At 36.7% G+C, this 70,809-nt stretch overlaps 6 protein-coding genes, 1 non-coding gene and 1 pseudogene across 14 annotated transcripts; 5 read left to right on the top strand and 3 right to left on the bottom strand.

Annotated features, from left to right (window-relative positions):
• The first annotated feature begins 1,875 nt into the window (after positions 1-1,875).
• On the top strand, positions 1,876-2,856 carry LOC113688142 (late embryogenesis abundant protein EMB564). Its single transcript, XM_027205822.2, has 2 exons — positions 1,876-2,205; positions 2,366-2,856. Exons 1-2 carry the CDS (start codon positions 2,091-2,093, stop codon positions 2,527-2,529), a joined length of 279 nt encoding a protein of 92 aa, XP_027061623.2. The 5' UTR covers positions 1,876-2,090; the 3' UTR covers positions 2,530-2,856.
• Positions 2,857-4,902: 2,046 nt separating this feature from the next.
• LOC140006397 (large ribosomal subunit protein eL27x-like) lies at positions 4,903-5,693 on the top strand. Its single transcript, XM_072048211.1, has one exon. The coding sequence runs from the start codon at positions 5,041-5,043 to the stop codon at positions 5,446-5,448; it is 408 nt and encodes a 135-aa protein (XP_071904312.1). The 5' UTR covers positions 4,903-5,040; the 3' UTR covers positions 5,449-5,693.
• A 6,364-nt stretch (positions 5,694-12,057) lies between these two features.
• On the top strand, positions 12,058-14,337 carry LOC113688586 (scarecrow-like protein 23). The gene has a single exon (XM_027206458.2). The coding sequence runs from the start codon at positions 12,292-12,294 to the stop codon at positions 13,729-13,731; it is 1,440 nt and encodes a 479-aa protein (XP_027062259.1). The 5' UTR covers positions 12,058-12,291; the 3' UTR covers positions 13,732-14,337.
• Positions 14,338-17,193: 2,856 nt separating this feature from the next.
• On the bottom strand, positions 17,194-25,623 carry LOC113688113 (uncharacterized). Of its 2 annotated transcripts, none has more exons than XM_027205785.2 (6): positions 25,129-25,623; positions 22,330-22,451; positions 18,653-21,898; positions 18,321-18,548; positions 17,945-18,103; positions 17,194-17,705 (listed from the first exon to the last, which is right to left on the bottom strand). In XM_027205785.2, exons 2-6 carry the CDS (start codon positions 22,402-22,404, stop codon positions 17,478-17,480), a joined length of 3,936 nt encoding a protein of 1,311 aa, XP_027061586.1. In that variant the 5' UTR covers positions 22,405-22,451; positions 25,129-25,623; the 3' UTR covers positions 17,194-17,477. The 2 variants fall into 2 exon arrangements, with proteins under 2 accessions (XP_027061586.1, XP_071904311.1); XM_072048210.1 differs by having other exon boundaries at positions 22,330-22,466; positions 25,129-25,429.
• Positions 25,624-29,080: 3,457 nt separating this feature from the next.
• LOC113743663 (uncharacterized) lies at positions 29,081-29,762 on the top strand. Its single transcript, XR_011813992.1, has 2 exons — positions 29,081-29,395; positions 29,476-29,762. It is a non-coding gene; the product is annotated as an uncharacterized protein (transcript).
• Positions 29,763-30,043: 281 nt separating this feature from the next.
• LOC140006395 (gamma aminobutyrate transaminase 3, chloroplastic-like) lies at positions 30,044-37,036 on the bottom strand. The gene is made up of 18 exons (XM_072048209.1): positions 36,704-37,036; positions 35,914-36,050; positions 35,604-35,688; positions 35,454-35,526; positions 34,438-34,535; positions 34,262-34,354; positions 33,722-33,795; positions 33,575-33,613; positions 33,411-33,499; positions 33,254-33,330; positions 33,068-33,142; positions 31,528-31,659; positions 31,362-31,449; positions 31,180-31,258; positions 30,808-30,898; positions 30,638-30,716; positions 30,402-30,517; positions 30,044-30,282 (listed from the first exon to the last, which is right to left on the bottom strand). Exons 1-18 carry the CDS (start codon positions 36,773-36,775, stop codon positions 30,208-30,210), a joined length of 1,572 nt encoding a protein of 523 aa, XP_071904310.1. The 5' UTR covers positions 36,776-37,036; the 3' UTR covers positions 30,044-30,207.
• Positions 37,037-39,872: 2,836 nt separating this feature from the next.
• Positions 39,873-46,482, top strand: LOC113688353 (ylmG homolog protein 1-1, chloroplastic-like; annotated as a pseudogene).
• A 2,891-nt stretch (positions 46,483-49,373) lies between these two features.
• Positions 49,374-57,903, bottom strand: LOC140003936 (protein FAR-RED ELONGATED HYPOCOTYL 3-like). 7 transcript variants are annotated; one of them, XM_027206068.2, is made up of 9 exons: positions 57,484-57,903; positions 53,595-53,752; positions 50,816-53,048; positions 50,684-50,740; positions 50,259-50,327; positions 50,104-50,166; positions 49,945-50,013; positions 49,818-49,865; positions 49,374-49,705 (listed from the first exon to the last, which is right to left on the bottom strand). In XM_027206068.2, the coding sequence occupies exons 3-9, from the start codon at positions 53,000-53,002 to the stop codon at positions 49,649-49,651; spliced, it is 2,550 nt and encodes an 849-aa protein (XP_027061869.2). In that variant the 5' UTR covers positions 53,003-53,048; positions 53,595-53,752; positions 57,484-57,903; the 3' UTR covers positions 49,374-49,648. The 7 variants fall into 7 exon arrangements, with proteins under 7 accessions (XP_027061869.2, XP_071904305.1, XP_071904307.1 ...); XM_072048204.1 differs by having other exon boundaries at positions 50,104-50,172; positions 57,484-57,900; XM_072048206.1 differs by having other exon boundaries at positions 50,104-50,172; positions 53,623-53,752; positions 57,484-57,900.
• Between the last annotated feature and the right edge of the window lie 12,906 nt (positions 57,904-70,809).

The following is a 70,809-nucleotide window of genomic DNA, read 5'->3' as shown; positions in this document are numbered from 1 at the left end:
GCACCATTGTCAGATTGATGAATAAGAATCCCCCAATTATTATTTATTATTATTATTATTATTTTCAGGCAAATCTTTTTTATTTTTCTTTTTCCGGCCGGCATATGCTACCTGCATAAACAAAAATACGCAAGGAATTTTGGTTCTCATTCGCGTGTTTTCTTAACGAACGAATTAATGCTCAGCCAAAAATTAAATTGGACCTTGATTTAAATTACCAATTCCATTTAATTAAGACATACAATTTAATTTGTTCTCCAGACTAATTAAAATTCTAAAATGGGTTAATCACAATTTATTCCCTCAACGTATATCTCAATTATCAACGTATATCTATTATGTTGATTTTTTCCCCTCTTTTCTTTTTGTCAAACTTGTTTTCCTTTTTTTTTTTTTTCAAATTCTTTTTCTTGAGCATCAAAAAAAATTCCCCTATGCATTAGTTTCCTTTTCTAAAATTTTTGTAAAGAATCAAATTTTAATTGAATTTATGTTCTATTATTATTTTTTAGCATATAGTGATTCTACATTAATTCATATTTCGTTTATTTGTCATAATTCATCCAAACTAAATTTAGGATGTTCAATCTCTACCTACATGAAGAATACACACACACACACACATACATATATATATGTATGTATGTGTTGAGAAAAGAGAAAGAAAGGAAAAATAAAATAAAAACTTACAATAACAAAGGGTTAGTTTTGTCACTAAGGGAGTTGAGTGAGAAAAAACCAAATTTAGAGGGTAAACTATATATAAATCTTGCCTATATTTAGAAGGAAGCTTTTGTGATTAATCCTCCTACAAAATTGATGTTAACACGTTCATGGCCAAGAACAATTGTCCCCACCCCTTAGTCCTTGCCGTCAGTGGCTAAGACCTTTTCGTTTGAGCTCTAAGCAGCTCTTCTACTCTTAACTATCATAGGCGATTGGAGTAAACATTTTATGCCATTTTTTTAACTTTCAGTTTTGCCCCTAAAATATTTAATTTTTACCCTGATAGTATAATCACATTTGTTAATATAATCTCTCATAACTCCTTCGTGTTTGGATTGTAAGTTATTTGAGATATTTTTACTGTAGTACTTTTTGTGATGTGATGTATGTGAGATAAAAAGGTAATTGGGAAGATAAAAAGGTGTATTGGAAATTATAATGGCGATGTAAGCAAATATATTTGGGCAAATAACTTACAATCCAAACATTGTAACTACCAAATCAACTACAATTGTATTAAAGAAAAAATACTAATAAAAATTGTATTTTTTCATGAATAATTTATCTATTTTGTAAAAATAAAATTAATATATTCATAAAAATTAATAATCATTTCTGAAACAAATAAGGCAACAGCAAGTTATTTGAGAGTAATCAAATCAACGTTGCCGCCCCTCCAAATCGTCCGGCTTACATCTTAATGAAAGACCGTAAGACTTGCAATTAATCTCCAAATATATGCTATTGATTGATCTTTTCATTATACCTGTTTGTCATTTTGCTTCTTCTTTCGTGTAATTAATGTTCTTAGTTTTTTTTTTTTAGTTGCCTGCCACGGTATCCAGGGATTTGTCCTGACTAATCCGTTGGACGATCCGGGTCACACACCTGACTGTGGTGGGTGAGTCTCCCAACAAGGATCTAATCAGATTCTTATATCTACTAACCCTTTATACATAATTTCTTCAAACTCCCCTCCTTTTAAATTAAATTGTGGAAATGTTGTTGCCATAAAAAAAAAAAAAAAAAGAGTTGTAAGTAGCACACGTGTGGAGCGGTGGAGAAAGGAGACTGCTATAGCCTCGTGTCACTCTTTAACCATCCCTCTCCTTTGGTGTAAACCTCCGTTGTCTGGGATTCAGCCCCGTCAGCCAACCACGCGTCCCTCAACGAGCTTGCTCATCACCGGAATTTATTCCTGCCCCTGTGCTATAAATCTGGACCCGACAGGAGTGCAAATTACACTGGGGTCCCGGTGGTTATCAGTTGTTGAAAGAAAAGTGCATCCAGTTTCTGTTTCGGCCGGTTTAGACTCTAAAGGAGAGACAGAGAAATTAGCTGATTGGGAGATAATATATAGAATCATGTCTTCGGAGCAAGGCAGAGCTGAGCTGGACAGGAAGGCTAGGGAAGGAGAGGTTGTAGTCCCCGGTGGTACCGGAGGCAAAAGTCTAGAGGCTCAAGAGCACCTTGCAGAAGGTACGTGCCTATCCCTGTGCCAGCACCATTAATTAAGTGCGCACACACGCACACACACACGCTAGTTCAGTTCAGTTTGTGTTTCCTTTTTTGTATTTCTTCTTCGATCACGTTGTGCTGTGTTTGATATATATATATATACACATGAACTTTGGAATAGGGAGGAGCCGAGGAGGACAAGCGAGGAGGGAGCAGTTAGGGACAGAAGGGTACCAGGAGATGGGGAAGAAGGGTGGGCTGAGCGCCACTGACAAGTCCGGGGGAGAGCGTGCGGCGGAAGAAGGAACCCCCATTGACGAGTCCAAGTTCAGAACCACCGGATGAGGATTGATATATCATATATCCATCCATCAGTATTCAGTAGTGGTGGTGCTTTTGAGTCTCTGATGACTTTGTAGTAACATAGCACGGGTATATATATGTGTGTGTGTGTGTGTGTGTGCATGTAAAATACTAATAGTTAGAGGTCTGACAGACTAAGCTGGCTTATAAGCTTATACTAGTACTGCTTTAATAGGAAGGAATGGTTTTGGTTTAAGTTAAATCTTAGGTTTGAAATCCATCTTCGGATGTGTTGTTGCATGGACATGCAGTTGCCTATGTAAGTCTTACTTTTCTCGTCGTCAATAATCATATATATTTCCTAGTTCATCAGCTGTCTATACATTATATTGTTGATTGTTCTCGCTTCTCATTCGGGCCCTCTTCCTTTCCTTTTTCTAAAGATCTGCTCTAGTCGAGATACAGAGACTCATATAAGTATTGGCGTTGAATATCATCAACACAGTCTACATAACGAATGATGGACCAGTTACATATTAGAGTGTAGCGCGAGCAAGTGGTCTTGGATGATTGATGATGATGATGAATGAAACTTACAATGACACCATTTTGAATGAATTTTAATTCTGTTTGATTTGCAAAATGGGCAAAGTTTAAAGAAGACGAGAGGGCAAAACATGTGCTTTACCGATGGATAAATTCTAACAAAGTTGCTGTACGTTTTTGGAGTATAAATAAATGAAAAAAGTCGCAATGTGTCCCGCTTGAAGTTTGGGAATATTGGTCCAGATTTTTATAAAAATTTCCAACCACCTTCTGGCAATGCCAAAAATTTAAGAAAACCTCTAATCTTTAGATGATTCTTTCTTGTTTGGAACTTGGATGAATTTTTCTCATGACGTGACCATTGAAAGGACTGTAGCACGGCACGTACCTGAAACACGTCACCTACCTGAAATAAGAGTGCAAACGAGTTGAATTCAATCAAATTGAAATAAGAGTGCAAACGAGTTGAATTCAATCAAATAACTCGCGAGTTTGCTTAGTTAAAACTTGTGTTCGAACTTGTGGTGCAAGCGAGTCAAATTCAATCAAGTCAAATTCAATCAAATAACTCGCAAGTTTGCTTAGTTAAAACGAGCCGAATTTCAGTTTAGAAGTGCAAACGAGTCGAGTTTTGACCTAATCGATCCGAGTCTCAACTTAATTTTATGAAACTTAAGTTCGAATTCGAACTCGATGATCTCAAACTGTAAAGCTCAAGGTCGAGCTTGAGCTTAAAAAATTATTATTATTATTATTATTTTTTAAAAAATGAATAAAATAATAATTTTTTTAACAAATAATAAAATATTAGAAATATATATGTAATTTTATTATTAAAATTAAAAATAATATATATATGTATAAAATCGAACCGGCTCGTGAGCTAACAAGTTGATTATCTTCGAGCTCAAATTCGACTTGACTCGAGTTTGATGTTGATTGAGTTTGAGTTGAACTTGGATTCAAGTTGCTCACGACTGGCTCGATTCATTTGTAACTCTAATCAAGTTTGAGCTCAGTTAAAACTTGTGTTCGAATTCGTATTGATCGAGTTCGAGTTTGAATAATAAAACTTGAATTCAAACTCGTATTGACCGAGTTCAAATTCGAACAACTCTAACTACTTGACAAGTCGAGATCAAGTTTGATATATGGAACTCGACTCAAAAGCCCGTCAACTCAATCGAGTTTCACATATATATGTTTTTGTTTTAATTTTTTTTATTTATTAGTATGAAATGTCTAATTTATTCCTTGTTTAAAATTGTATAAAATATAAATTTATATTTTTTAAACTTGATTAGCTCCGATTATGTTCGATTAAACTCGAAATAAACTCAATTAGGCTTGATAAGCACGAGCACGAGCTCAAGTAATACAAAATAAAATCGAGTTCGAACTGGAACTTAACTTCCAAGAGTTCGAGTTTGAACTCAAATTCGAGTCTAAATTTTTTAGCTTGAATCAGACTCAAGTAGTGATTCGACTCAATTATACCCCTAGGCTAAAGTTTCAAATTGGCACAAGTCAAACCAAAGCTCGTTGAGGGGTGGATTGCCAAACTTTGGGCTCAAAAACTAACCCATCACCATAATAAACAAGATATGCATAAATTTCAAAGAAAAAAAACTTTGATCGCGACAAACAAACAGCTCATTTGGTGATTATACCAATTCACCGAAAAATTTCATCATCAAATTCGCGTCCCCTCCCAAAAAAATTACACAGATGCACAAGTGCCCCTAAACACATTTCGTTAAGGCCTTGAAGTCAGGAGACCCATGAAGTGAAAAAACGACCCAGCCCCAAAGGCCCATTAGTCAATACGAGCTTATTAGGGTTTCAAACAGACGACCCATTTTCCACTGCCTCCACACCGATATAAAGCTCGCGTTGCTAGGGTTTTAACCCTCGCTGGGAGAAGAGACTTAACTCCAAAAAGAAAAAAACAGAAGCAGAGAGAAGGGAAGAAAGCGAGAGCGGCGGAGCTCGGAAGCGAGATATAAGATGGTGAAGTTCCTGAAGCAAAACAAGGCCGTGATAATGCTCCAAGGCCGTTACGCTGGCCGCAAGGGAGTGATCGTGAGGTCGTTCGACGACGGAACCCGGGACCGCCCCTACGGCCACTGCCTGGTCGCCGGAATCTCCAAGTACCCCAAGAAGGTCATCCGGAAGGACTCCGCCAAGAAGCAGGCCAAGAAGTCCAGGGTCAAGTGCTTCATCAAGCTCGTCAACTACAACCACATCATGCCTACCCGCTACACCCTGGACGTCGATCTCAAGGACATTGTCACCGGCGACTGCCTCCAGTCCCGCGACAAGAAGGTCACCGCTGCCAAGGAGGCGAAGACCCGCTTCGAGGAGAGGTTCAAGACCGGTAAAAACCGCTGGTTCTTTACCAAGCTTAGGTTCTGAGGAGGAGAGGATCTCCCCCTTGTCTTTCTTTATACATCGTTGCTTATTTTGATAGGACTTGAGCAGAATTGTTATCTATCTAGAAGTTATTTAAAGCATTTCCCTGCTCTGCTCGGCTCTGCTCGTGAATGATTTTGTTTGCTTTGCAGTACTCAGTTTTGGTTTTTTAATTTCCCTGAAACTCTTGTATTCTGATAAATACTACTCCCTGTTTTAGAATTATCATTTCCTGAAAATTGTCATCATGCTCGTTTGGCTCGTGGGCTGAATTCCTATTGCCTATTTTATTGGTGGGTTATTCGTTTGAATAATTATTAGGTATTACTCATGTTGATGATTTTACGCTCTCTCTCTCTAGTTAGTAAGAAGGTGGAGTGTTGGCAACTTAACCGTATTAAGGGTGCATAGTCATTGTACCCACATCCTTAATGCTTGTATTGTCACCCCATTCTTCGTGCATCATTCATGAAAGTGGTTTAATTGGCTAAAAAAAAGTTTACACACTCTCTTGGTAGCCCTCAAATGACATTTAGATATCTCAGTTGGCAAGTTCTAGAGCTCGCATTGACTGATGCCTGCATTTCTGGCAATATGGAACCATAACCGATCCTGTGTTGAGGAGTGCTTCTATTTTTACATGTTTTGTGGTCCTGAAGTTGAATTATGCCCCAAGAATTAGCATCTTTTTTTTTGTCAGTTTCCTGCTCTCTTGAGACAAGATGCTCTGCTCTGTGTGTATGTTGTCGATGGTATAAACGTTTATCAATAAGACAGTGGTTATTCGGAAAATGACTGACCATGATGTTGTTACAGAACGGCAAAACTTTTGTCCAGTAAGGTAGATTTTGAGATTCTGGCTGAGGATTTGAAATTGTTTGTCTTCAGTTTCTGGTACTGTAAGTGCATATGTAAACCATGCTTTATACAGGGATCAATGAATATTCACATGGGGACCCAATTCATGATTTGGTTGATGCACTAGAGTGGCTACCTGGGCTAGCTAGGTCCACTGCAGAATTGCATCTCTCAAGATGTTATTGAACATTAGAGATTAGTATATTGCTTATGTTGAATAAATAAGTATCATCCACGAAATGTCAGTGCATGTTTCTCATCTCATGCTTTATGTTCAATATTGCTGTTTCACCTCACTGTTTTTTTTTTTGTCTGTGCAATGTGCCATCTGTCTAATTCTCATTTTGCAAACTTCTTGTACACACTTGTACTCAGTGCTTTTTATGATTCTTGGGTTTCTTTGAAGGGTTTGATGCTGTTTAGATAACGTGATTGGTGTTGAGATTGTCTTTACGTCTCTGAGATTCCATTTCCTTTCTTCAAGAAAGGAAAATGCCAATTAAGCTTTCTTCATACTGATAATGTTTATTGGCACAGGAGTGTTTACTGATTGGTAACAGAGAGTGCTTTTGATTTCTAAGCCATTTGTGTTTCAAGCTGGCCTTGGATCTGGCTCAATTTAAGCAGCTTATTTGTAATCTAAGGCTGTGCTCAATCATGCATTTCTTCTCCCCCTTTTAAACAACTAGTAAGCATCATGTTACTGACATTGATTTTGAGTCGATGAAATTTGTAACCGGGATGAAGATTCAGATTTTGGTGATTACTCGTCTGGGGAGATGTTTCATAAAGCGAACTAGTTTGTCCTATGTTGATTTTCTGGGTGCGTATTTAAAGTGGACCTCTAGCCTATTTCCCTTCAGGAAATAAATTAGGGAAAGCCTAGGCATTTATTTTTCTTTTTTAATGTAATTCGTGATTAGCTGAAATGGTTTTGCCGTTTTGGGTTCAAGCACCTTTCCCTTCTGTAATACCCCCCCCCCCCCCCTCCTTTTCCAATGCGGGGCGGGGGTCCAGCACATCGGTCTCTGGAGTTTTTGAATAGAGTCTGGGAGTAGCTAGAAGGTAAAAAATGGAACGTAGCTTTCTTATGAGGGTGGTGAATGAGATTGTCTGTGTAGCAGCGGACTGTCAGAGCCCTGGATGGTACAATCTTTCTTCAAATTTGAGCGACCGAAAACAAAAATGGAACATCTTGGGCTATAGGCGTATTCGAGTTGATGTTGGTCAGTCTGCGATGTGCATCGCTCGGTAACTCAAAATGTCACTGAAGAGAAAAAGCAATAGGGTACCTAGCTAATCTGCTCAATCTATCTATATCTATACTATAGGAAGAAGAATGATGAGTCAAACTGGTATTATTAGGGTATTATTTGCTCATTAGTCGAGTGATTATAGGATTTTACTTACTTTCAAAAAATTTTTTTCCTTTTTCTTTTGTTATCGTTAGGTTTAGAGTTCCAAACATGGTGACAAGCAGGGACAAATAGGGTATAGTAGTAGTCCAATTCCATCATGGGGCAGTGGGGGTCCGGCTCCGGATCCGACCCCACTCTTTTGAGTATCATTTTTATGAATGAGATGCATGCAGCACCCCTCATCTGTGTTGTATACTGTTTAGGAGGGCCATTCGATCGTTGTGTAGTGTATTGTAGTTCCGTTGGTGCTGTCAGTTTATTTGGGTTGAGAGCTCGTCTCGTTATTTGCAGAAGCCAACTCTCATTTTATACTACTACTACTAGTATTTAAGAATCTATCTTTATTGGAAAAAAAAAAAAAAAGGGAACTCTTAGGAAAGATTAAAAAAAAAAATTTTGATGACAGGCAAGACCTACTTCAGCATCATCTTTAGCTGACGATTTAATCATAAGTTGACCTGTGGGGAAAACTATTGCTACAGCTATTTTTCCCCGAAAGTAGTTTAGCTGACAGATTGAAAAATGGTTGTGTTTTTTTTTTAATTATTATTTTAAATATATATATATATACATATGTTAGAAAAAAAAAATGGTATATATGAAAGTGGAACGCATGGATAGGTGTTTACCATTTCTTATGTCAATATTTGACCCAACAACAAAACAAAACAAAACAAAACAAAAAAAAATTCTTCTTATGTCAATGGGGATGCATACGCAGGATAGTTATTAATTATTGTGTATTTTGAGCTATCGCAAGGGAATCAACGGTAGTATTTATTACTAGTACACAGATGTAGTAGTTTGTATTGAGTAAGCTAATGAATAGGTGTGGAATGGATTCCCCCGCCATTCCATTCCTCTTGGGTACAAAAGCCATTCTTTGTCCTTTGTATTAGCTTATTATAGTAGCACATCACTAAATAATGCAAAGTAGGACCTCCATTTATTTCTTGCTTTCAAAATATACCATCCATCATGTTCCTGCCCTGCCCTCCCCTGGCTCCCCATCCATCCTTCTTCACATATTATTCATTTTCAAAATATATATATGTGTGTGTGCGCGCGCGCCAACATTAATTTTGTAGCAAATAATTGTGCGGTCAATGGAATTATTCTCTAAACAAAATTTTGTGCTCTCGAATACTACACCTTCATTCACAATAAATAATATTTATTTTATTACCGTTGACAAAATTAATTAATCATATATAGACATGCGTGTTTCAATTTCATCATCTTCATCTTCTTCTTTATTTTTTTAATTTTTTTTGGGTCATTTCATTCTCAGGAGAGCTAATTACAGTACCGTGTTACTTACTTGAAGTTGTTTCATTTACCTCCCACAACGAATTCATCCTTCATTCTTTGAAAAACGAGGTCTCTCCAAAGTAATTGAGAATTCCGGCAATAGAAAATTTGTGAAGCCGCAACTTTGCTGAGTTTTCCGTGAATATATTTTTCAATCACCTTTTTACCTCACGTATATCAAATCGCTACAGTAATTTTTTTACAAAAAAAAAAAATCCAAAAAATTGCAATCCAGACAAAGCAGCTTCTTCAAAATGCAATCAAGTAGTTTTTTTTTGGCTCTGAAAGACAAGTTGAAATTGCTGTCCCAAAGCAAAAACCTGATTTTAATTTGGAAGGATGTGATGGGACTTTATTTGGCGTTTCAGCATCAAAGGTGAGGCCGAGAGAGAGACCTACAGGAAAAAAAAAAAAAAAAAGTAGAAGAAACAAAATTCTCAAATGACAGTTTTCAGAGAGGGACAACAGTCAAAGATGCTAATATGGAAGGGCGTTCGGCCACAACGGCAGTTAAAAATCAATAATAATAGTAGTGTTTTTAGTGATTGGGGCATTTTATTTTATAGTAATCTCCTCAGCAATGCCCAAACAAGGCCAGGGCGGAGGACTGGGACGGGGACCCTCCGCCGACCTTCTATGCTTCCCTGCGAAACAATCCACCAGAACGACGACGCCCCCTTTGGCTTTTTGGGCTATAGTTTCCGTGCATTTACCTAAAAATTACTAAAAGGAATTAGCTGTCGAGATCCCATGCATGCATGTTAACATTAAAGATGCAGATTGAATCCGCCTCAAGATTAAAGCATTGACGAAGTAGAGGCAACAACAATAACATTTGGAATCCCTTTCCAAATTTTGGTGATAAGATTAAGAATGTAGATGCAGCAGATGATGAGCAATCAGCCTTTCATCAGCAGCAGCATCCTGATTAGCACGCAAGCTAACAAGAAGAAAAGAGACAGATCAAAATCTAAAGGCAAGGATAGAGACAAACCTAAAAACTCTGAAAACCCCGAATCCAAATCCAAAGATGACGCTCTTTAAATCTTCTATTCATTCATTCATGCACAACCCTACCCTTTTGAACTAAGCCACGTACGTACGTACAGGTATTATATTATTAAGGGCAAAAAACAAAAAAAATCCTGCGGTAAATCTAATACACAGAAAAATCCTTCGCGATTTCAAAACGTACAATATGACACCTCATACTTTGAATTAAATTGTAAAGGTGACGGAATCCGTTAAACTTGACGGAAATGACTTACTTCATTATATCAGGGCATTTTGGTAATTTCGTCCATTTCCGTTAAATTTAATCGATTCCGTCGCCTTAACAATTTAGTTCAAAATATAGGGTGTCACGTTGTACGTTTTGAAATCACGAAAAACTTCTCTGTATACTAGTTTTACCACAGAATTTTTTTATTTTTTACCCTATTATTAACTAGCAGGAGCAGGAATATTGTATTGTATTAAAAAAGGAAAAAAAAAAAGAAATATTTGATGGTTTTTGCTTGTGCGAACACTCAACTAAGAAAAAACAAGCAAACAAAACCTGCCCCCCTACCCCAACACCCGGGCCCCGGAAGCGGGGCCATGGTCATCCTCGATTCCTCCAAAAAAAAAAAAGAAAAAAAAAAGGAAAAAGCGATTTCAACCTCAACGCACCGTCGCTGATCGCACCAACCTTTTTTGCTCAAGCCACAATTACATACTTTTTGGGATTTACACTTGGTACGCTTCTGATGGTTCCATTTACTTTTACAGTAGTTTATTACTTTTCCGACCTTTTTTTTTTTGAAAAAAAGTTGGATTATATACTACTGTTATGATATGATATCATCTGATAACATGTTCTCAACTTTGACTAGTTCAGTTGAAACGAGTGTAAAGTTTGTCTCTTGGAACAACCAATCATTTGAAGGAAGCGATGCTGAATGTTTCTCCCTCGGACGTAGTAGTAGCAGCAGTACCATGAGATGATCATCGTATAGCAGTACTGTAGTCGACTAGTCTCTCCCTCTGTCTCTCTCTCTCTGCCCCTGTTGACAAAAAAAAAAAAAGAATTAACTGCATTCCATTTGGTTTAAGATCCCAAAGTAAGCAACAGACGTAGTGATACTAGGGAGTGAGTGCGTGTCTGGCTTGGTGGATATGGGTCCAGTAGTAGTAAACTAGAAATAATAATAATGGTACTGAACAATAATGTAATAATGTTTTGAAACTCGGAACGTGTTAATTGAATCGGTGAGGTGTTCGCGTCGAGAATCAGTTGATTGGATTGATTCAATTTTGGTATGATAAATTTTTTTAAAAATAATTTATATAAATATATATACGTGCACCAAATAAGACATGCAAAGCACTAAGTTAAAATTTTATATGATGAAAAGTTTAATATTTTTCAAAGAATTTGGATTTTCACAAATAAATTTTTTAAATTATAAGTTGAAAGAAATAAACTTCAACTCAATTTCAATTATATCTATCGAAAAAATCTTAAATCCAACCCAAAAAATACCACAATATTCTGAAATGATACAAAATTCACGTCTACGGGAATTAGACAGTGCGAGTTTAAATTTTAATTCACGTTTTTGGGATTTAAATATTGCAACTTAAGAAAAAAAAAAGAAGTTTGGAGTTTGGAGGAAGTCGGGAAACTAGAAAATAGAGATGCAAACTTAATAAGAGACGAAAAATGAAAAGAAAGTGAGTGGATATGACATTTAATAATTAGTCTTAGGATTAAGGAAAATCTATTCTTTTTTAAAAAAATTTTCAATTTAATAGGCAAAAATAAAAAAAAAACCACCGGTTAAATCCAAATCCCACGATTCGAAGAATTCAATCGGGTTTTTAAATCCCATCAATCCAAAGTATGAATCAAACCGAAATTATAAACGATTTGCAATCTGATCGATCCAACCGGCCGATCCAATCCGGTTTTCATGAGTAGAGAAAATTGTTTGTTTAAGGCATATGCACCACCCCACAGGCTGCTTGTGACAAAATGTGCATATACGTTTTGTCAATTTCTCCTCGATAAGTATCCTCATAAAGTTCTTCGCCTTTTGATTCTCTCTTCTCCCTTCCTCCCTCCTCACGAGCCATATAATCCATCCCCCCCAAGATACAGCCCACAAGCCCAGTCTCTCCCTCTTTCCCTGTCCACACAAACCAGGCAATAATCTCACCACTCCCTACTACTCTCTCCAGTTCAATTACCGCTTCCAATTCAATCTATCCATCTATCATGCTCCAGAGTTTGCTCCACTCCAATTCCACTGCTACTTCTGCTTCCAACCCCATTAATTCCGTTCCCATTCACATTCCCCTTCCCCCCAGCAGAAACGCTCGTCCGTCCTCCAACTCCTCCTCCTCCTCCTCCTCCATGCAGTCCAAGCGCTCCTCCTCCGCCCACCACGACGACCCCTCCTCTTCCCTCCTCAAACGCCGCCGCTCCTCCCTCGGCCCCGACAACCCCTCCACCTCCGCTGACAGGACCACCGACTTAGACAACGAGGACGATGACGTTGCAGAGCTCGAAGCCGCCGCCGCAGCCGCCTCCTTGGGCGGAGCAGCAGCTGGCGACACCGAGTCCTCCGGCCTCCGTCTCCTGGGCCTCCTCCTGCAATGCGCCGAGTGCGTGGCCATGGACCGTCTCGACGACGCCAGCAACCTCCTCCCCGAAATTGCCGAGCTCTCGTCCCCCTTCGGCTCCTCCGCCGAGCGCGTGGCGGCTTACTTCGCTGACGCCCTCTCCGCCCGAATCGTGAGCTCCTACCTGGGGACCTACGCCCCGCTCACCATCAAGTCCCTCACCAAATCCCACAACCAGAAGCTCTTCAACGCGCTCCAGACCTACAACTCCATCAGCCCCCTCATCAAGTTCTCCCACTTCACCGCCAACCAGGCCATCTTCCAGGCCCTCCACGGCGAGGATCACGTCCACGTCATCGACCTGGACATCATGCAGGGCCTCCAGTGGCCAGGCCTGTTCCACATCCTGGCCTCCCGCCCCCGCAAGATCAAGTCCCTCAAGATCACCGGCCTGGGCTCCTCGATGGAGCTGCTGGAGTCCACGGGGAGGCGGCTGTCGGAGTTCGCCGGCTCGCTGGGACTCCCCTTCGAGTTCAACCCGGTGGAGGGCAAAATCGGGAACGTCAAGGACCTGGGTCAACTGCGGGTGATGGCCGGGGAGACCATCGTCATCCACTGGATGCACCATTGCCTGTACGACATCACCGGGAGCGATTTCGGGACGCTGAGGCCCAAGCTGATCACCATCGTGGAGCAGGACCTGAGCCACGGGGGAAGCTTCTTGGGGCGGTTCGTGGAGGCGCTGCATTACTACTCGGCGCTGTTCGATGCGCTGGGGGACGGATTGGGGACGGACAGCGTGGAGAGGCACACGGTGGAGCAGCAGCTGTTGGGGTGCGAGATCAGGAACATCGTGGCGGTGGGGGGCCCGAAGAGGACGGGGGAGGTGAAGGTGGAGAGGTTGGGGGAGGAATTGAGAAGGATCGGGTTCCGGCCGGTGTCGCTGGCGGGGAACCCGGCGGCCCAGGCGAGCTTGTTGCTGGGGATGTTCCCATGGAAAGGATACACGCTGGTGGAGGAGAACGGGTGCTTGAAGCTGGGATGGAAGGATTTGTCTTTGTTGACGGCCTCCGCATGGCAGCCGTCCGATTGAGGATTCAATAGTAGAGCAGTTAGCACTTAGTTAGTAGGAGTGTCGCCTTTTCCTCCCACTTTCCACCACCAGATCAATGATCAATGATCAATGATTGATGGTAGATGAGATGAGATGATAATGGAACATGATTGGTTGGATGGAGCCTCGGATTGCGTGCGTAACATTGGTTTCGGTTGGATGCGAACGTACCAAATACCATAAGTAGAAGATATTACTGTACGAGGTCACGAGGGGACTCTATATGGCAGAAAAAGACATTCTTTCCTCGATCTCAATCATGCTGCTGCTGCCGCTGCCTACGATTTTAGGAAAGAACCAGACGTGAAATTAATTATTGAAGACTATTTTTCAGGGAACGTATAGAACCCACTACCGCTGGAAAATCAAAATGGGCTATGTTTTGTTCATTTTGTTGTACTTCCTTCTTTTCTATTTTGCTTCCTTGTTTAAACATTCAAGGATGATTTTTTTTTCCTTTTTATAATTTTTTGAACATTGTTTTGTGAAAAAAAAAGAATGAAAGAAAGACTTACAAAGGAAAAAATGTGTTCAATTTTGTGAATGAATCTTTGGACCTATTTAGCAAAGGAATTTTTGGTCAAATTTGTCTCTTACCAATTTTTTAAATAATTTTAGCTCAAAATTTTTAAACTACACTTTCAAAACACACAAAAAATGCTTCTTCTACCTCAACTCACCACAACCTCCGCCGCAACCTCTTCCGACGTCGACCACCTTTTTTTTTCCCTTCTCTTCTCCCTCTCCGCCTTCCCTCTCCCTCCCCGCCACTCTCCTCCTCCCCTTTTACTTGATCTGGTCACACGACTAGATCATGCGAGGGCGAGGGGGAGGTTAGTCGGGGATAGGGGTGTTTCGCTCGCGAGTCGATCGCGAGCGGCTCGAATACGAGCTCGACTCGAGCTCGTCAATATCGAGATCGAGCTAATTAAGTCGATCTCGAGCTCAAAAATATTAAACTCGTTGGCTCGCGAGCCGCTCGCAAACTCAATTATATATTTATTTTTTATTTTTTATTTTAATAGTAAAATTACATATATATCCCTAATATTTTATTATTTGTTAAAAAAATTATTGTTTTATTCATTTTTTTTTAAAAAAATATTTTTTATTTTTTAAAAATAAAATAATAATAATTATTTTTTTTATTTTTTAAACTCGAGCTTCAGCTTCACAAAATTAACTCGAGCTCGACTCGATTAGCCAAAGCTCGACTCGAGCTCGGCTCGTTTGCACCCCTAGTCGGAGAAGAGGGAGGGAGGGGGTGAAGGAAAAAAGCAAAAAAGGAAAAAAAAGTTGTTTCTGTCGCTACTTGTTCCGGCTAGGAGGGAGAGGAGGAGGGGGAAGGGAGAAGAGAAGAGAGGAAAGAAAAGGAAAAGGAAAAAAAGAAAAAGAAAAAGAAAGAAAAAAAAGTTTTTCATTTTAAAAAATTTTTTCTACAATACTTACAGTAAGCTACATTAACAAGAAAGAAAAAAAAATGGCTTTCCATCTTAAAAACTTTTTCTACAATATTTACAATAAGCTACAGTAACATTTTAGACAAACATTCAAAAAACTCATTTGTCAAATGGGATTTTTGTTTATCTTTGCACTAGCAAAGGACATCATTCAACTCTTTGAATGAGGTGCAGAATTATCTTCTCTCTCTCTTTCTTTTTTTGTGGGTTCAGATCATCGTCGCGTATAACGATATGTCTCCGCAATCAATCACTTACAGAGTTTCTTATATATCACCCACCAACACAATTCTTGACAGCAGTATTCAAACACAAAATCTTTTGTGATGAAGTGACCTTTTCTTATCAAATGAACCTGGCACAAAATTATCTTCTCATATCTCCATTTCTGTGACAAACCCTTACTCACCTTTGCGCGAATTTGACTCCACAAATTTGATTTCATTTGTCAAATAAAGAATGAGATTGCCATTCAATACAAACCTCCATGCTCCGAAGCAAACCAACCCTACGTTTGTTTTTGTATATATTCATTGAACTGATTCTTTTTCGTTGTGGAAAACCAATTGTGGGTCTTTGCCGCTATAGTGGTGGTGAACAATTTAATTGTATGTTTGAAACACAAAATTGTGGTTGTCGTGTATGCATTTTCAGACTAGCTCATTAGCATTCTCTCTCTCTTTTTTTTTTTTTTGAATTTGGTTTGAAAGATTAAAAAAAAGCAGTTAGACCTGCAATATGTAAAAAAAAAGGTGGTTATTAAATCTTGAAAAAAAAAGCTCAATTAAAATTTTGGGATGAAATCAGAAACCTCCATTGAGGCTTCTCCTAATATCACTTGGCATTCTTGTGGTTTTAAAAATATCACTTACCTCTCCTAATAATTGCAAAAAGATTATATTAACTCTCACTTGATACATAATTCACATATCAAATAAATAGATCTCAAAAATTAAAAAAAAAAGAAATAAATGTCACTTTTTTTCTCTTTCTCCTTTCTTCAACATTTTCTCTTACTCCTTTTTTTTTTGGATGAATATGTGATTGTGTATTTGTAAATTATAGTAAATTGCATTTTATTTTATTTTTTTACTTTTTATGATTGTGATAGAGTGGAGTATAATTTCTTTGTTTATTTTGAGTTAATTTTATAATGATCAGTATAATTAAAGACTTGGGCATGGGGTTGAGAAGATGCCATAAAAAAAAATAAGATTCATAAGAAATGAATTTTGAACATATAGAGTTTAATTACTGCCAGTTTATTTCTTTGTAAATATCTTTTTTTTTTCAAATTTAAATTTTTCTGGACTATAACGTTACGACGTGGTAGTAGTACTAGAGATTGTTTTCTAGTTAATGATTTCCTTAGAATAAACAAAGTGACTTTAGAGTATTTTTATTTAGCAAACAAAAGGGCAGTTTAGAGTTTTTCAAAATTTTGCTACAGAAATAAATAAAAGGAAGGGAGGTAAGTGATTTTTAAAACTTTAAGAGTACTAAGCAAAACCACAGGGGAGGTTTCTGATATTATCCCTAAAATTTTTTTTACTCTTCACCTCTCTGCGCGCACAAGTTAAATAGAAAATGACTATGAGCAAGAACAAGTCTCGGCTTGAGCGTTCCTGGGTCGGTCCAAAAATAAAATAAAAAAGTGGCGACTAGCAGCAAGTGGGTTTTTTGTACTTAGCACTTACTTTCCAGCGATCCGTCAACATCCGGAACTTCAGTCCCCCGCACCCACTCGCTTTGGAAAAGAATCTGCTGAATCAAATAGTCCACTTCGTTTACTCCTTGACACCTCAGAGCCTCAGACCGCCATCTTTCACTTCCTCATCTTCCTCCTATGAATATCTTCCATCTATCTTTTTGACTGTTAACATCCTGAACACTACAAATTCACATCTACCAGTTATCAACAACCCTTTTTTTTTTACTTTTTTTTACTTATTCTTGGGGTAACTAATCGCATCAACCTTCATTCCACGGAACCAACTCTCTTTTCCTGCAAAGCGCAATACAGGTAAATCACAGCCAGGGGATCTTTATCCTAAAAAATCAATTCCCACTGGACCAAAACCAAACCAGCTCTAACCTCCTACATAAATAGCATGCCAGCCAAAAATTTGGCTTTTCTTTCTCACTACACTATTACAAATGAGAAACCCATAAATAAGATTTTTTTTTTTTTAAAAAAAAAAGAAAAAAAAATTGAATTCCTTCATCTTCAGAAGCAAATCCACAACCAGGAAGCCCTACCAGCTTTTAGTATCTTTTCCCAAGAACGATGCCAATAATCACTGAAACCAGTGCCACACCCAAGATGAATTTGAAGGCCATTAAAGGAGATCCCTCTGCAGATTGAGCGTTCGTATCTGAGGACAATGTCGTTTGAGTGGAAGAGGCTTCCGACTTCTTCTTACTCTTCCGTTTTGATGGGGTTGAGATGCTGGTTCCCAGATCCCTGGATTCCACACTAATGCCTCCAGCCTCCTGCAAACATTATTTGAATCAAAGAAAACGTTCATCTTAAATAGCTCCCTCAGATGTTACTATTAATAATTTAAATACAAACCTCGTGGAGTTGATTGTCGCGTTTCTAAGCTGTTCAGGGAAAAGCAAAATGTTTTGGATGGAAAAAAAAGGTTTAAATCTGCTCCTTGTCGATGCATTGTTGTAGGACAAATATAGACCCGACAAGAAAATATTCAAAAATAAAATAAAATTCCGACCTTCTCTTTTGATTTTGCATCAACCAGCTGCAATTTCTGCTCTAGATCTTTCACTTGGGTTTCCAGGAACTGGACTTGTTTGCTCTTAGCTTCGAGCTCTTCAATCACATGTTTTGGAGGAGCTTCAGTTTCCAACTCTTTTTGGGAGAGACTTTCTTTCTGTTTACAAGAGAAACAATAAAAACAGGAGCTCAAGGACCATCCCTAGAAACCATTTCTATAGTTCCGCAGGACAAGTAGTTTATAGACTTTCCCCAGGATCCAACATACGCAAAATGAAACAATCTTCTTTTGTCAGAACATTAGTAAGTCGCTACTCAATACTCGTGATACTAGAGAACAAGTAAAAGAAGGTTCGCGTATGACTGATGGCTACCTGTTCATAGTCCACTAATTGTTCTTCCAGCTCTTTTAGACGATTTTGCAAAACAGACATCTGGCTGATCTCATCCTTGAGAGTTTCTATCTCAGCTTTCAGAGTAATTTCACTTGATTCCTGTTCCTTCAGTTGTTCCTCAAGACGTGTTACCACAGCCTGCAGCTCCTTCTTGGAAATTTCATGTGTTTCAGTGAGTATGTTTTTCTCTTCTATTGCAGAAGACATCTGTTGCATGAAAACAACAACGCCACAACAGATTTCAGACAATGCCAAGAAAACCACACAAATACGGAGATAGACTACGAAAATGATAGCCATAGAGAGGTAACCTGAGATTGTAGCTTTTCCCCTTCAGAAGTTAGCTGTTGTGTCAAGCCTTCAATTGTTTTCTTTGCAGAGTGAAGCTCTTCAGCTGCTTCTTCCTTCTCAGCAAGTGCAGCTGACAGTTTTGTCAGTGTACCATTAACTTTCGACTCATATGATGCCAGTTCCTCAGTGAGCTTTATATTTGCTGCAAGTACCTTCTCTGTCTCTTGTTGATACTGAACAGACTTGCCTTGCTGTTCTTCAATGATGCTTTCTAGATTCCTCAGTTTTAGTAGAGTCTGCTCCAGTTCTGCCTTTCGACTTTCAGAAACTGTAGATGCTTCATGAGCCTGCTCTTCATATGCTTTCAGCTGGCCTTCTAAAGCATTCAACTTCTCAATTAAGTCTTTAGCCTCTGAATCTCTATGGGTGAATTTCAGGATAGCTTCTTGCAATTGTTTTTCTGCTTCTGAAACTCTAGATTCAGTAGCCAACTGGAGTTCAGAGGCTCGAGAATGCTGATCCGTTAATTCAGTGATAGAGTTCACGTGCGCAGCAAGTTGCAGGGCAGTAGTTTCCTTTTCAGCAGCAGACAACTTCAGAAGTTCTTCAATTTCATTTACCTTGGCCTTAAGCTGTACATTTGTCTCAGATAAGAGTTCATTCTCTGCAGAAAACTGAGCAGACTTATTTTCTGATTCAGAGATCCTTCTTAAAAGGTCCTCAATGGTATTTTCTGCAGAAGTCAACTTGATCAAAACCTGGTTCAGCTGTTCTTTTGTAGCTGCGTATATCCCACTGGATTCAGCCAACTGGTCTTCGTAACTCCTTACTTGATCTTCAAGCAATTTCAGTTTCTCGTATAATGACTTTGTTTCCGAATCTTTGCTTGAGAAATTTGCTATTGCTTCTTGAAGCTTTGTTTCAGAATCCCTTGATAGGGTCTCATGCAAGGATTCGATCTCCCTGCTTCTGGCGGTTGCTTGCTCCAATAAATGTCCATGATGACCTACCTGCTCCTCAGCAGATTTCAGCTTCTCCGTATATTCAGTTTCTCTAATACCAGCAGCCCTGAGATCATCCTCCAAGCTCTCCAATTTCTCCTGGGAGACATTTGTTTCATTCCGCAAGACTTCAAGGAGCCCTTCTGCTTCAGCTAGTTTTTCATTTAAACTTTTGGATGCATCTTCTAAAACTTTCTTCTCCTCCGTCATAGCATTCAGGCATTGATTCAATTCCTTTTCTTTTTCAGTAGCCAATTCTACAGCAACTTCCAGGCTTCCTGCTTTAGATTTGTGTGCCCCAAGTTCTGCATCAAGTTCAGAAACCCTTTCTGATTGGTTCTTAGACTCTGCCTCTGCATCCTGGTATTTCTTCTCTAAAGTGATTATTTGTTCTTCAAGCTCCTGAATTCTATACTTCTCTGTTTCAAGCAAGAGCTCCAACTCACTCACTTTTTTGCTGGCTTCTTCTGCTTTGGAATGTGACACCTGCATCAAGTCTTCCAGCTCAAGGCTACGCTGGTGGATCTTATTAGCCTGTCCCTCATGTTCAGCACATTTCCCAGTGACATTCGTTAACTCCAACTCAAGTTCTGAATGTCGTGCTGTTGACTGACCCAAGTCAGACTCCAGAGCAGCCACCTTATGCTGGTATTCTTGTATTTGGGTGTTCAGCAGTTCCTTTTCTTCCACGGCTTTTTCTAGTGTTGCGTTCAGTTCTGATAGTTTCTGAGAAGACTCTCTCAGTTCTCTCTCAGTATCATTGCTTTTCAGCTCAACCAGATTCAATAGTTGCTCTAGTTCCACGCTCCTTTGTTCTGCTGCAATACAACGTGTCTCAAATTCTCTAAGTTGAGATTTCGCTTCATCTGCCGCAACGTTAGAGGCTCGTATGATTTCCTCAAGCTCAAGTTTCTTTTGGGTAGCTGTGTCTGCAGCAGATCCAGATTCAAGATGAAGCTCTTCCAGGGCTTTCAACTTCTGTTCTAGTTCTGCACTGTTTGCCAAAGCTTGAGACAGGAGAGAATCTGCCTTGCAGAAGTTCTCATCAGACCGCTGCAACTTAGCCTCCAGATCACTGCACAGCTCCTTCATCTGGGATACATTATTTGTTAGCTCAGCAACAGCAGCTTCAAGCTCTTCATTGCCTGCCGTTAACTTGGCCACTTTTTCCTGCATGGTTGATACTTTGGCTTCCTGGTCTTTCAATTTAACTTCAACCTGTCCTTTTGCGCTCTCTTCCTCCCGCAACTTGAACTTGGCATCTTCCAAATCTGACGCTTTTGACCGAAGTTCTTCTTTAATTGATGAGAGCGAAATATCTAGCGCTGATACGTCTTCCTTGACCTGAGATTCGGAGGCCTTTCTGACATCTAATTCTTGAGTTAACTCGTGTATAAGAGCGTCTTTAGAAGCGAGCCTCTGCTCCACGTCTAGCAGTTGTGATTTGGAAAGCTCCAACTCTCCTTGAACCGTAGAAAGCTCATTGGCGGTAGTCTTGAGTGCCTCTTCGACCTTCTCATTTTCAGCAATCCTCTCGTACAGGCCCTTAAGCTCTTCTTGTAAAGAAGTCATCTGGTCTTCCGCGTGTTTTGCACTGACTTTTGCAAGCTCAAGCAGCCTCTCAAATTCTAAGGCCCTCTTTGTCTCTGATTCAGCATAAGAACCACTTTCTCTATGCAACTCCTCAAATTTACGGGCTTCATCTGCAGAGGTTTGTAGCTCTTGCTGAAGCTCTTCCATCTTCTTTTTCGAGCTATCAAACTCTAGGGTAAGATTACCGAATGCTTCCTTTACTTCGGTCAACTCCTTGTGTTTTAGTTCTTGAGATCGTACAGCCTCCTCCAAAGCCTTGAGCTGTGCTGTATGTCTCTCTTCCGCCTCCACGGTCTGGCGCTGCAATTTCTGGTGACCCAGTTCAAGCTCTTCGTGCTTCTTCCCAGCTTCCTCCAGCAAGCCCTTAGTAAGCGAAAGCTCGTGTTTCAACTGTGCATTCTGAGATTCAGAATCCTTCAGTGCTCCTGCAACTCTGTCCAATTCGAGCTCAATTTCCCTCGCCTTTTCCTGTGCTTCTAGGAACTCCCTGCTAGCGGATGAATTGCTCAAGCTTTCCTCAGCAACGGATGGCTTGCTGTCCACGGAAGCTTCAGTTTCAACGACACGAGAACCATCCTTGGCATCAAATGATTCCCTCTCTACCTTTATAAATTCTCCATCAAGGGCAGTCTCTTCTTCTTCTTTCTTTCCTTCCTTCTGCTTGGTCGGTGCCTATAATAAGACGCGTCGATATGTTGTTGTTAGAGATCATAAACTTCATTGCATGACATCGCGCTTCTAGTCAAAAACTAAGACCAAAAAAGAAGTACTGAAAATGCGCCATGCAAAATTCACACACTTGTTGAACTACAGATAACTTGGAACTAATGTGATCATCTTGTCGATACTTTCGACTATCATGTACCTAAAACTAAAAGAAAAAACAGCATGAAACTAGCCACTTCTTCCAACTAATATTGATTTTTTTTAAAAAAAAAAACCACTTCTTTCTTGTAGTATGTGGAGCATTTGAAACATCAATCAATCATATCCAAGTCTTGATTACTGACAATCAATCAGTGAAAACTAAGACAGTAATCGAAGGAAGGCATGGGGCTAACAACACGGACAAGAGTCCAAGAAATATGATATAAGGTACCTACCTTAATAATGCTGCCTTCATCCGCAGGAACTTTGACGTTTGGTAGCTCTGGATTTGCTATGGTCTCGGCTTCCATTATCGCAATTCGCAAAGCAGAGTATAATATATGCCGGTTGACGTGCGCTGCAATCAGAAGAGCTATTAGATCAAGAAACACAAAACAGTCAGTGCTCCCAGTCCCAGGGGGGCTTTGTGTGTGAAGAGAGGTATGAACTCTCAGTTCACTTGGAACCACAGATCAAACGAATTACAGAAAGTGTGGTGATGGTGCCAATTTTGGTCTTCTCTGAGGTTCATATATATGTATATACATATTCGACTTTAATTTCAGGTTCGTTCGTTGTCACGAGCCTGTCTTTACTATATATATATCATATGCTGCAAAATTCCCACGCAAACGGCAACTTATTTTTTTTTTTTTCAAAAAGCTAACTAAAAAACAAGAGAAGAAATAGAAGTGGGGCCATGGATTCTTGGACCCAAAAAAAATGTTATGCTATAGCAGCAACTAATTAGCCAACTTAAAAAGCATTTCAAAACCACGTTTAAAAACATATATAGTAGTATATATATGCTTGTAATACCCTCAGATGCTATGCTATAGCCCTTTTTTTTTTAAATTTTATTACCAAAAAAAAAAAGAAGAGGGCATAATGATTTTTTTTTTTTTTTTGGGTGCTTCTTATAATACCATAATAATATAGCAGTACTACGAAGAAAAAAACAACAAAAAAATACAACCAGATCTGAGAACTACGTAAAGAAAATAGGAAATCGGAAAAAGAAAAAAAAAAGGTGACTGGGCCCAAACACAAAACATGGCCTGCAAGCACCTTCGTGGTGGGCTCCGGCCCTTTAATCTAATACGACTACTAAACTATAATTTATTTAATAAAATACAATTATAGTGTATCACTTTTACTCTTTTGTCCCGATTTGGCTGGCAATTGGCAATTGGCAATTGGCAATTGGCAATTGGCAATTGGCAATTGGCAATTGGCAATTGGCAATTGGCAATTGGCAATTGGCAATTGGCTAACATGAAGATGATGAATCAACGTGACCTTGTTAAACTCAAAATTTCTCATTCATTCCAAATTTAAAAAAAAAAAAACTACTAAAATCGAAACAATTCTTTTCAAGGAAAAAGGGACGGATGAAAACTACAGGAGAGAAAGCAAAGGAGCAGTACAGTTTAATTAAGTACTTCCTCCTCCATGCGACAACAGATTTATTACAACCACTACACAGAAATAAAAAGCCTAAAAAGGCGGCGTCACTCAATTTCTTACTTCGCTATAAGTATACGGTTCTAAAGGGCTGAGAACTGAGCGACAGTGGAAAGCAAACAATTTAGGGAGTGTATTTTTTTTTCAGATGGGAAATTTATTGATGGTCCCACTCTCACCGAGAAAAAACAAAAGAAAAAAAGCAGCAAAGTTATGCAAGTTCCTTCCTTAGTCCCCATTCCTTTCTTTTTTTTTTGATCAGCTTTTCCTTTTTGGGTCATAAACTTTTTAACCCAACAAGTGGAGGGCTAGACTGTAAAATGCAAAAGAATAGCCAATTACTTGAGATTGAGAGTGCGTTCCACTAAGTAATGCCTGCTGTCTATTGCTGAGACGCGCAAACGGACGAATATGATAATGATGATGATGATGAAGAAGAAGGAGGAGATAACTCTAGAATCACACAAAGTTGAAATTTAAAAACACCATCATCAATCATTCATATTCATACTCATATTCATATACATATAGTAGTGGAGATATAGTATGTATGTATCCAGGCCAGGCATCAGGAAATGAAACTAAAACATCAAATACCACCTTACATTAAAAGCTGATTTTAACATACCACCAGCTCGGTCGTCCGCAACATAAGCAACCAAAACCGCATACAATTCATATTAATTTGTTAATGAATGAATAATAACAACAAGAATCTACACTCTTAGTCTTACCACACCACTACTCTCATGCTTTTTCTCACTATTTCTTTCTACCCAAAACCAAACAAAACAAAAATTTCACAACAAATGAACAATTAGAAACATGCTCCATAGAAAGTCACTATTAAGTGAAGGAAAAAAAAAAAGATAAATCAGATAATCAAGCCCTGAAGATATATATGAGGAGACAACTTTAATCATACTTTGACAATAAGTGGATGGTAATCAATCATCAAAGCATCTCCTTTTGATCAAAGTTAACTTATTACTGCTGCTGCTAGAACAGACGCGGCAGCCAAGACCAAAAAAAAAAAAAAGAAGGAAAAATTTGGAGTAATACAAAATGACATTTTTTATTTTTTCGGGTTTAGAAAATCAGTAGTACTAGTTCTACTAACCATCTATATCTATATCATCTGGAAACCCAAACAACTGTGAAGTCGGATCAATACCATATATATATTCGAATAATAAGGCGTTTAAGATTCAATATAATTATATTCGAATGAAAAGAAGAAAGATTTTTGTGTTGATTGGGGTTTTGGCAGTGGGATTTGAATAGATGATTCTGATCTTTGACATTAAGCAAGAAACTGTAGTTGCGATCAAACTAAACTATAAAGCAGCAATACTGATCGATGTAATTATAACTCCATGAAATGGGAAAAAGAAGAAAACAAACGAATACTGCAGCGCTGACAAACAGTGTGCATTCAAATCAAATAGAAGAACCACAGACAGGAATTGAGAGGCAAGAGTATGGAGTACAGTCTAGTCAAGTGGGAGAAACAAACAGAAGAGGAGAACACAGGATCGAGAATGAATATGGATGGCAGTAGTGTCGCTTGCCTTGAGCCTTAGGGAGAGGATGATGAGATTAAAATTGAGATTGAGATTGAGAAGCACTGGATTTGCTCTGCTTTGCCTCGATGGTGTCTTTGGATGGGATGGAATCGATGATGATGCAGCTGTGTCCGTCGGTCGGTCTGAATCTGATGATTGCTACTAGTATTTGATTGATGGAGTGAGTCGCTGGGTGTTGTGAGTTGTGTGGGAATCAATCAGGAATGAATGAATGAATGAATGGTGTCACCAGTGTTTATTTTGTTTCTTCTTCTTCTTGGAAAGCAAAACCAGAGAGGACTGACGACTGCAAAATGAAAACCATATGCTAATGGATTTGTATACTACAACTTTGCTAGTAAAGTAGTAGTACTATATTTATTTATACATGAAAAAAGAGAAAAAAAAAAAAAGGGGAATGGGAAGACTATGGGAGGGAGGCGAGAGGCGAGAGGCGACTAGCTAGAACCCAATTCAGCAATTTCCCGATGGGGAATAGTCGTCCTCTCGTCTCCTATTCCTCCATATATGACAGCGCAGACCATGGGCCCCACGACTACCAAACACCCAATTGAAGATTTGTTTTAAGTTCAAACGCTGCGGCTTCTTTTTGAACCCCCCGGCTTTTGCCACAGATTCCGCCCCACATTTACGACATTCTTTTTTTTTTTTTTTTTTACCAGCAACGATATATTGTATAATCTACTCTATCTTAATTTAGGAAGAAAGGGAATATAAGGAGACTTATGTTAGAGACTAGTGGGTGTACAGACCCAACTAAATCAAAAAGTACTATAATACTATCCTTAAAATTTTTTTACTGGAGATGAGATATGAACCCTCATCTACAGTCTAAGGAGGGATTTAAGTCCCTTCCTGGCGGCCACTGAGCTAAGTTCAGTGGTTACACATTTACGACATTCATTACCCTCCTACAGTGCTACTAAACCCGCACTTCCTGCAGCAACTGGGCATCAAAATTTTACCGCTCCTATCGTCTTTCATAATTATTTGCTGCGACTAATAGAGCTCTTACTTGACGTTGAAATATGCATATATTATCAGTATGTATGTAGATCTTTTGTTTCTTCCTCTCTTTTCCTTTCTTTCTCAATGAGGGGTAACGAAGGCTAAAACATGGATAAAGTTTGAGAAAAGAGAGAAAAAAAGGGGCTGATTTGGTAAATGAACAAGATTTAGGAATCTCGTGTTGTGACCGTATAGGCAGTTTGGTAGTGTAGTGGCGGCTCCTGTTGACCGACCAAACCGCCCAATGCCCATCCTACTGCTAGTTTGCAAATTGCGATTGCAAAGCTGACGATTTGCGACCCAGGCGATCGACAGCGACCTCTCCTCTTTCCTTTTTGGTATCTTTTTCTTTTCCTCTTTCTTTTTTTTTTTGGTCGATTTCACAATACAAGCAAGTTTTTTTTTTTTTTTGGGTTCAAAATAAAAGCATTAAACCTCCCTAAGCTTTACCTTGGGTTGCACTTTGCCCTCTCTCAACTCAATAATTAGGTACTTTGTCCCTCTATTTTATATCTTAGGACAAAAGTACTTCTTCCATATTAATTATTATTTTATAACTTTTTTTTTGTCCCTTTTTGCTCTTTTTCTACTTGTCCTTTTCTTTATATATTTTGTAGCTTTCCTTCTTTCTCTTTCGTGACCAACTACTTTCTTCTCTTTGCTATTATTATCAATATATTAATGTTAATTTTTATTTATTTCTATCCTTTTTAAATTTTGTTATTAGAAGTAATAATTATCATAAACTGTATGCTATAACAAAGTATACTGTTTATGCGCATAGACCATTTCATATATGATTTAAATTAATATGTCTAGAGTTTAGAATAAATTAATTTTTAATAACAAGAGTAACAAATGCAAATGTTTGGTTAACAAACTAGACATAAAAACAAGTAAATAAAAATAAAGAAAGTAGTGGAAAAAGAAAATTAAGGGAATGAATAAATAAAAGTGAAACAAAATAAAATAGTAAGGGCACGCACTTTTACCTTAAAATATGAAATACAGAGACAAAGTGCTTATTTAATGAAATCAGGGACAAAGCACAACTAAAACGAAAGTTTAGGAGGTTTAATGCATTTAATACTTTTTAAATTGCACAGGATCATATATCTCCGCGCGGATCGCGGGTGGTCCTTTTTTGTACCGGCTGCCTACAAATTTAATTGGAAGAGGTTGGGCTTTTTTTTTGGTTGGCAGATGGAGTGATGGATGGAGGTCGACCTGTTTGGACTTTTATTTAATTCCAATTGAAGCAATAGAATTAGAATCAGAAAGATCTGACCAAGCAAACCATGGCCGGCAAAAAGCCGAGCTGACTGGCGGTGATGGGTGGCCGCTGCATGTTTACATTAAATTGCCCCCGCTGTTTGAAATCTTCTTAATAAGCGGTCCATAATACTACTTCCTGAACCATATAATCCTTATATATTTGTGTTAATTTTTTTTTTGTCAGCAGCTGTGGTAGGGGGCTACCCAACTAAATCAAAGGAGTGTTATGGCACAACTCTTAGATTTTTTTCGCTGCAGGTGAGGTTTGAACCCTCACCTACAACCCAAGGAGGGACTTAAGCCCCTCCCTGGTGGCCACTGAGCCATTGGTCTAGTGATTATATATTTGTGTTCAAGCTTGTTCACTTTTCCTTTTCTTCTGTCAAAACTGGCCGAGCCAGAGACTGAAACCTTGCTCTATTTGGATTGCTCATTTTTTAAAAAACAAGTGTTTCAAATATAATGTTACAGTAATTACAATAACTCAAAAACATCCCATAGATATAATATATCAATATTTCAAAAAAATTTTATAGTAAAAATTTTTCATATACACTGTTACAGTAAAATTTTACAAAAACACTTCCAAAAATAGCTAATCCAAATAGATGTTGAATTGTTCCATGTTGCAATATTCTTCTTCTTCCACTTCTTCTAGAGCAGAAACACAAAATGCATTTCAAAAATTGAAAAAGAAGAGTTGTTAACAGCTAGCTACTAGTATATAACAAGTAATACTTGTGTTTGAATGGGATGCACGTTACAGTTTTCACCAAATGACCCTCTCACATCTACTGCTTTGTAGATTCCTGCTTCACACAGTTAAAAATCATAATAGGAGTATAGTTCCGCCCGGCCTCGTTTAGCTTACTCAAGGAAACTCTCAAACTGTCAGATTTGTTGCCAGCCCTAATCTGTAGTACTTGGTATGCTCTTCATGAGAGTCACTCAACCATGAGTTATTTGCAAGAACCACCATTAAGCAGAGAGCTCTACAATGTCCAAATTTGTGCAGTTAATTAAGCACGTATCTTTTCCCTCTTCCTAAACTTATATATTTTCTTTTTCAGGAAAAAATAAAAATATAATTTAAAAAAGAAACACCATGAACACAGCATCCATTCTTATCAAGTGGAGATGGGCCGGTGTGGTTGGAGTTTGGTATGTTTTACTTTTACATTACTTGGAATACAGTTACATTACACTATTACATTCGAGATAAAAAGTGATGTACATGAATAAAATATTTCATATATATATTCAGTACAATATTATGATGTATGTATACACCAAAAATTTAAATATGTATGATAACTGGACGAAAACGCACAAAACACAATTATACTGAGTTCTTTAAATCCTGCTGGATTTTTTTTTTTAAAAAAGTTAAAAGAATGATATTTGATGTTTTAATAAAAAGAAAATTAAACTAATGTAGTGCCGGTGTAATTGTGGACGAAAGGTATATGTATATGTCAAGTAATTATTGATGACAAGGAAAAACATCAATCAATAATTAGGGATATGCACTTTGATAACCTTGAAGTAACCTTTTTGTTCTTTTGATGACTATTGTTTTGGAAATTGGATTGACCAAACTCAGGAGTGAAGGCATAATGGGATAGATTCGTTGGGTCTGAGTCAAAAAAATATTAGAGAATCAAATAACGTCGTACACGCTAGCAACTCAGAACGAACGCTATCCTTGGGATAAGATGAGATGAGAATTACCAGCCAATACTTTCCGCCAAGTCACACACCTCACAGAGCCATTCCGATTCCGGACCCCCTTTCTCCAACCAAATATATAAATAGAAAGATCAAAGAACCGTTCGTGTTTATCTGTGAGAAGCAAACTGAGGATTTTGGATGGATGGATGGGATTCAGCAGGTAGCGCTTCCTGTACTTGGAATTCTTGCAGCTGCTGCTATTACCTTCTATGCCGTGAGCTTCGCCGAGCTTAGAGAGGTAGGAGGTTCCGTACTCCCTTTCTTTTCCAATCTATCTTCATACTCCTCCTAACTAACTCACTCACTCGTACCATGCAGAAATCTTTCAGGGACTTGGAAGACGACTCTGGTAATGGAGGCTTCGAGTCATCCTTGAGCTCTAGAAAGAGGCGGGCAAGGAGGGCGGCTGATAAAGACGCCAAGCCTTAGAAGAGATCCAATTCAATTCCTCTGGTAATGCCAGGCATCATCTCATCCGTGTGTTGTTTATTCATTTCCTACAATGGGGGTAGTATCCCCTTTTTTGTCTTAAAATTATGGCATTGTTATGAATTTGCACCGTCACACCAACCTTCTGATGATGAATATGATCATCGCTTTTATTATCCTGGTTAACCGATCCAAAATATCCTGTTCAAAAATCAAAGGGTTTGTTCTCCATCCCCTACAAAGTGGATACGGACTCCCAGTATATACAGCTAGCTACACATGTATTTCATTCAGCCACCAAACCCATGCTCTGCACAAGAAATCTCACTCCTGGTGCTGAAGCTAAGGGTTTTGAATACAACAAGCCTACCTTTAGCAAACTTAGTCGCAACTCAAATGCATGACAGGTGAAAGAAAAACTTCAACTGATGAAATAGGATTAAAAGAAGAAACGGTATCAGGAATGATGATGCTTCGATTATTTTCATGCAAAACACCAATAATATTCATACTAGAATAATACATCACCAAACAAACAGTCGATAAAAGAGTTTACTTTACACAGGGAGGGGCATTGCAAATTTTTCACAATCTTCTGATCGCGGGCGGGCGGGCGGTCGATTATTTCTTTTGCGCCTTCAGTTCGGCCACTCTCTCTTCGGTAGCCTTAAGTGCCTTAGCATAGATGCCAATTAACTGAAACCAGATAGATTAAATTGTTCAATTGAGTTCGAATTTTTAATAACTAAAAGCGTATACACACCCTCGAAGTCCTCGCAAACAAAGCCTGGAGTCATTTCTGAGAAAAAATGTACCTCATCCACTTCACCTGGAGTCAGGATAAAAGGGGGAGACATCAGTATGTTGTCACCGGCCACGCGTACTAACATACCGTGTTTCTCACACTGTGCTCCAAAATATGAACCAATACCTGACAAAAAGCATTAGGAAAAAATTGCAAACCTCAGACACCTGAACCATAATTCTGTCCTTCAACCCTTATGTTTTCAAATTAGCAAAAGAAGCACAAGATGCATGCAGAAGAAGATACCCCATTCAGAAGGGAAGGCATCATTAGGCGACTTGTTATCAGTGAATTCGGTTCCAAGGATTAAACCCGTTCCCCTTATCTGCAGAAGTGGCACAGGGAAACATATCAATAGTAAGATTTCTAATCTTCATATATATATATCGATGGGAATATTAGAGGCAAAAGTGTACCTCCCCAATTATGGGACTGTCTGAAAATGCTTTTAAGCCATCCTGAAACTTAGGGGCTATCTTATTCACTTGCTCAACAATATTTCTCTCCCTGAAAATAATTAAAAAGTTTTGAATAATTTCCTTCATAAAACATTGTACAAAAACACTCATTAAGAGACACGAGACCACACAATCAGGGCACAAATGGGTTTTAATTTGGTTCAAGGCATGGACAAATCTGACACTCATCCTACTATATCGGCTTTCTCCCTTTTACGTTTTTTTGAACCATACGTATATCAAGATTCACAAAGCAGGCATCTACAGATACATTTATTGCTAAAGAAAATTGTTGATGAGATCAAAGAGTAAAAAACCAGAAAATCATACTTGTAGATCCTGACTGCTTCCAGAGCAACAGCACAAGATACAGGATGCCCAGAATAAGTAAATCCATGAGAAAAAGAACCTTATAAAAAAAAAGAAGAAGAAAAGAAGTGAGACAACTCAATCAGCAATGAAACGTAATGGAGAATATTTTCAGTTGCATTCGAAGACCAACGTGAAAATACCCAGTTTGTTGCTTTGTGAATATATGACATCTGAAACTTCAGGACTCACAAGGACAGCTCCTATTGGCATATATGCAGAAGAAAGAGCCTGAATGAAAATTAACAGAATGTATTATTGTCTAGATACAGACTGGTCATGCCATAATTGCTGCTTGTCTAGTTATACCTTTGCCATTGACACAAGATCGGGCTTTATGTTATACTTTTCACAGCCAAACATTGTCCCAAGCCTTCCAAATGCACATATTACCTCATCCGCAATGAACAAAATTTCATACTTTTTGACAACAGCTTGAATCTGCATGCTTACACAAAAGAAATTGTTAAATCTTTGTGATAATTGAAACAAAGAAAGAACAAAGAGTCTGTAACTTTTGCCCGAAGGATTGAAAAGAGGGGAACAAGTGGCTATCCTACTTGGAACCACATAACAAATGCTTTACCAGTGAGTAACATTCTATTTGTAGTATCAGTCAAAAAAGCCAGTCTCAATTTGTAGTAGGTAATTATCTTGGAAGTTTTATGACAAAAATCTTCAATGAGGCGTGATCTAAAACACTTTTAACCAAAATTGATTCAGACAGCAATACAAAGTGTGTGGAAGACAAGAAACCAATGGTTCTCTGCAAGCATGTCTAACTCTAAGATGCATTTGCACAACCACAGCATCAAAAGTAAAAATAAAAATCACAATCCAAATTTAAATTTAAAAAAAAAAAAGATGGCCAAGATGACAAATGCGAGTTCAAATGCATACATGCAAAAAAGTCATATGTTGTAGATAAAACATGCTAGATGAATCTATGAGTTTTACGAAATATGTTAATGCAAGACTACTACATGCTAAATCAATCTACATACATCTTTCTACATATAAAGCATGAGGAATCAGTTTGGTGTTAAAATTTTATTTTGTCATCTTTTATTGTTCCAATTTTACCCTCACAAAAATAAAGATTCACTAAAGATAACTACTAAAGTTCTGAAACTTCAAATAACCTTTTTTTTAATTGTTTGCAAAAAACAATATAGATATCTTGTGTTTTTGTTTTCAACAAACAAATAACACTTCTAACAATAACTTAATTTTTTTCTTAACATGTGCTTTTTGCACTAGTAGACTATAAATGACCAATAATTGTTTCAATTTTAATAATGTAATTAATGCATACCTAATGGCCAATACATACATAATAGATAAAAATACATATATAGTCAAGGACCACCTAATGTTATAATTAGACTATTACCTTTTAATTTAGTTTTGTGTATATTGCATTTTGAAATTCTACAGTTGGATTGTACTTTTATGACCTATGTGCATGAAATTCCAATGCTGATAGCTACCACATGTTCATCACATAAACTAGTTCTTGATTTCTAATATGGTAAAAAGTAATAGCTATCACTGATACAATGATTACTAACCAATATTGCTGAAATGTTGAAAAGTCTACATGAAAAGTTGAGTGTGATGTGAGCCTATTGATATTGATACCAGTTGGTAATGAAATATGTGACCTATATATGCATGCATTTGGATGAGCTAACTGGCAAAATCAAGTCATTCTATAGCTTTCTTTCATGTTTCTTGCATGGAGAAATGAATTTGAGGAATACTAACCTACTTCACTCAGTACGCAACTCAGTTTCTTACAACCGCATATAATTTAACACAAACTTAAGACATAGGAAAAAAAGCCAACCTTCTCAAAATAGGTTGCAGGAGGAGGGATAACACCCCCAGCTCCCATGACAGGCTCAGCAATAAAAGCAGCAATCTGAAATGACAAGTTAGTAGGTAACAAAACCAAAATTTGTAGGAGCACCAAATGAAACAGAAACATAAACGACAAGTAGCAAGGAAATGTAAATAAATAACACCCAGTTACCGTCTCAGGTCCCTCTTTGAGGATAAGAGCCTCCAAGTTATTGGCCAACCTGGTTGAAAACTCCTCTTCAGTCTCACCTGAAAAGAGACCGAAAAAAAATTCCTTTATATCAGGGAACAGAGAAGATGAAACAAAACAAGGGTAACTAACCAATAACCTGGAAGATGGTAGCGCCAATAATGGGGACAGTCAGTATGCAACACAAATGGAGCCGGCAGATCAAATTTTTGATGCAGAGCAGGAAGACTAGAAAAAGCAAAAGCATTAGGGGGTGGGTAAAACATTAAGCAACTTGGTAATCGAACACTGATTTGTCATTACCCTGACAGACTTGCAGCTATTAGTGTTGATCCATGGTATCTGATAAAACATGAAAAGTTAAAGCAAACTCAGTAATATTCTCCTAAGCAGATGCACGAGATTTATGCAAAGTGTGACCAAAAGAAAAAAGTATAGCAGTCAGATTACGATTTTGATCGAGCTATGAATTTCTTCTTGTTTGGCCTCCCTAGGGCATTGTTGTAATACCACACTAGCTTCACCTACAAGCACACGGGACAAATGTGAAAAATTCAGCTTACAACATAAAATCAAGAACAAAGTTGGTCCCCAGAGCAATTTTTGCCTTTTTCCATTATATTTGACAAAGCTACCATCGATGAACAAATGCATCTGTATGGGATCTAAAAATTTCTGAGGTGATGGAGTAGTTTTCAAGAATGGACATCACAATCTTCATTTACAACATGATGACAAAGAAATACAGCAGATACCATAATCTTTCAAGCAACCCCCAGCTTTTTAATTTTCTGCCTTTTCACTTCTTCTGACACTTCCATAGAAGCTGTATCTTTCCTATATTGCAGATGAATTTCCAGAGTACTACTGATGTTTACTTAATGTATTAAATAGAAATCCAAGTTCTCTAAGGTGCCGCAAACTATTCAAAAAGATGAAAGCAGCAAGTGAAGGACAATTTACTGAAAAGCTTCTTGGCAAAAAGAGAACCTGTGTATCATTTGCTTCTGATCCACTATTTGTGAAAAATGCTTTTGACATTGTTGAAGGGGTGAATAGTTCTATGAGCTCCTTAGCAAGATCCTACAAATCCCCTAAAGTAAATTAGCAGAACATATATTGCAACAAACAAAAGAGTTAGCATACCAAAAGAAAGATTATCACACCAAAGAAGGTTTTGTTGTGCGATTCCAAAAGGAGTGGTAAAATGGTAAGGTGTTTAGTTGTTTAGCAGCAGCAGCAATAAGCCTAGGTTCATTCCCACCTGCGAGTTTGCAAGGATATTGAGACATTAAGCTTAAGACACGCGGTCCACATTCCGGTGAAAAGCTTATATTGGTAGATAAAACAGATGGGGGAATGTTTGGGGGAAAGGGGAAATGGTATACATTCTTTAGGTAGGTACATGTGTAAACCACGTATAGGAATTCACATATATGAACAGGATTATACACATTTTTCTTGACTAAAGTTGATCCCCATTGGATCCAACTATTTACCATATTGTGACAGGTCATATCATTTTTCGATGTAGCCATGAAAACCATATGATTGTGGAGAACATATACAAAAGAACATCTTCAGAATACAATACTAAGACAACTCAGGTAATGGTCTCTGCATCTGATATAAAACTTACAGGATGTAGTAACTACTGAGAACTAGGAAATTCTTTACTGTGGAACAAAAGAATTCTGTTTATTTTACTTCATCAACATCACAAAATAATGAACAAGAACAACTGTGAATTGTCATCCGGAAATGGTCTGCACAGAGCATTTGCCCCACCTCAATTTTGTGAGTTGAGCATTTTCCTGACTATTAAACAGTGCTAACATATTGGCTTCTCATTTAAACTTAAGCAGCAACAACTAGCAAGAAAAGTCTTTCTTGATAACCTATTCCTAATAGGCACTTGCGACTAGGATATTTAACAAGATAAGAGGAAAAATTTTGATAGGACTTAAAAGGAGGAATCTGATTTTTAGACGTTTCCATTTCTCTGATGAAGACGGATAATTCTGCAATTTTTCGATATTCAGGATTGCTACATTGCTATATAGATTAGCCACTAAAGGCAAGTAAGTTTCATCATAGAGAAACCAAAGACAGGCAGACCACAGGGACAGGTTCCGGTATAAAAGCAAACGTAAAGAAAATGATAACATTGGCAACTGAATACCTAAAGCCGTGGACCACAGGCCAGCCAGAGCATCTAGATATTTTTTACCATTAACATCATAGACATAGGAACCCTGTAAATTGAGAAGAAAAAGGTCAAGACAAGTGACATATGAAATAAATGAAACTAAAATCTTTCAAAGGCCCCTACCTCAGATCTTTCGATAACCAGAGGATCCAAATCAGTGGACTGCCAACCAGCTGTGAAGGGTGCCAACATTTCATGGCCCTTGAAACTGTAAAACTCAAGAACATAAGCTAATAAGATACCAATTTCGGCCTCTGCGAATCAAGATAATAAGAATATAAAATGCAGAAAAGAGCAACTAGAACAAATATAAGAAACTCAAACAAAAGGAAACAAGTAGAGGCATAAGCGATGTTTTATGCGCAGCAGTGGAAGAGAAGAACGAAAGGAGAAAAAAGAGGAGGAGAATGATAGCAAGGAAATGTATACTTACCCTTTATCATCAATTGCAGAAACATCCTTCTGTGCAGCTGCCTCTGTACTATTCCATCTATTCTGGGAGGGAGCCTGAGTTATGTGATCCTGCAACCTGCTTGCAACTGGCGTACAATTTACGACAGGAAAGCCAACCTGCATACCCCAATAGCTGCATTTGTTAAAGTATTTCCCTCATTTTTATTTTTATTTTTATTTTTACTTTTGGGGTAAAAGACAAGCAGCAGCCATGACAGAAGCTCAGATTAAGAAAAAATAATAATACTAATTGGGAACCTTAGCATTAAGGACAGTATGTTAGCTTGGAAGTCAGTCGGAAAATGTGTTAGGAATACACTAACAGAACATCTAGCAGCGAACGTGATTATCTGGGTGCTAGTTTTAGGGCAAGGAACCATAGATTGACAAACTTGAATACTGGGTTTTGAGTTGCTATGGTTTCTGGTTTTGATTACTATCTCAAGACTGAACAGAAAAAGTAAAATAAGACAAGAAAGGGAGGCAGGCAGAAATAAAGTCGATCAGCTTGAAAATGCAGAAGCCCATAAGGAGGAGAGTTGATGATGAACAAGCAAGTAAAGTACGTAGTAGTAAGCATTCAAGAAAAGGGAATCCCCAATATATAGGAGTAATAACCAAACTCCTATCCATCCACAATACATAGTATAGACATGTGTGTGTATATATAACACGTGCTAGGAGGAATATACCAACATGTCAATCATCAAAGCAAGGCAGAAAGGTTTAAGGAGAGATGTAGAGAGAGGCAGAAAAAGAGATGGTGATACCTTTGCGGCGGCGGCGGCGGTGGCCTTTTGCAGAGTGGATCGAAGGAGGAGACGGTTGACCACGTTTGCCATTCTCTGTCTTTCTTTCTCTATTGAATCCTTGCCCCTACCCTTTCTCTTTATTAATTGATAGGGGGGCTTAAAAGAGCAGATGTTTGTAGTATAAACTTGGGACGGAGGGAGGGAGGAGGAGGATCAGAAATAAGATGTAATTGAGACGACAAGGTAGAAATGAATTAATCTGGAGGAGTGACAACTGACAAGGAGGGGAGAATGCCAATAGAGACGCAGCAGAGAAAGGAAGAAAGAAACAAGAGGAACAGAGCAGACGACCGACGAGCGCTAGCGATGGCTTGGGTTAAATACTCCTACAACTATCCTTTCCTGTGTGGTAGGTAATCAGTAGTAATTACTGCTGCTGCTAAGTGCTAAGATCACATAACCGGTCCCTTTTAGCAGTACACAACAAAATAAGTAACGGAGGAGGAGGACTCCGAACTCCGAAGTATTTGGGTCCCCCCTTCAAGTTCTATCTTGATCACTTATTATTACTTGCTAGGATTATCAGCATTGCATGTGGTATATGCAATACGAATGAGGACAAGATTCTACAGTCTACAGTAGTCGAAAACCGATCATTTCGATCAGTATAATAGATTTGTGTCTCCATCTCCGCTCTGCATTATTAGAAGTTATTATTACTAGAATTTCAACAATTTTTATTTTTTTTTATAATTCATTACTTCATTATTTATAACAAATTTCAATCGACAAATTGATTTCCTTGTTTTGTCTTCTTTTTTATTTTGTAACAACTAGTTTCCTTCCTTTTTCACTCTTTTATTCATAGCAAACTTTTAATCATTTTACTAATTCCTATCTTATATACATTTGTATTGATTATGCCTTACTAAATCTTTTTATCAATAAACTTAATAATTTGTGGGCTTATTTTTAATTCTCTCCAATCACTTTTTGTGGGCTTATTGTTTGGCTTGGTTATAATTAGAATTTGCTATTACTAAAATTTTTGGCTTTGTTATTTGTTACTACTTCTAAAATGTTGATAATTTTGTATTTCATATTTTTAGCATATGACTCATATTGATCTATTTAAGTTGTATAATTAGTTATAGTTTTTTAAATTTCTCTATTATTTATTATGTTTTCTTCTTGGGAATCCAATTTCTTAGCAACTTATTACAAGTCAAAAATCGTTTTATGTGGGCACAGAATGTGAGAATAGCCCATTCAACAACCTACCAAATAAGTAATTGCTTTCTTGATTTTTTTATCAATCAAATTCGACTTAGTAATTTCTTTCAATCAAGGCTTTTCATGAAATCAAGGTTATTTAATATATATATATATATATATATATATATATATATATATGTGTGTGTGTGTGTGTTTGCGCACTCGGGCGCATTATATTAAAAAAAAAAAGCCTAACCAAAAGATTTAATTATCTCAATTAGTTTTATTTCTTTCAATCATTTATGCCTTCAATCATTCCTTTAACTAGCATGTCAATCATCCCAAGTAACAGGTGGAAAAAAGCCACCTCTTCCGTACCAATTAGTTTAATTTAATTGAAACAATCATGTACGACATCAATGTATGTTTAATATCTCATATATTTTTTATTTTATTAAATCTCGTATTTATACACTCAATCCTATCTTCTTTTGTGCACAATTTATTTGGTTACTAATTAGGGTCAACTTTTAGGTGTTTTATTTTTGCTAATAACAATTAATCCCCCTTTTTCCATCCACTTTGTTTTTCTTACTTTTTGTACTTATTCTATTTAATTTTTTTTTATGTTTTTATAGTGTAAGTAGGAGGGTTTGAACTCGAGATCTCTCACTTACATTCTCTTTTCTCATACCATCCAACTTATGCCTCCCCTTAATTTTGACATATTATAACTAATATATGTGCCAAAATCTCTTTTGTTTTTGTTGGCAGAAGTGAATTGAACTCTCTTCATCGAGGTATATATGTTCCCTTAATATTGTGCATTTCATTTGTTCTTATACATTTGTACTTGTGATCACTGAACAAATATTGATTCTAATTTAACTATCTATGCTCTCTTTAGTTGACCAGTTTTATAGCATATGTCTTGGTAGGTAATTTTGATTTCTCAATTCTTATTAATATTTCGATAATGAATTGAGTATATAACTATTTTATGTATGTAAATCACATGCATGAGTCATCACTGTCCATCAATGTTCTTAACATCACAAGATGTTTACTCTTTTTTTTTTTTTTCATTTTCAAACCAATTTCTTTTACATCTTCAAAAGTGAAAATTTTTTCTATGACTTTTCATTGCACAAAATGATTTTCAAATTTTAAAAAAAAATCAACAAATTATGTGTAGTCCCGTCAAAGAACTAGTTTGGATAAATAGAATAGAATGCGTCTCCATTCATTCACTGCCTTTTTCTCTTTGCTTTTGTATCTATTGCATTGCTTTGGCCTAATTTTGGTATGTTTGCTTATTATCCTTCCATTATTTCTTTCTTCTTACTATTTATTCTCTTTTATTGCTCTGAGTTACTCTTGAGTTGCATGCGCTCGTAACTTGTTTCCCATTTTTCTTACCCGACCATATACTATCAAGTTTGCATACGTAGTATATATATGCATTTTTTCTTTTCGAATTTATGACCAACGTACCATTTTTTGGTTTAGAGTCTCAAAGGGTTTGGCTCAGGACAGACCTTCGCGAGCTCCTTGTATCTCTTACTTGTTTGATATTTAAACAATCTCATATGAATACATATTCTATGGTCAAGTTTGTCAGAGTTTGTACATGAATAGTAACACGGCACTGATCACCACCCGAAGCCTTTTTAGTTTATTACTGACTTGAGAATAGGAGCAGAATCGAGGGACCAGTCTTGACATCTTGCTTGCTTGCTTGCTATTAGTTTGCAGGCCATCAACTTGGGACCTTAGATTTTCTACTCGTATGATTGGCACTATCTTTGGGAATGATAGTTCTATTCTATGAATTTTGATATACTAGTTATGGCCCATAACACTCGATCAAAATGTGATCTTCTAGCAACCGAAACTGCTCCTCTTGAGGAATAGGTCAGAAATCAGGACAGGGATGCCATAACAAAGATAATTTATTAGGACCAATATTGGAATGTTTGAGGAGTTTGTGAAATACATGAAAGGCAAGCATAAAACAGATGAAGAACCATCTGTCTGGTCTAATCGAAGAACTCGAGAGGAGGATTCCTCTTTCTCAGAGGGTGATCATCACCTGAAGAGAAGAAGAAATAAGAGATCCCCTTTTGAGGGAGCAAATAGAAATAGGCCAGCTTGGCTTATGCAAGACTCCCTGCTCAGGACAGAGCAAGTTAGCAAATAGATGAGGAGGTAGATCCATGCACAGGAAGAGGCATGTGAAACTTGCAAGCTCTCTCTGTTTACTCCTGAAATTGATGATTTTCCCTTCCCTTATAACTTTAATTACCTAGCTCAATTCCTATATATTATAGAACTTTGGACCCCAAACACTACATTTTCACATTCCAAGCGACAATTTGGCTGTATAAATTTCCCGACAAATCAAGTGCCAAACCTTTCCTATGTTTCTATAAGGGAAGTCTCAAATTTGGTTCCAGAACCTATCTCATCTTTTCCTGAGCCAATTTAGAAGTTCATGAATCGCTTCATCTCTTCTTTGCCCTTCATAAAGACCTCGACCCACCTCATAAATATTAAGCAGAAACTAAATGAGTCCTTGAAGTCCTATGTAGCAAGGTTCTTAATGAAAGCATGAAAGACCAGAATTCGAGTGAAAAAGATTATGATTGCTTCATTTATGCACGGATTCAAGACCTTGAAGTTTCATACTCCTATTATTAGTAATGATTTCTTTCAAATGTTTTGAGTTTGGACATTAGCGTGTAAAAACTCCACCTTGTGTAGACTATTGTTAGTAGTGATTTCTTTCAAAAAGATTTGAGGTTGGCCATTAGCATGTAAAAGCTCGACCTTGTGTTTTTAATATAGCCTACCAGGCTAGCTTTTTATAATCCTAGTACTTTATCATCTCTTATAATGAATTCCTTATTAACCTTGACAAACTCATAACAAAGTCCAAGGTGACATTTTTCCATTTCCATTCAAGAGTATGTAAAGATTTTAGTAATTCAATCCGTCTTTAGTGTTTCGCTTTTACTTATTAGCAAACTAGATATTTTCATACAAATTTGGCAATCTCTCTCTTTATTCCACTCCACTAATAGGACTACTTTAAGTCCTTATATATCTTGAGCATACTTAGAACTATGAATCTCTTTCATCAACTCATTTCTAGTCTCTAGACCTTTGGAACATTAATACATTACTATCTTTATGCAATTGAAATTTGGCAATTGTTGAGCTTTTATCTTCCCTTTGATCTTTATCAATTTCAAGTCATTGACTTGACCTACCTTAATTCTTTAATAATTGAAGGTTAAACAATTAACACTGCCTTAACACTGCCTTATGAAACCCTACTTTGGTAAACTTTCTAGTCCATCACTATATGGTGGGACTAACAAAATTCTTGTTGGAAATGGCTTGATACTTCTTGTACACACATGGGATAGTCTTTGCACTTATTCATGTCAACTCAAGTTTAATACTGTTTTTCGTATTCCACGACCATCTCATTACCTTTTATCACTTCGTAAACTTTGTCATGATAATATCATTCTACTAATTTTCAATGCCATGGTTCTTTTGTGAAGAACAATGATGCGACTGCCAAAAATGCGATCCGAGCTGAGCTGCGATGAGCTAAGCGAGCTGGTCAGGGACGAGCTGATGGGAGGAAAGCGAACGAACTGAGCTTAGTCCTAAAATGCGATTCGAGCTGAGCTGTTGCGAGCTGGTCAGGGACGAGCTGATGGGAGGTAAGCAAGCCGACCTGCAAGGGGGACGAACGGCGGGGCTAGTTCCCTGGAGCAGCTCCAACGGTCAAGTCAGTAAGAGCTTGAGAGTAAAGTAACAATGGAAAGTGTTGTTGATGGCGTACCTTGTGTTGCCTTGTAGCGCTGTATTTATAGGCTTGTAGGTAGTAGTTTCCTTATAGGATTAGAAGTCCGGCCAAAGAGAGAGTCCTTCTAGGGCTCCATCGGCTAGTTCCGAAAAGTTTGGAGGCCGCGGCCCACCAGGCCCATCCAGCGGGGAGACGGCAGCCATGCGCGAGCTGGCATCCCTCCTGTCCGAGCTGGTCTGGCCGAACTGACAGGTCATCATGTCCGAACTGACACGTGGCTCCGGTGAATTTGCTCCTCTACAAACAACATGATAGGGACCAATCTTTTCCCTGCTATATAGTATGGTGCCTTGCATCTTATTTCATTTACACTATATTTTTTAACTCCAGTTGCTTTGCTTGCTTAACAATTGCTGCCTCTCGTGTGGCATTATCATCTAGGTCATCCAAATAGAAAACTTTGCCTTTTCTTTAGAAGAGTAAAGCCTTTTAACTTCTCTATCTTTCCATGATTTGAATTACTCATGTCAATAAAAACAATCTAAATGTTTATTGTTTCAACTCTTTCTGTTGCTCCAGTAGATAATTCTCTTCCATTTTTTAACTACAACCTATGTTTTTCTGATTCCGTTTTCCCTTGTCAGAGCCATGATCGTTCTTCATCTTCTAATTCTTAGAGTCAACCGGAACTTGTTACTTCTTTTTCTTCATCTTCTTTACATTTTACTTTTGCATTTATGTCAGATTCTCTTATATATGTCTAAGTCTTCACCTCTCTTATCCCTTGTCTCTGCATCTTCTAGTTATTTTATAGCATCTAATATTAATACACAAATGTCTTCTTAACATCCTACAGTTATCATCTCAAAGTTGGCATCTGCAAGTCCAAAATTCTTCCTTCTCTTATCACCAACAGTTCTATCATCTCAAATAACCTACTATATGAATCCATTTGTTTTTCTCAAGATATCAAAGATCCTCATTGGCGAGCAATCACAGTCGAAGAGTTTAATGTTCTTTTTTTTTTAAAAAAAATGGTACTTATGGTACTTTGTCCTGCAAGGAAGACATGCATATGTAGTAGAAAATTTAAAATTTTTTATTTTTTTAAGCAGATCCATGTGATTAAGAGTATATTAAGAAGATACAATAAAGATCTTCCTAAATTTTGCAACAAGGTTGCATGTAGGTTAAGCTATCTATTCAAAATTGTCCAATCGTATAACCTCCATTGGTAATCTACACAAGTGTTTATGCAAGAACTCCTTAGGTATATTTTTCTGAGTTATGATAATGCTAGATAACTACCAAAATTTATCTCACAAGATGAAGTAATTTGAAGGAAAAAATCCTAGTCTTGTAGACTAGAAAATTTGTCTAAGTAGGGAAGAGAGAGAGAGACAATCTCGTCTCTCTTGGCAGCCAAAATTACCCTTCATTCTTTCTCTAAATTTTCTTTAAAATTTTATGCGCTGCTATGTGAAGATAATGTATTTTGTTAATTTAAACTAAGAGGGTATATATAGTCGAATTGGTTTTCTAATTCTTATAAAAATTGCATTAGCAGTTTTTATAAGAACTTAGATTCCAATTTCTAATACAATTCCTGTTCTAAAAGACTTAAGATCACTTGCAACATAAGATTTTCAATTATAATTTTTCTAAACCCTAAATTTGAATCTTAACTTACAAATTAAACTATAAGTTTCTGAAACTTTTAATTCAAGTTCCTACTTGAACATCTTTTAATTTCACACAATAAATTCTTAATATGTGTGATCCATTTGATTCTCTATTACATTGGCAATAAGTAAAAGTTAGAATTCTTAACGTAAGAGGATAGTTTTAAGTGAGAAGATCACTAATATGCATGCTCTATACAGAGATTTATCATTGACACTCAAATAACCATTTCTATGATAATATCTATTTAGATCAATTTAATGAATTTGATCATCTTATTAAGCATCCACATATTGAGTTTTGATGTTTTTACATCATAGTAAATGAGATCTAGTACTTCCTTTAAAAGGAAAACACATAGTATGTACTAGTTATGCATATTCATAGTGTTCCCTTTATTAATACTATGACTAGAGTTTTTTAAAAAATTCTAATAAATATTTCTCACTGTTATAACACATTATGATTACATTACTCTAGTTATAGTTTTTTCTAAGGATTTTATCTAATTAATATAAAAATGCAACAATTGATAAGATAAAAATATCATTTATTAAACATAAATAGTTAAAATATAATGATAACCTCTAATTTTAGGACATAAATACTAACACATCCTTAATTCTGCCTTTCTACATAGTCATCTTACTGAGAAGGTATATATGAAACAACCCTCAAGTTTCATTGGTACTTAATATACCCATTATATTTATTTCCTTTCCTGCTTCACTTATGGTTTAAAGCAAATCCTACATGCATGGTTTCAACGTTTGAGTTCATATCTTCTTAACTACGGATTTACCTATAGTCAAGCTGATAATTTCATATTTATTCTCCTTTCCTATATTGATGATATCATTCCTACTGGTAGTAGTATCTCATATTTACAAGTTTTCATTGCGTCTATCTCCAAGTTCTTTGCCAAGAAGGACCTTAGTGATTTTTATTAACATATTCATGTTGAACGAATTGTTCCTCCACTTCATTAGTTTTAATTCAAACTTGCTATATTACTAATCAACTTCATCAATTTAACATGCAAGCTTGTAAATTCTTCACTCTTCTTTCTGCCAATTCTACTCTTTCTCTTCATCATAATGATCTTTCCCCAGATTCTAATTCCTATCGAAGTATGATTGGTGTATTTTAATATCATGATTATGCATCTGAAAATTTTTTATGCTATTGATGAGAAGCTCTAATTTTATTCAAACTCCCACTATTGTAAGCATATAGGTTGTACACTAGTACATCGAGTATTTGAGTATCGATCCCACAAGAAAGATTAATCAATTATCGATACTATTCAAATTTCTTTATTATTTAGATTATCAACACATTGGAGAAAAGTAAAACTATGCAAAAAAAAAAAAAAAGTGTGCAAGAAAATAATAATGGAAAGCTCCTCAAATCATGGTATCCTCAATTACTCATGCAAGTACAATTCTCAAATCATTGAACACTATTATCTCAGTTAGCTATGGCATAATTTTTTAATGCTTGTGATACTTGCTTTCGCTGTTGTATCCAAATATTCATGATACCCACTTTTGTTGGTGTACCACACTTATAGCTAATCCATACTTACTTTCATAGTTATAAAACTAAGAGCAAACTGCACAAGATGTCACTAAACTATTGTGTTGTATTGCTTTTGGTCACTAAACTAATTTTTTAGCCAAAAATGTCATCAAACTAGTAAATCTATAATGTTTAGGTCATTCTGTTTATTTATGCTGTCAAGGGAGACAGAAACTCAATTTTTCAAGGACAAATTCATCTATACACTCAATTATTTTAGGGGTAAATTCGTCTTACAGCTTTTTATGTGGTCAAGATTAGGGGTGCTAGCAAGTCAAGATTCGAGCTCAAGAAATAAGTACTCGAGTGCTCGCCGAGCTTAATCGAGCTTTCATATTTTATTTATATTATATTATATATTATATATTTTTAAAAAAAATTATAGATTTATTTCAAAACTCGAGCTCGAATTCGAGTAGCTCGGGCTTGATATTTACTTGAGCTTACTCGAGCTCGAGTTTAGTTTTATTTCATCGCGTCGAGCTCGAGTCCAAATTTTTTTACTCGATCGAGCTCGAGTAGCACAAATTTTGATCGAGCTCGAGCTCGAGTACGGTGCTACTCGAGTTCGACTCGGCTCGATAGCACCTCTAGTCAAGATTGCCTCTCAAACCTTAATCCTCCGAAAGCCTACCTTTGTTTCTCTGAACAAGCTAACCACTGCCTATCCTCTGCGACTCTCCTTCTCCTTCGCTAATCCTAAATGGCTAGCAATAAGTAGCGCTCCCTCGTCGATCCTCATCAATAATCCTTCAACCGAAACCTCAAGTTACCAGACTCCCCACTCAATCTTTGCTCACTTGTTCAACTTGAATCGTGACTATGCTGTTGGATCTCACTCTAACGGCCTCCAAGTTGTTAGTCAACATGGTTCTCAATCTGGACTGAAATTGAAGGGCTTTCATGGCCTCCCAGAGCCTTTAATCCACTCAGCCAGCCTAGCTTTTTGGCTGCAGTTCAGGATGCTTCCACCAGACTTTGTCACCGTGGCTGTAGCCGGGATGTCAACTTGGCTGGATATATATATATATATATATATATATATATATATATTGAGGTTTTGATGGTTAGGGTTTTGCTGAGCTAGTTCGCCAATATACCTGGGGATAGGCAACCATTGTTAGCAATTAGGGACCTTTGTGATTCGTATTTGAATCTTTTCAAGAATACAATCCGTCCGATCTTTGATACCCTGGTATCAGTCCATTGTTGACTTTTTCTATTTTGGGGACACCCAGCTCCATTTTGAAAAGCATCAAAGGTTTTGAAGTGAGTGGATCATCAATCTAAGCTGTGTTTGTATCTATGGTTAGGTATTAAGGACCGTTAGTACTGTCAATTTTGTAACTTTAGGAGAAACTATACGATGTTTATGACTAGTAGCTTGTTGGTCTCTAGTTTATGTACAAGAGTCTACTTTTGGTCTATCTAACAATATAAATTTGAAATGTGCCATTATGAAAAAAAAAAACAATATAAATTTGAATTTGTGCAATTCATTTTTTTTTTTTTTTTTGTGGAAGCAAGCTCGCACAAAAAGCTGTATAGATGAATTTGCCCCTGAAAAATTGAGCTTCCGTCTCTCTTGACGGCATAAATAGACGGAATGATCTAGACATTACAAATTTACTAGTTCGGTGATATTTTTGGCAAAGAAATTAGTTTAGTGACCAAAAGTGGCACATTATAATAGTTTAGCGATATTTCGCGCAATTTGCTTTAAAACTAAGCATAGGCTCTTTTGTTTTTATGAAATTATATGGAATAAGTCACAAAAGTTACAAATATGCACATCTACTTTCGTGAATGTACTCTTTAAGTTCAGAACTTCCTTGAACTAATATTAAATCCCAAGTTTTATTGATAATTCAATATCTTCAGATAATCATAATTGATGACCATTTAGTTATAATTAATATAAGAAAAGTGCTAAATAACTTGTTCAAGATAATAGCATCAAATAATTAAGAAAATATCACATAATAATCATAGATAATTCATCCAAACCCAAGATATGAAACATAACAAAACACAAAAGGAAATAATAACTTTGTATTACAACTAGGCATTTGAATTCAAATACAAGAAATAGAGAGTTGAAAAATTAAAAACCCCTTGTCACTAATGAGTCTTCAAGCTCTTTTCTTCAATTTTCATCTTCATCCAAGCTTGGTTGTATATAAAATGACTAACAAGTGCAAACAAACTTAATCTAACCTAAGAAACTAGGAATTTTTCTGGTTTAGGTCTACATTTTTGTAATTTTGTCTTCCCTTTCAAACCTCCAAAGCTGCTTTGTTTCGTCCATGGTGTCCTCTCTATAGGAAGAAGAAAGGTTGAAAAGTTGTGCAATTGCGAGCTTGCAACCATCCAAAATTTGCAGACGGATTGTGTCCTCAGTTTGGCCGGATTGTGTTGCTCCATTTTTGTTCTTCTGAGGTTGTGTTCTACCTTGAATTCAGCCTTAGAATCCGCAGATGCACAAGAGAATCTATGGATGGATTGCCTTTCTCTGCATCACTTTGATTCGAATCTTGTTTTACTTCTGCCACCGAGTTGATGTGCAAATACTTCAATGAAGAACTTTGAATCAACTCTTATGCAAAACACAAAAGTTTTAATCCATTGAATTAGCTTTCCAATAGACCAAGAATCAAGTCATTTGGAGGTATAAGTGTTGAGTTATGCCCAACATACTCCTAACTGGTCAGAAAACAAAATACATCAATTTTGTGGATCTCTTTTTTTTTTCTTTATTGCACTTCATTTATTCTTCAATTGCACTTCATGTACTCTTGAAATCACTTCATATCATCAAAAATCATCCAAATATCTTCTCACTTAATTCCAATTGATGATTGAATCATTAAAAACTATAAAACATGAAATTTTTACCACCTTAGCTCTGAAGAAATGCAATTTTCCTCACTTTAGCCGCCAATTGTAAAATTCAACTAAAATCCTAATTATTTGACTTGAACTTAAATAAAAACACAGTAAAACACACATAACAAATCATAGAAAAATATGCAAAACAAGCAATCATTAGCTATTAATCTTGTCAATCAATTTATGCGTTCTCCCTAACAATTCCTCTAACTGGACCCTAGCTGTTTGAACTTCCCCTTTTTCTAATAAAGTACATTAAGAATTAAATGTGTACATGCATTTGTATATACTTTCATGTACACATTATAAAATTAGCATATCCAGTGATCATCTTCATTTAGTCACAAGTGCTCTATATCTTTTTAGTGTTATTAAAATTTTGTGATTTTTTTTTATAAAACTTGTATTTTTGTAATCTATTAACAAATTTTCATTCATTTTATAAAGCATTAGGGACCAATTTGGTCAACTTATATTCTGTAATGACTACATTTGTTTAGATTGAAACATTAAGGACCAATTTCGTTGAAATTAAATATTTTGTAGATTACATTTATTTTGGCTGAAACATTAAGAACTAATTACATCTAACTCTCCAAATTTTGAGGACTAAAAGTGTACTTTTTTTTCCCATATTTTGACCAAGGTTAGTTAATTAAACAGTAAAATTAGGATAAAAGTGTAATTACAAAAGCCTCATAGGAATTAGCTGCAATCATCAAATACCCGCATAGAAAAGCCCCAGAAGCAAAATTTTGAAGGCCTTTGACAAAACCCGTATTATCAACTAATCAATTAGTGCCAACTATCAACCGCCGAGCACAAGTGCCTGCTCCGCATTTGCTGGTAAAATAGAATAGAAGGCGTTCACCTAATACAAAGGATGGCGATGTTTTTCAATTACGTGTTGAAAGAGTTTTTTAATATGATTACTGTGTTGTGCTTGACAAGATGACGAAAATTACAAGGATTGCTAAAGGGAGGGAGCCGAAGGATAGTTTGAGCAAACTTTCCAACCTGTAAGAGCATTTCTGGCATGAAAAAGAAAATTATAGGCAAGGCAAACATTGGGATGGATCATCATCTTAGAAAAGCAGCAGACACACATTGACTGATTACCTTGAAAATTTTCTCCTCCCCGTGCACGAGTTTTGCCTTAATTAAATACAGGAAAATGCTGACGTTAATATGAACTATTAAGAAAAAACGAGCAAACTTGACTTCTGTTCATACTGAACACAATGAACAACCATCGCGAAGAAGCTGCAACAAGCATAGTTAGCAATTAGCATCTTCAATTGTCAACAACCAGATGATCACATACCAATTACGATGACTTTTATCATTACTCTCCCTTCGCTATTCAACTAGACTCTTCTTGCCTACAGTCTCCTTTTCCTCCTTTACAATTGACTGCTCGTATTCCCAAATCTAACCGGTTTAGAAAAGTATGAGTTCTGAGAGTTTCAAACTACAAAGTGCCTTAGATACCCCGAGTCAATCACAAGTACATTTCACAATTAATATATCACTGCTCGCTTCATTATTCAACAGACACCAAAACAAGTCGTCTAATCTTCAGCAACAATAGAGGACCACGTCCAGAATATCCAAAGCATTTTAAGTGCTACACAGAATTTAATGTCACAAAAAGGTTTTTACCCCTATTCAGATAAGTCGATGCCCTGCACCCAACGAGCTTAGGTCCAACAGGATATACATATGGCAAAACTGAGGTACAACAGTTACTACCTTAGCATTAAAAAAGTTCCTCATGCATGTCTAGAAGCGTCATCATGCAACTGTGTGGATCTTATATTGGGCTCCTCCTGACCAAAAAAAAAAAAAATTTACAAGAGGAGGAGGAAAAGTAAGTATCTCATACATACAGTAGATATTAGATATCCCACAATATTTTCATGACATTTTTCTAGCACTGACCCGAATGCCATATGTGAAACTTGAAGCACGGAGGAAGTCCATCTGCCCCTGCAAGCACAGATGCTAAATGTAATTCCAAGTTCAGGTTATATAAGCAAAAACATTGAGAACAAGAAAAAACACATACCAGCCCATGTATGGTTGGCTGACTTCCATAATAGCTGTCATGCGAAGGTGCTATAGAATTTAACTGTCCCTGCAGAATAAAACCAGAATGAATACAATTTATACTTTATACCTTCAACAGCAATCCTAATGTAAACCAGTTATAATGACAATAACATACTAGCCCCTGAATGGTCTGCTGGCTTGCATAGTAATTTTCTCGAGTAGGAGCCATTAAGTTCAGCTGTACCTGCCGAAAAGACAATCTACCAACTTAGAAAAGCACAACTACCATTCTACTAACACATACCAAAGCACATTATATTTATATCATACCATTCCTTGAACACCCTGTTGATGGCCAAAATAGCCATCAAGATTAACTGGTCTTGAGCTTAACTTCTCCTACAAAATTAGACAAATAATCAACATATCAGATGCAAAGTAGCAATTACGAAAGTATTAAACTTAGGTGCATTGTCACTGTGAAAAAATCTTTAGATGAGTGGACCTAGATCTTCACCGCATGGACAACAACAACTCAAAAGAACTTCAAACATGCTTAGAGCTAAGCATCTGGACCCCCTTGTCTAAAAATTTTTCAACGCTGCTAGTGATTTAAGATTTATCATCTAAAAAAATAGAATGATCAATGTAGTTTCATGGAGACAGTATTTTGGAATGTCCTCGATGATTAAACCAATAGACAGAAAGAAATGGCCAATTAATATAGCAGTCCAACAAGATTCTAGAGAACAAACCAATGGTTGCAAGCCATCTGATGCCCCAACAGTCATGATGTCAGAATCCGAGTTTACCTGCAATCCAGGTATCACATTTTATATTGATTCTACAAATTAAAGAAAATAGATTACTGAGCATCCAAAATGTACCTTCCTTTTCTTGGTTGTACTATTCTTTTTATTTGTCTTATTTGTCTTGCCCATGCTTCTACTTTGCTCATCTTCTTCAATGCAGAGAAGTCCAGGTGTGGTTGATGTTCCGGCATCTGCAATATTTTTATTAGAGTTGTTTACACTAACACAGTTCCCAAAAGCATCATCAAGTGCACGGAGCGCAAAGTTGTAACTCTCTTGGGATAGTGAGCCTTCTTCAATCAGCTTCATAGCCCGTTGGTAAAGTTCATTGTATCGTTGCACCCTTGATTGCAACTGTTCAGACCCCTCTCCTACTGAATACCTACTTTTGGCATCTTTCATCCACCGTTTCAATATATATTGGGATGGAATGGTGGAAATCCCACAAATTTGAAGAACAATCATTGCATGCCTACAAAGAAAACCTTTATATTCGAACAAATGGCATACACAAGATACTTCAGACTTTAATTCATTTAAAGTAACAAAGAACTCCTGATTTTTTTCAAAATCTTCAACCCTGAAAGTAATGGTCATCTCCTCTTGCCTCTCTCTTTTAGGAATACAAGCAACTGCTCCTAGGACCTCAACTTGAAATTTCTTAAACACAGCATGGGTGTAAATGCTGGCTACATGCTTCTCAAATGGGGATGGAGACTTCAATGCAGGTTGCTTGTTCCATGTATCAGAATCTGCTTTTGCTTCTTCTTCATATCTGTCCTGCAAAATTGCATCATACTGTTTGACAAACTCTTGCACAGTAGTCTTCTTGTGCAAATATTTGTCAAAGAAACTATTCACGCTCTCTGATCGCTGAACAGTAGACATTCCAGCCAAAAATGCATTCGTCAAAAACAGGGGCACCCATTTAGTGCGATCTGCATATAAAGACTGCACCAATTCATTTTCTTTAAGCTCAAATCTATCAACCAACTTCAACCATCTTTTCTCAAACTCCTCTTCCATCCATGACCTATAAATGCATTTTTCAAACTTCACCATGAATTTCTCATTTTGTTTAATGACATGGCTAAGTGTTTCAGTTACCTTTCCAACTATATGCCAGAGAAAAAAGTAATGGTAAGCTGAAGGAAAAACCTCTGACACAACGGACTTCAAGACCATGTCTTGATCAGTAATAATCAATTTTGGGGGTTGACCACCCATCGCCTTTAACCATGTTCTCATTACCCAAGAATAAGTAGTATCACTTTCATCAGATACTAAAGCACATCCAAGTAGCATGAACTGATAGTGTTGATTGACCCCCACAAAAAGAGCCAGAGGCATCTTATACTTGCTTCGAACATAGGTAGTATCAAAAGCAACCACATCACTGAAATTAGCATAGTCATACCTACTTTTGGCATCAACCCAGAAGAAATTCTTAAGACGCTGATCTTCACTTATCTCAACTGCATAAAAGAAGTTGGAATTTGTGCTCTGCATTTGATTGAAAAATTCTAGCAAACAGCTTGCATCTCCTACTTCAATTGCTTGATTCCGGCTTTTCTCAAAGGGACTTCTTGAGTCACTTTTGAGGCCAACCAAATTTTTGTACTCAGCAAATTGTCTTGCCATTGCAGCATACATCTTTCGTGTCTGTTCACTCACAGCCTGGGCAGGCAGAAGCTCATGGTTATGCTCTTTCTCAAATCTATGTATAATCCATTTTGCATCAGGTCTTCTCTTAACATGCATGCTTGCTTTGCAATCTGTCTTGGCACATGCTCTTCGACCTGTGGCATTTTCAGAATCCTGCCGGTTCCCTTGTCTACTGCGCGGGCGATTTACAGATTTCTCATATTCACGTTTGGTTCCATACCTGGAACATGCAAACTTAGCATCAATGAATTCCCTGGATGTCTTGGAACGTCTGCTGTTCTGTATAGCAGTATTAAATCCTGTAGATCTGGCATATTCTTGATAGAAGGCATATGCTTCTGCAAGTGATTCAAATTCCATTCCAGCGAGGGGCTCAAGCAAGATATCCTCTTTCGATTCCACAAAGTCTCCCACAGGAATAATCATGCCCCCTCCATTTTGTGCATGTAATTTATCCTCGATATCCACCATGTTTCCACTCACACCATCTTCGTTATGAGGTTTCTCTTCTTCACCATCAAGCATATGAGCAAGTCCATTTGACTCTTCATCCTCCTTATCATGTTCTTCAGAAGGTAATCTAAGGTCTATATCCATGGCACACCCTGTTTTCCCAGTCAATAATAGTACTATTTATACATACCTGAACAGAGAAACATACACATAAGCGAGAGCAAATAGAGGCTATTCAAAAATTACAGGAAATCAACTTTTTTAAAATCAATCACCAAAAGCAAGTTTCATGCTCATGTGTAGACTTTTTTTTTTGGCTAGCTTCCAAAGGGAGGAAACAAATAATGCAGCATATAATTATGACTAGCATAACCATTCAATAATTTAAAATGTTATCGAGATATTAGAACGGAAGAGTTAACTAAGTTATAGTACACTGCAGAAACTCAGTATCAAGAAAAAAAATCTTTTATTTCTCCTGCAGCTATTGTCGCAAGCAGTTCCTTATTCCTCAGTCAGGAAGAAAATTAGCTTAGAAGTTAAGGCCATTGACAATATGTGTCACTTTCCAAGAATCTTACTTTTATTGTTCTGGATTGAGTCTGTAAAGCTCAAGATTCATACTTCGTATGATATTAAAAAAAAAAAAAAAAAAAAAGCTTCTGAATTTGGAACAGGAAACAAAATGACATGTTGTAAGCCGTTTCCACCAAAGTACTTTAGAGGAAAAGCCGACCCCATAACATTCTGGCTGAAATCTTAACTCGTACATCCGTCTAACAACCCAAGTGCTCCAATTTTGCAACGTTCAAAGCCCAAGCATTTTGAAAAGATTTCCAACTCCAATCCCCACTTATAATAGCCACAGATGGTCTTCCTCTCCCAAACATCTGGCTAAGACCCAAATCCAAAATTCAATAAAAAAGAATAACAGAGTAATAAGATCAAGACAAGATAACAACTCAGCAAACTCTACCAAACAACATAAGATACCATTTTCCAGTTTGTCGTGCTTATCATAGATAACACATTTTGAGTTCATTTCCAGGAAAATATAATTATATACATGCATGAAACAGATTATTGTCCAAAAACCAACATAAGAAAACATGTTCGCAGTCACCGATGGTTTCTAATTTCTGTCTCATTCATCTGCTTTCCCCCCTCCATTTAGCTTTTTCTTTTGTGTCATCTTTCCTTTCTCTTTCCTCCTTTTCTTTTTTTACTTTTTCCATTACTCTTTCTTTCATCTAGATTCTCCTCTAGTGAAAGCTTCATAGGACTAATTTAACTAGTTTCCTTCTGTCCTGAAATTACAATTGACACCATTTAGTGCCTCATTATACAATATGGAAAGCTGCCTTTTAGAAAAGAAGTGAATGTTTGTCAAAGCAGGGCTGCTAAAGGAGCAACAAGTGTGAAGGAACTGGAGAATGGGAGGAGGGTGGTCCAACTGACAAGCGCATGGGGGCGACAGGCTGGGGACAGAGAACGGTGAGGCAGGAGAGAAAACTCAGAAAACAAAAATAAGGGAAGAAGAGGTGAGTTTCACGTGGAGGGAATGGGGGTGACTTTTGGTTGGAGTTATAAACAAGGAATTTGGATTGTGGAGGCAGAGAGCAAATGCAAGGAAGAGGGAATTGAGAGGAAGGAGACATTAAGGAAAAGTTTTGAGGATGGGGGATGGCAGAGCATGGCTAGGAAGGAAAGGGAATGGAGAATACGGAGAGAAGGTGGTTAAAAGATAACTGCACTTTTGTTTCCATTACGACACAAGGATGAAATCTCATTAATTTGCACTATCTGCATGCACAAAAGACGGAAACACCTATTTTCCATTTAAAGTTTCGGTCTATGCATTGCAAACATTTTTCATAAGTATAAAAGATAAACAGCAATCAAACAATGTCCCCCTCCCCCCTTCCCCAACAACAATTTCACATTTTGCAAACGAGAACACCATAACAGACAATGACTGTGTGACCAAACAACACCTAAGCATTTGGTTTCTTAAGAACATCCTGCACTAGTCGAGGTGCAAAGTAGTTCTATTAGCTCTTCTCCTGACAACCCAATAAAATAGATCGTGGCCACACTTTTGACACACACAAGCATAAGAATTGGGTATGCACAGGTATCACAAAACTTAATACATTTTCATACATCCAATTTCTAAATATGGAATTAGATAAAACTATATCTTTAATCTTGAATAAAAGTTTAATAAGAAAAATTTAGCTTTTTCCATTGACCAAACAAGAAAATATACAGCCTTCATTAAGAAATAAGCTCTCCCTTACACAGAAAGTGCCAGCACCTAATCCACTTGGAAATTAACTCTGCCAAACAAATGTTTCTAACATTTAATCAATATATTTAATAGTATTATGAAGGCTAATTGAATATATAAAGCCAACTACATGAAGAAATCCATATCAAAAGGCAAAAAACCATTTTGCATCTGATGTTATCATTGCACCAAATTGCCATCTAGATGATAAGATCTCTGAAATTCCTTGCAGATCTTAGAGAATGACGAACTTCTATTGTGTATTAAGTGGCTGTCACATCCACCACAGGTAGCACAAAAATCTACAGTTGGATGGGGCAGAAAGCTATCCCTTGCACATAGTAGTATGAAATTTGCATCTGATTCTGACATAACTATAGAAAATGGACAACTATCTAGTCCCACAAATTATCTGAATCAGAATTCCCAGCACCTTCAAATTATCTGAAAATTTTAGATAGTATAGTGATATTTGTCATGAAGAAAAAGTAGAAAGAAAAAGGGACTTGGATAGACTCCAGTTTGACAACTTAAAGTCCCCACGAAATAAAAGCTATTCTTTAAATGTATAGAAAGAAAGACAGCAAGGGGTAAAAAATAAAAAATAAAAATGTTGTCAACAGATAACCTAAAACCCAAGAAACCCGAAGATATTGATCCAGTTCAAGCCTCTATAGTCTGTGGATTTCCAAAATCAAATTGCTTGTTCATCTTGTTCCTTCTTGCAAGAAACCAATAATAGAAGAGAATACAGTTGCCAATAAGACAAATGCAATGAACTTTTCTAGGAAGCAAATGATTCTGCCAGTTTTGGAAATTTACAAAACTTGAAGAGGCCCTCGAACATCACAAGTTGTGCTCATCTTAATGGAAGAAAAGAAAGAAAGAAAGAGAGAATGAAAACGGTGAGTTGATAAGATAATAATTCCTGATTAATCAACCAAGTAACCGAAACTGGAAATATAAGTGCAGACAGAATCCGAGACGCAATCAATTCAAGATAGAATGTAGTCAAAGTCCCCACACTGAAGCATGTGCTTTTGGTAGTAGAATGCATCAGATGTCAACTGCTCACATCGTAACTTTAGTAATAAGCTAGCAAGATTCCAAACCAATCCATAGTTTGAAACGAGCTACTTAAAAGATACAGGACATGGATAATTCCCCATAGACTACCATTTAATGTCTCAAACGAGACCATGCTTAGGCTAAAAGCTGCGTGCAATGTCCACAGAATATAACATGGATGCCGGTATGGGATCTGCGTGATATGTTGTTAAACACCAGTGAGGTATTTTGACTTGAGATGAGGCAAAGTATTCTTCTGAGACATCATATTGACAGCTCATTTTAAGTATATACCATCCAAGTTCGCGTGTCTAAACTCTTGGCAGTGTATATCAGCGAAAACTTAGACCATCATATTGATTGAAATGAACTCAGATTTTGAAATTCTTTATTTTGGATTGAAGTGGTTCTTGGAAAAAGAAAATATCAAAGTATTGCAAAAGTAGCTGGGGGGGGGGGGGGGGGGCGCTATGAAGGTCTGAGTTAAGGTACGGTGCAAGAAAAGGAATGAAAATACAGAGATTGATCATTCCAGCCACATCCACAAGTAAATAGTAGCGAAAGATATAAGAGCCAATCGCAGCACCAGTGATAAGCTGACACAGACACTAGATTAAAATGTTGACTGCAGGTTCTATCCGAGTTTTTATGTGATTCGGGTGATGTTCACAAGCAGAAATGAAATGAATAGAGAACGTTTACGTGAAGCTGCTGCAGTTTCTCCTGGTTTAGGCACAACATAACTCCTCCAGATTTTGCTAACAATTGAAAAAAAAAAAACCACGGCGGTGGAAGCATGATTCTTCCACCGCTAACAATATCCATAGTCCTTTCCTTTTTTTTTTTTTTTGCTTAATTAAAAAACAATATTCATAGGGCTAATGGAGCGAGCTTAATTAGACTAATTAACTAGTACTATAAACAAATATATAAGAGTGGACTGGAGGCTGTGCAGTAGAAGGAGTATAATTATAGTAGCAAAATTCCACCAACAGAGGGAGCAAGCATAGAATGATAAAGACATGTTAGGCATCAATCCTCATTCGGTCATGGAAATAAGTAACTACTTAGTTTATATTATTAGCGGTAGACAAATAACCACGGTTTCGGAGTATTATGGTCGGGAGAGGGGCGGAGGAGGAGGAGGAGGAGGAGGAGGACGGCGGAAAGGGAGCAGGGAGAATTGAGAAGAAAAGGGCTATGAGGGGGGGTCGGTGGAGTCGGGGTGTGGGAGTGAGGAATGAGTTAGAGAGTAGTAGCTACCTACCGGTTTGTTATACTCGACGCTCCAGAGAGAGAGAGAGAGAGATTGAATCTGCGCAAAAGAAAAAAAAAACTGCAAATCCACGCGAGGGGTCTGGGCGTGGACTGCTGCTTTCCCTCGCTTCTTATTCTTCTACCACTGCCGCTACTACTACTCGCTTGAGATGAGAGGTGAGGGAAAGAGAGCGTATGAGAAGGAGTTTTATGTTGATCTGGTAAATTAGGGCACGGAGTCGTTTGGATCGGGGATTATCTCCGTCTCCTTCACTCGCCTACATCCCTCACGCCCAGCACCCCCATCACGCATCTTACTACCCTACTACCCATGTTCATTCCAACGTGCAGCGCGTGTTTCTTTTCTTTTATTTATAGTATATACGTTCTCTGCTGTCCCCTCCTCCAGTCCATCTGCTTTTCCAACCCACGCTCCGCGACTTTCCTTGCTCTCTACTTCTGCTACTTTGGCATAAATTAAAACAACATAAAAATCTTTTCTTTTTATTTATTTATTTTATTTATAGAAAAAAGGTGAGTTTTGTTTGGAAATTTTTTTTATTTATTTTATATATAGAAATAAGATGAGTTGTATTTAGACGTTTTGGATTGTTTTTGAAAATTTTATGAATTCTAAGGGCTTAATAGGTATATCAATTAAAATTTTGATTTAAAAAATTATTTTTCATGTCAAGCAACATCAAACTAGTTAATTTAAATGATTTTTGTCAACTTTTCACATTAGTTTAAACGACAAGATACTAGATTGTATGATTTGAAATTAGGGAAAATCGCCAATTTAGTCCCTAAACTTTTTTTTTCCGTCAATTTAGTCCCTATACATTATTTATAGCCAATTTAATCCCTAAACTTATATTTCGATTCCAATCAAGGAACTTAGCGGCGGCGCCACCTCATAATTTCCATCGGCTTCCAGATCTAGGAACCCAGAAGGGGTATTTTAGGGACTTCCATATTTTTCATATTTCCCTTTGACTTTCATCTTATTTCTATATGGTCTTCACCTTCAACGACACCTCCCTCTCCTCTATCACATCAGAGCGTCTACTCCGGGCTATGCAGAGCGTCTACTCCGTCCTCTGCTCCCTCAACCTCCAGGACAAGGTCTCCATCACCACTGCCCACTCCCTCGCCGTCCTCCAGACCTCCTACCTCCCCTTCGCCTGCAGGTTCCACCCGGACCTCACCCCCTGCTTGACTGCCATCCTCAACTTCCATCTCAAGACCGGCTCCCCTTTCCTCATCAATGCCTACCCCTACTTCGCCTACAAGGCCAACCCCAAGCAGGTCCCTCTGGAGTTCGTCCTTTTCCAGCCCAACTCCGGGATCGTCGATCCCGCCACCCCTACTGTATTTATTCCAATGTAAACAATTATAATAAACCCCAGTTTCCTCGAAACTTTGTAAAAAAATTAAAGAATTTCCATCTTTGCCTCCTCATCATCGAGATGAATTATGCAGAGTTATCTCCTTCAAAAGCTTGTTAAAGTGCTGGGAAGAAGATCAATGGGGTGCGTGCCATAGCTGCTTTGGCATTGTATAATGTATAGTTCTAATATATAGTATATCCAAAGCCTTACTCATCATTACGCACCACATACAATTTGTCTGGTGCTCAGCGAAGAAGGGCCGGCTTAGATTATGGGCGCACCAACTACGAATGCTTTGCAAAGTTGAATTCCTTCAGGATTCCGCTATAGGAAACCCGCAAGCGGGTTTCAGGCTATTTAACAAATTACTTAAAAAAAAAAATTTTTTTTTACATGCAAGCTGCGTTGAGTTGCACATGCCCATCGGAGGGCCCTAGGATGCCCAGCAAACCTCCCCTCTCATCCTCACCCTTCAGGTGAGGGTTTGAGAGTATGTGTTTGATATAAATAGAACAGAAACGCAGCTTTTAGTCATTTTACATAAGGGGGAAACCCGCAAGCGGGTTTCAGGCAGGCTATTTAACAAATTACTTTAAAAAAAAAAATTTACATGCAAGCTGCGTTCTTCAAAAGGGTATTTTCGTCTATTCACTCAGGAAACCCGCAAGCGGGTTTCAGGCAGGCTATTTAACAAATTACTTAAAAAAAAAAAAATTTACATGCAAGCTGCGTTCTTCAAAAGGGTATTTTCGAGACCGGCTGGCCCTCCAAGGGGGACACCGACGAGGCCGGAGCCACTCCGGAGAATGCCAAAAAGTACAACGGCAACCTCATCAACAAGCTGGTGTGCGGGAAGAAGGGGACGCCCATGAGGCCCAACGCCGACTTGAACATCTATGTCTTCGCCCTTTTCAACGAGAACATGAAGTCCAGCCCAACCTCCGAGAGGAACTACGGCCTCTTCAAGCCGGATGACTCCTCGGCCTACTACATTGGCTTCAACAGCACCGGTCTCCTTTCCACTTCCTCCAATACCTCCACTACTCCTAGTAGTACTGGTAGTAGCAGCAGCAGCAGTAGTAGTGTTCCTCTTGGCTCCTCCTCCTCCTCCGGTAGCACCACTTCTTCCACAGCAGTAGTAGTATCATAAGATGAAAGTCAAAGAGAAATATGAAAAATATGAAAGTCCCTAAAATACCCCTTTTGGGTTCCTAGATTTGGAAGCCGATGGAAATTATGCGGTGGCGCCGCCGCTAAGCTCCTTGATTGGAATCGAAATATAAGTTTAGGGATTAAATTGGCTATAAATAATGTATAGGGACTAAATTGACGGAAAAAAAAAGTTTAAGGACTAAATTGGCGATTTTCCCTTGAAATTATAAGAAACTTTTTGTATTATAATTCTAAGGGTAAAATAGGTATATCAACTGAAAATTTGTTTGTTTCCAGGACAAATACTCATAAAAATGGCTCGTGTACTTCAAACCCATTTATTTAGATGATTTTCGTCGCTTTTTTAAATTAGTTCAAGTCATGGGGTATCGGAGTGTATGTTTTGAAACTATAGGGAACTTTTCTGTATGTTTGCTTAATCTCAAAGGACTTTTCTATATTTTATCCTAAATTAAAACAACATAAAAATCTTGCTATGATGTTGTTCTTTTTATCCTTTTTTTTTTGTTTTGGTGGAAATAGATTAGGAAATTGGATTGCAAAACCAAAAAATCGTGAGCATGTTGATCTTCGTCTAATTTGCTCTCAAGGCCCGTAAATATGTTTATAGCGACTTTGGAATCACAATACATACATAGATTCGGTTGATTAAACTGCTTAAGCAAAACATTTTTAGGCATGTATGGATTAAACAACTGAAATCAAAGTCGAAATTGGCTTACACAATTGAATTTGAATTGTCATCTACTACTACTTTGAGAGTGGCAGTGAGTGCGTAACGAATGTTCCGTCTTACTTTCTGTCTCATTTATTATTATATTATTATTCTTCCTCTATAAACATTATATTTTAGTTCTTTCTTCTCTATAAGAATTGGTGCTGAGCATCCCTTGATAATTCCCTATCTAAGAAGGTAGTTCCCTTGACAATTCCTATCTTAAGGAGGCCATTCGTCTTCACTCCTTTGACATTATCTTCTTAAGTAAAACCAAAAACCAAAATAAATTTATGCATAGTTTTAAAAAACAAATTGGCTATGATGATCTATTTTTAGTTAATCTCATTAAAAATTTGGTGGTCTTCCGGTTACTTGTAAAAAAGAAATGGGTAAAAAACAAAAAAGCCCCCTGTGGTAAACCTATTATACAAATAAGCCCCCTATGGTTTCAAAATATACAACACGATACCTCATGCTTTGAACTAAATTATAAACCTGACGAAAATCGGTAAAATTAACGGGACTGATATACTGAAAGCTAAAAACAAATTCTTTATACTTAATTTTTAGCAAACATTACTATTCGACCCCTTAGCCCCCAATAAAACTCCCAATGATGTTTGAACCTCCCAATAAAACTCCGTGAAGCTGCCCTCAACAACCGCACTAGATTGTACCTGGTGTTGCAGAGAAACCCCCAGCCCATTCTTCAAGACTGATTGAACCTCAAATACTGGTGCTGAAGAACATGTCCCACCCTCCTTCAAGGACGATATATGAACATTTTCCGTTGAAGCAGCACCTACCATAACTGGAGTTGGTGTGACTGTTTGCCTGGCTACTTTTGTGGGACGAATGATGGGGAGAATTGGACGAATTTTTGGATTGTAAAATATCCCAATAGAAGTTAGACATGTAAGAAGAGTGTCTTTTTCGGTGTCATTATTGGTTAGACGAGTAGAAGGGGTGCCCAAGGAAAGAGTGCAATCAACAGAGGAAGATGGCGGAGATGATACATTTTAGCAGTTTTATCAAAGGGTTTATTGTCATGGTTAGGCATGGAGAAGAGCATGGAGAAGGAATTGGCTTGATGAGTGTGAAACATACCACATGAACATGGCCCAGCCATGTTTCCATGAGAACCACCATTGCACCTATTACTGTGCATCATCGTTTGTTTTCTTTCTTCTTTCTTTTCTTGCTGCTGCTTCAATCTCTGGATGGATGAATAATCTCTCCAACTGGTCCTTGAATTTATAGGGCTAAGACAAAAGAATGAAAGAAATAATACTAACTATGGGTTTTGCGAGAATGAGGTGAAAACGATGGGTAATAATCAAATGGTTGAATGGGGGAGTAAGTTGAAGCTTGAAAGGAAGAGCTCGTAATGTTATATGAATATGATATATGAGTGTACGAGAGAGAGAAAGAGTTGGAGCTGTGTGGTAGCTTTCTTTTAAGCTAATAAAATGGCGAAACAACAGTCATCAGTGCCCGTTAATTTTACCGATTTTCGTCAGGCTTACAATTTAGTTCAAAATATGAGGTACCGTGTTATATATTTTGAAACCATATGGGGCTTATTTGTAAAACAGGTTTACCACAGGGGGTTTTTTTATTTTTTACCCAAAAGAAATAAAAATTGACAAAATTCTATTTGCCCATTTTGCTCGAGTTGAAAATGCTTGCTATAAAAGATTTTCAATCATGGTGGTATATTTGGGGAATGGAAGTAAGTTGTGGGGCAAAAACAAGTTTTTCATTGCTGATTTTAGTGACATTGTCTCCAATAGTGAAATATGGGGGCTAGAATTAGACCTAATTGGACCTTTAATGATTTTAAAAATTTCATTAGCTAGAACTAATGAACTACTTGACTTGGGTTGCGAGGGGCTCTTATGGACCTGGATTATACGATGGGATTTTGAAGAAGCAATTAAGGAAAGGCTTGACAGAACATGTGCGTGCGTATGTGTTTTGTAGAGTGAATTTTTAGTGGAGACCACCTAAATAGCTTCCATACTTTTCATTCTTTTTTCTTTTTCCTGGTTTTTTCATTGTTTTAATATATAAATTCATGTTAACTATTAATGAAACTCTATTGCCATCTAAAATCTAAAATTTGAAACTCTCAAATTTGAAACCTTTTTACTCCTTAATCAAAGATTCATTTATTTTCTATTAACGGTTAATAGTTTCAATTCAAGGTTGTAGCCCTTTTTACCTCTTAATTAAAGATTCATTTGCGAAGGCCAGATTCTGATGGATCAATTGATTAGTCCCACTTTCATTTAATATTAACTGTCAATGAAACTCTATGACCACTCATATTAATTGTTAATGAAACTTTATCACCATCTCAAATTTAAAATTTGAAACTTTCAAATTTGAAACCTTTTACTCCTTATTTGTCTTCCATTAACCATTAATAGTTTCAATTCAAGGTTGTAACCCTTATAAATACTTGTTTTGCATATTTTTATATAGTTATTTATCTATGTTTTAGTGTGTTTTCATTTAAATTCGAATTGAATAACTGGGGTTATATTTGAGTTTTACATTTTGCGCGTTAAAGTGAGGAAAATTGCATTTCTGTATATTTAAGTGGTTAAACATCTTGATTTTGCAGGGTTACATTGATTCAATCATCAATTGGAGTAAACGAGTAGATGTTTGGATGAATTTTGATGATTTGAAGTGCATTTGAAATGATAATGAAGCATACAAGTGAAGAAATATAATGCATACGAGGAAAGAATGATAAAGAACTAAAATTATGCTTAATTTAACAAACTATGGCCAGATTCTAATTGCGTAAACCAGGTTGGTTAGATGGATTTGAGGCAGAGAGTTGAGCAATTTAAGAAGAAAAATAAGGGAGCAATTTGTCCATGGATTGTACACATCAAGGCCGGATTGTTCAGCCGAATTCAATTGCAATCGAAACAACTTCAAGCAAACCCATCCATGGATTGAGGTGATTTGGACCAGAAAGCTCAACCAAATTGACGACAAAGGTTTTTTCCAAGAACAGAGCACACAATCTGGTCGAACCCGCAGTGCAATCCCGTCCACATATTGTTGACTGGATTCGTGTCAGCAAATCAGTGTTTGGATAGTAAATTATTTGAGATAATTTTGTGAAAAAATACTGTAGCACTTTTTTTGATATAATGTATGTGAGATAAAAAAGTGATTGAAAAATGTGTTAATGATGCAAGTAAATCAGTGTGTATAAATAAGATGTAAATAATGTGCATTCCAAACACACTCAGTGCAACTTGCGCAATAATTTAATTCTTTCCTTTTCCCTATAAAAAGGGGCTTCCATGAACAAAATTGCAGGAGAAAAAGGAGAGGAAAACACCCACAAAAATGTAGATCTTAACTAAATCTTAGTTTTTTTTTTAGCTTAGATTAGATTAGTGTTGGATTAGTTTCGGATTAGATAATTGTATTGTTCATCCATTCTTATGTTGGCTCAATAAGGAGGCCAAGGAAGATGATGAAGGAGAGGTTCAAAAAACACTAATGATAAGGGTTCTCTTCTCTCTTATAGCTAAGGTTAATACACCGGCAAAAGCGGATATCACAAACATGAGAAAAATTATGCCATAGTTTAACTAAGGTCTTAGTACTCAGTTAGTCAGAGAGTTGTATTAGTATGAGAAGATAGGGATTCCAATACCCTAAGAGTTTTTATTTGCATTTCTTTACCAATTTGTAGTTTAGATTATTTTTTTAAATTTGTTGAGAGTCTAAATAGTAAGAAGTTTTAGTAGTGCCAGTAGTTGACCGTCTTTCTTATGGGTTTGATCCTTAATACTCTATATTTGTTAATAATAAAATTAGCAATTCTACAAATATTTCCTTTCTATGATGTGTTAGTAATTAAATAATCACATTTATTTTTGTTAAGATTAGTTTAAAAATGAAAGAATTGGAGAGGTTTCCTTAATATAAGGTTCATAATAATTAATTTTTCAATATAAACGGTGCATATTCGATTTTTCTTTTTCATTTTTTGGTATAATTTTATAAAAATATTATTAATTATATTTTTTATGCAAACCTGTGCATAACACAAGTCAAAATACTAGTTAAGTATGTATTATGGAATGGATGAGAATGTTTGGCAATCACATCTCAATATTAGGAAGGGTTAAAAGCATTAAACCTCCTAAACTTTACTCTTCGAGTCTTAGTTGCACTTCACCTTTCTCAACTTAATAAATAGGCACTTGACCTCCTATATTATGATAAAGGACAAAAGTGCCCCTTTCATATTGATTATTATTTTATTTCTTTTGTCTCATTTTCTACTTGTCCCTTTCTTTTATATTTTTCAATTTTCTCCCTTCTCTTGTATGATCAGCTACTTTCTTCTCTTTACTATTATTATCGATATATTAATTTTAATCTTCTTAAATTTACTATTTATTTATTTCTATCTTTTTTACTTTTTATTATTGAAAATAATAATAATCATAAAATCTATGCTAGAGACAATTTTGTTTATCATTTAAATCTATATGTTTAGAGTTTAGGATAAATTAATGTTTAGTAACAATAGTAACACTTAGTGGTTAATCAACTATACATTAAAAAAAGGTAAATAAAAATATTAGTTACTTTATTTTTCTAGGATATCCTTTTAAATATTATGTATTTAAAATTCTAGCTTGCTAATTTCTTTTTAAATAGTCAAATTACTAGTAATATACACCTTTTCATTATGACAGGCATATATTAGTTTTTTGCACTATGCAATTTGTCTTGAATTTTAAAATAGTGTAATAAATATAGTAGGAATGAAATTATAAGTAAAAAATAATTACAATATTATAACAAACATATAGATTAGTAATACCAATAAGGAAGTGAAACAAAATAATGATTGAGATAAGTGAAAAACTAGTAAAATATTAAAAAATAAAGAAAGTAGTTGACAAGAAAAAAATTAAGGAATGAATCAATAAAAAGAAACAAAATGGGTGGCAAAGTGCTTATTTAATGAGTTTAGGAGGATAAAGCTCAACTAAGGGTAAAAATCATGAGAGTTTAGTGCATTTAATCCTATTGGAAATTGAAACCATTGCAATCAATACTAGCTGTGCTAGACATTGATAGATAGCGCTATTAATAGCATCAGGACAACCTGAAATCAGCCTACTTGGTCTGGAAATATTGAGAAATGAGCCTCATGTTTAATTGGGTTGGGCAGAGTTTGAGTTTAAATATAACGTTCGAATTAAATATGAGTTGAGCCTGGACTTTGTTATGTTTGACACAATTAAAGTTGGCCCAATAATTTTATATGTATACATATATAAAATGCATATAATATATAATTATACATGTTAATTTATATATGCATAAACATTAATCACATACTATTATTTTTTCTATGCCTTAGCATGGCTTATTTTTTTAATTTATTATGAATTTGTACAAGTATGAATAATTTAAAGAAAAAATCAACAATGATCGTCCATGTTCATTCATATTAATTTTAGAAAATTGTTGTATTCTAAATGCTTAACTATCATACTAATTTTTAAAAACTTGTTTATATACTTTTGCTATTTTATAATAGTATTTATCAAATATTATAACATATATAAAAAATGGATAGATGTTCTTTTAGATAATTAAAATTTTTATAAGGACTATAAACCTAGCTACATTTTTGCACTTAATTAAGTAAAAATGATCTAGCAATTTATTTTATACATGAACTAATATTTAGCTTCCAATAATATTGGTAAAGCTTTTTTTTATGTAACACTAAGTTAATCCATATGGATTAAAAAAATTGTACAAATTCATCAAAAAAAAAAAAGATGATGATGAGAGAGGAACTATAAAAAACAAATAATTCAAATTTATCCAAAAAGATAAGGTTCTTAGAAGAGCAAGAAACAATAAGAAAACCTAATTATAAAAGAGTTGGATATAAATATAGGTCAAATTCAAATATCCAAATAAATCGTTAATTCTTCTCAATTAGGTATGCCACCTAGAAGAAAGAATATGGGCAATTAAAATAAGAACTTATATATATATATATATATATATATATATATATGTATTAATTACATGCAATTATCTATTTAATTATGAGTTTGGATTGACTCTAATATAGGCTCAAAATCCTAATATATTTGTGAGCTGAGTACAAGCTTTATAATATAAAGGATAAAATATAGAAAACTCCCTTGTGGTTTGGTCGAAAGTTTACAAGCCAACATATGGTTTCAAATATCCACATAACCCATGGTTTCAAATTATCCATTCCCTTCCTCTTTCCTCTCTCATTCTTCCTCTCCATTCCAACTACTAGCCACTGTCCACTACCACACCCTTCTCTTCATCCCTCATCTTCTTTCTCTTTCCTTCTCACCCTCTCTTCCTCTCTCTCATCTCTCCCGTTTCACGTCCCTTCCCCTCTGTCTTCCTCACCAAAATGAAAAGTGACAATTCAAAACTTTGACAAGCATATTATTAGAAATTAAGGAGCAAGAAAATTTGCAGTTAGAATGTATATGGACACTTTCCAAATCAGTGTTTTCTTGTCCAAATTATGTTGGCAATATGAAGGCTAGGATCACAATTGCACTTCTTTAGAGCATCTTTCCTTTCAAAAGAATTGAATTGGCTTAAAGATAGTGCAAATGGTGCAGTTGTCCGATTCCTGAAACTACTACCAAGATACCAAATGCTATTGGAAAGCTGCAATGTATATGCTTACTGGGATCCAATCTGCAAGGACCTTTATACCTAAGATCATGTAACGTATCCACTTCGTACCTTTGTGTCTTAAGAGACAAGCTACATAAGATCAAACTCCAAGGCAAACTTGCTCTAAAAATACATGAGCATGATTTATAACTAAATAATTAATTCTTAGTCAAACAATAAAAGAATCGAGATTAGTCAACAAAGTAGACTTACAAGACAAAAAAAGGGAACAAAAAGAGTGTAAAAGAAATTGTTGTACTTATTATCATCTCATTTCTCATGTTCTTAGATTTTAGACGAGTATTCTATCAACAATTTACACAATTGTTTGATAAAATTATGGCATTGCAAAATGTCCTTTTAATGTCAATTAATCCCTTTGATTATATCTCTCCTAGCTACTAGATTTGGTCACCAGAAAGAGGGGGACAGAGGAGGAGGGGTGAGAAAGAGGGAGAAAAGAAGAAGGAAAAAAGGGAGAAGTGGAAGGAGGGAAAAGAGAAAGAGGAGGGAGGAGGAAATAGAAAGGGAAGAGAGAAACAAAAGTGATGGTAGAAGGTGGCAGGGAAGAAAGGAGGAAGAGACAGCGGTGATTGTGTGGCAATGAAGAAAGAAGAAGGAAAGAAAAATAGGAAAAAAAAGAAAAGAAAAATAACAAAATAACAAAAGATGGGAGATCAAAAAGCACTATTCCACTTTAATTTGAACTACAAAGGGATTATGTGAATATTTCAAAATCATAAGATGACTTGTTGACTTTTGACGAAATTACAAGGGGGATTTTCTATATTTTAATATAAATTCGAAACCTAAAGTCAAAAACTCTATTTCTTTTATGGGCCAAGTTTGGGTTTGTCAAAACTCGACTCATAAGGCCCAATTGATTGCCTTATGTTAGGAATTCCAGTCGAAGAAATGTCGTTTTATATTTGATCATATTGCATTTAAACTATTGAGTTAATTGGAGCAGTTGAATTAAGAAGTAGTTAGAACCGGTGACATCATTTTCTTCACTGACTAATTGTAATAGTCAAATGGTTGGTATAAAAGATTCCCTTCTAACCGCATCCAGCAAGAATAATCTGAATAAAAGTCTCATTCTCTCACATCTCTCTTTCTTCTTGAACTTTCTTCTTCTATTTGTTTTACTCATCTGATTCTTCTTATCTTATTTGATTCTATCTTCAGCTCAATTCTTATTTTTCTTCAAATACTCCCAATAAATAAACTCAGGTTGTGACATTTGCTATTAGAGTAATCAATCCTCGGCTGCTTTGTACTAAATTCATGGTCGAAATTACTAGACACAAGGCTCTTGAAGAGCAGATAAAGAAACAAGAAATGTTCTTACAAGAAAGACTGGACTTCATGGCTGCTTTTCAGGTGAATTGACAACACACTTTGCAATATAAATTTCATATAGAAATGGAAGCTAACAATAGATGATTGGAAACTCTGAATGATTAGAAACTTAGCACCTTCAACGCTTTCATAAAGATGATGATAAAGGAGAAAGGCGTACAAGAAGGTGAAACTGGGACTTCTAAACCAATTCTTTCAACATCTCCTGCTTATCAGAGGCTAATTCCAAAAATCAACTCCAATCTACAATTTCAGGATAAGAAGGGTAAGATTATTATACCCAATCCTCCAAGAATTGAACTACCCATGGTTTCTATTGATAAACCTAGAGAATGGCTGAGGAATTGCTAGAAGTATTTCTTAAGTTATCAAATTCCTGATAATCCCAGAATAGATGTTGTGGAAATGTTTCTAGAAGGTAAAGTTGACAATTGGTATCAAAGTATTAAATTGGAAAAGCCCCATCTCAGTTGGTTGGAATTTAGTGAATTGTTGATTGAAAGACTTTCTACGAAAGGATCTTATGATGTTGTAGCGGTGTTTAACAAATTGGCATAAAAGGGAACTATAGATGAGTACCAGGAGAAATTTTAGGAATTAAAAACATTAATGTTGATAAAGAGTCCAAAATTGGATGAATCGTATTTCATTTCCAGTTTTATCAATAGATTGAGGGAGGAAGTCAAACCTTTGGTGAAAATGTTCAAGCTAGAAACATTGAGAAAAACATTTGAAATAGTTGAACTGAAGGAATACTCTTTGGAAATTCAATCAAAAACTTTCAAGAATCAAGGAAAAACAGTGCTGGAGCCCAAATTTGGAATGTATAAAAGCCGGGGGAGTAGTCATAATATAGGAAAATCATATCGACTTCCAGTATAGCACTTATCTTCAAGAAGAATGATTATGAAAACAAAGATTCCAAGAAAATCATGGTAGAAAAAATACAATACTGGTGCAATCATGGCTTATGTTTCAAGTGTGGAGAAAAGTATGGTGTAGACCATCAATGTAGAATGAGGCATTTAAATTTTTTAGTATGTGAGGAATATGAGGATGGGATTTGAAGATGCTATTGGTGAGCAGGATGAATCAACAGGCAGGTCAGGAAAGTTGCCAGAGGCATCACTGGATGCACTTTTCAATGTTATGACTGTAACGACCCCAACTCTCCCTATGGCGTATCTCAAGGTTTAGTGGATTGCCTGCCCAACTCTCGTCAGAACTCACCCACTCACTTCAAAAGAACAAGTTATAACTTCGAAAGGAAATGAAATCATAGTTCCAAACTTAGAATGTACATTTATGCTCAAGTCTATCTCAAATATTCATACATTCCCAAAATACAACAAAAGATTTAAGATCCAAATGACTTCTAACTCTAATCAAGTACTAGCACGAGTACAATTCACAAAAGTCAAAAACTAGACTACGCTAGCCTATACTAGCCTCACACCCACGCTCGTACCCCCTGTAAGGAAAACAAAACTAATAGAGTGAGGCAAAACTCAGTGAGGTTCCAAAATTTCATGCAAATCTAAGTAGCAAATTATCCATTGTAAAAACTTGGAATATCAAAGTAGTGAGCATAAGAGTTCATAAAACTAAACAATAATACTTCAAATAGCAAATCATTAGATATCCAACAATTTCAGGTAAAAGGATACGGTAGCTTTTGCGATTTAACTCTGCCGTAGCTTCACCAAGTTATAGTTGACACTTCGTCAACTTTCAAGTAGAGTAACCAGTCTAGTAGATCATCACTTAACTCCAAACTTCATCCACCAATCAATCCCCTATTGGGCCCGAACTCCAAATTAATAGTAATGGTAATACTCAAGTATACCGAATCCAGTGGACCATATCTAACGGATTACACAATAAACAATAAACGATAAACAATAAACAGTACCTATGGTTTGCCAGTCTCCTCGACCAAGCCCTTACTGAC

The sequence above is a fragment of the Coffea arabica genome, chromosome 5e (assembly GCF_036785885.1).
Source record: "Coffea arabica cultivar ET-39 chromosome 5e, Coffea Arabica ET-39 HiFi, whole genome shotgun sequence".
Lineage (NCBI taxonomy): Eukaryota > Viridiplantae > Streptophyta > Magnoliopsida > Gentianales > Rubiaceae > Coffea > Coffea arabica.
The sequence above is the reverse complement of the archived record's forward strand: the minus strand, read 5'-3'. Positions and strand labels throughout refer to the sequence as shown.

Bases quoted from the DNA above. Each gene is read 5' to 3' on its own strand.
- LOC140006397 (XM_072048211.1), top strand. From the start codon at position 5,041: ATGGTGAAGTTCCTGAAGCAAAACAAGGCCGTGATAATGCTCCAAGGC.
- LOC140003936 (XM_072048204.1), bottom strand. From the start codon at position 53,002: ATGGATATAGACCTTAGATTACCTTCTGAAGAACATGATAAGGAGGAT. The intron at 50,741-50,815 runs GTACATTTTGGA...CCTGGATTGCAG, and splicing joins GTACAACCAAGAAAAGGAAG to GTAAACTCGGATTCTGACAT. The intron at 50,014-50,103 runs GTATGTTATTGT...TTTATTCTGCAG, and splicing joins AGCAGACCATTCAGGGGCTA to GGACAGTTAAATTCTATAGC.
- LOC113688586 (XM_027206458.2), top strand. From the start codon at position 12,292: ATGCTCCAGAGTTTGCTCCACTCCAATTCCACTGCTACTTCTGCTTCC.
- LOC140006395 (XM_072048209.1), bottom strand. From the start codon at position 36,775: ATGGCAAACGTGGTCAACCGTCTCCTCCTTCGATCCACTCTGCAAAAG. The intron at 33,614-33,721 runs GTAATCTGACTG...ATGTTTTATCAG, and splicing joins TTCATAGCTCGATCAAAATC to ATACCATGGATCAACACTAA. The intron at 31,660-33,067 runs GTTGGCTTTTTT...GTAAGCATGCAG, and splicing joins CTGCAACCTATTTTGAGAAG to ATTCAAGCTGTTGTCAAAAA.
- LOC113688142 (XM_027205822.2), top strand. From the start codon at position 2,091: ATGTCTTCGGAGCAAGGCAGAGCTGAGCTGGACAGGAAGGCTAGGGAA. The intron at 2,206-2,365 runs GTACGTGCCTAT...ACTTTGGAATAG, and splicing joins TCAAGAGCACCTTGCAGAAG to GGAGGAGCCGAGGAGGACAA.
- LOC113688113 (XM_027205785.2), bottom strand. From the start codon at position 22,404: ATGGAAGCCGAGACCATAGCAAATCCAGAGCTACCAAACGTCAAAGTT. The intron at 18,549-18,652 runs GTTACCTCTCTA...TTCATGCAACAG, and splicing joins GGGAAAAGCTACAATCTCAG to ATGTCTTCTGCAATAGAAGA. The intron at 18,104-18,320 runs GTAGCCATCAGT...TCTTGTAAACAG, and splicing joins AATTAGTGGACTATGAACAG to AAAGAAAGTCTCTCCCAAAA.